This window comes from Mustelus asterias, chromosome 6, assembly GCF_964213995.1.
Source record: "Mustelus asterias chromosome 6, sMusAst1.hap1.1, whole genome shotgun sequence".
In the NCBI taxonomy this organism is placed as follows: Eukaryota; Metazoa; Chordata; class Chondrichthyes; order Carcharhiniformes; family Triakidae; genus Mustelus; species Mustelus asterias.
In genome coordinates, this window is record NC_135806.1 from 69,112,669 (window position 1) to 69,184,757 (window position 72,089).

Genomic DNA, 72,089 nt, shown 5'->3' on the forward strand with positions numbered 1-72,089 from the left:
GTGCAAACCTGTTGGCCAAGACAGAAAAGCAACGTCAAAGGACACTGCGCTTAGAGCCTCAGAGGAAAATATGATGTATTGCAGAAGGCAGAGAATAAATCATAGCCACTGCTCCTGGACAATAAGGTAATTCTCCTGAACAATCTTTCTTCAAGGGTAAAAGGAAACAAAGTAATGAAGTAGAGAGATTGCGCAGGTTGGCTTAGTGTCTGAGAGTGCAAGGAGCTGCTATTATTCCAAGTTTCTAATATCCACTTAGAGACAGCTTCCAATACTGAAGATGCAAAACACACTTTATCATCTGTTCACTTCATGACAGAGATTATAGTACATCCTGGTATTTGGCATATAAGTACTATTATACCCCAGAATCAGCCCCAAATGTCACATAGCAGCAGGAATGCGAGGATTTTAAAGATTCATTGATATTACTGATATGTACAATGCATCAGAATTGAATGGGAATTAGAGAATGTCAGAGCAGAGAGAAAAAGTGCAGCCAGCATACAGGTATGGCTTAAACTAAGTAATATATATACAAAACGCAACTTGAGCTTGATTCTTTATTCATTGTTGCCACTATCACTGATCCCATTAAGAGATCTTGCTGAGAAACAATGTGCCCTACCCAAAGCAAAATGCTGCAGATACTGGAAATCTGAAATAAAAGCAGAAAATACACTGGAAACACAATGCTGCAGTGTTATAATGGTCGTTCATCACCTTGAAACATTAACTCTGTTTCTTTCTCCACAAATGCTGCAAGACACGTACCCAATCTGGTAGTATGACATAGCATTAAATAAAATCGGACAAAGATGTATGCTGCAATATTTGCAATTTTTAAAAAATCACACCAACTTTGGGATTCAAGGCCTATACAGTTCATTTGATTTAATTGATGGATAGTCAAGAATTGAACAGGATTATAGACCTGGAATAGAATCCATGATCATTGAAGGTGCAGAAGGAGGCCATTCAGCCCATTGACTCTGCACCAACTCTCCAACAGATCATCTTACCCAGGCCCTATCCTCTTAACCCCACATTTTTACCCCACTAATTACGCTATCCTATACAACTTGGGATACTAAGAGACAATTTAGCATGGCCAATCCACATAATCTGCACATCTTTAGACTGTGGAAGGAAACCGGAGCACCCGGAGGAAACCCAAACAGACACAGGGAGAACATGCAAACTCCACACAGACAGTGACCCAAGGCTGGAATTGAACCCAGGTCCCTGGCACTGTGAAGCAGCAGTGCTAACCATCGTGCCAATATGCCGCCCTACATGAATATATCTTTTTTTTTGTAAGAACTTGATCTCATATTCTCCATGTGCATTTCAAATTTCCAACATTTCAGTTTGCACCATGTGGAAATTTTGTTTGTTTTTGATTAGCCTAGATTACTTCACCTTCAAATCAACACTGATCACATTCCAAAGGTAAATCTATTGTTTGTGTAGTACTTTGGACCTTTCTTTCTTTTTCTACATAAATATTATGCTGCAATATTCCAGTCCCCTCAGGGGGGAGTGAGGCCAGATCATTCTGTGGGTGTGGGGGGGAGTGAGGGCAGATCATTCTCTGGGGGGGGGGGGGGGGGGGGGGGGAGGAGGGAGGCGGGTAAGATGTATCTCTGGTGGGGGTGGGGGGGCCAATCGCTCACTAGTGGGGGAGGCAGATGGATCTCTGGTGGGGGGGAGGGAACGGGGGGCAGGGGAGTCTGCTGCCACTCTGCGGGTGATCGGTGGGGGGGAAGGGGGCAGGGGGTTGCGATCGGTCTGGGTAGCGGGGGGGGGGGGGTGGGTGGATAAGGGGGACAGTGATGTGTGTGGGAACCATTGCTCCCGTGTATCACTCCCGGGCCACTTTCTCCGCTTAGTGCGGCCCGGGAGCGATCTGGCACGGGCGCGCTTTTTCAATTTTTTTTCTAAGTGCACATGCGCAGTTCAGAGCTCCAATCATTTCGGCCGCGCTAAGCCCCGCCCACAGCACAAATGGGACGCGCAATTATTTTTTCAGGCTATGTACTAATGGGGGCGCCTGAAAGCAGATTTCCAATTCGGATCTGAATTGCGCCCAGATTCAGCACTTAGAATGAAAATGGTAAAATCAGGTCCTATGTGAAGTGATCTTGGTCAGCTGAACAGGCTATTCTAGTTTGGTATTTTTTGTGTTTAATATTTTATCCTGATGAGATATCCCTATTCTGCATATAATTTATCCACTATATATATATATATATATTATTAAGCAAGTTGTTAGGAGAAAGTTTGCAAAATTAGTAGTTGTACTACCAATGTTGCCCAAATAAGACATACATAACTCATTTAAAATATGCTGATCAAGTGAGAACATGCTTGCTCTGCTCACCTCATCCTAATCACATTTATGGCCTCTGGAAGCTCTTATTTCTACACTGTCTGCAATATTCAAAATTAAATTACTGTGGTCAAAACTCAATCGATAACGTTATAACCTCATTCCTTAAATTCTTTAACTCACAATCTTTATTCTGATGTTTAAAAAATGTATTGAAACGCTCATTCTGACCATATTCCAGAATCTATAATTTTACTTCACACAGGATAGATTTCCTCTTCAGTGCTCTCAGTATTCAGATATGCACCCTGGGAGCACTAAGAATGAGCATTTACATCTTTACTATATATCGTTACGTGCAAAAATCATCAAAATAATATGCATTTCTAGCTGAGCCTAACACGATTATATACCTGAAACACTGATCTGTCATCTCTTTTCAAAGAAGCTGAAGAGCACGCTGTGTGCTTTCAGCATTTTATTTTTCTACTTCGAATTCCCAACCTTTGCCACTTGTGGATATTTTTGCTTTCCTTTCATCTAATTTCGTTTACATTATTGCATCAAAAAACAAATCAGCTGAAAAAACAACAAGTCAAGGATACAATTCTAACTGCTTCCCAGATACAATTCTAACTGCTTCCCAGATACAATTCTAACTGCTTCCCAGATACAATTCTAACTGCTTCCCAGATACAATTCTAACTGCTTCCCAGATACAATTCTAACTGCTTCCCAGATACAATTCTAACTGCTTCCCAGATACAATTCTAACTGCTTACTGAAGAATCAACATATAAAAATTAAGCTAAAGGGATCAGGAATCTCCAAGATCCAGGTGTAATTATTTGCTGTTCATTCACCTGTTACCACCATAGCCTTAGTGTGACTGTTTCATTATCTTGCTTCTTCTCGTGCTTTCTTCATGCCTCCCTCAGTGCAATTATCGATATTATCCACCCATCCAATTTTCCTCTTTCTCTTCTGTTTTTATCCTCAATTTCTCCTTCAGTTGTTGCCAGGACAATTCTGTTGGGTCTTTGTTTCCAATGTCTGTACCCAGCTATCTTTCTCTCTCTCTCTCTCAAACACTTAACAATCCTTCCAATTCTGGAACTTTTACTCTTGTTCTAACCCATTGATTTGTCCTTCTCTCTGTTCAACTTATTCTGAGCATCCATATTTCAAAAACTGTTATCCTCCTCTGATCATCTTTACATAGAATATAGAACAGTACAGCACAGAACAGGCCCTTCGGCCCACGATGTTGTGCCGAGCTTTATCTGAAACCAAGATCAAGCTATCCCACTCCCTATCATCCTGGTGTGCTCCATGTGCCTATCCAATAACCGCTTAAATGTTCCTAAAGTGTCTGACTCCACTATCACTGCAGGCAGTCCATTCCACACCCCAACCACTCTCTGCGTAAAGAACCTACCTCTGATATCCTTCCTATATCTCCCACCATGAACCCTATAGTTATGCTCCCTTGTAATAGCTCCATCCACCCGAGGAAATAGTCTTTGAACGTTCACTCTATCTATCCCCTTCATCATTTTATAAACCTCTATTAAGTCTCCCCTCAGCCTCCTCCGCTCCAGAGAGAACAGCCCTAGCTCCCTCAACCTTTCCTCATAAGACCTACCCTCCAAACCAGGCAGCATCCTGGTAAATCTCCTCTGCACTCTTTCCAGCGCTTCCACATCCTTCTTATAGTGAGGTGACCAGAACTGCACACAATATTCCAAATGTGGTCTCACCAAGGTCCTGTACAGTTGCAGCATAACCCCACGGCTCTTAAACTCCAACCCCCTGTTAATAAAAGCTAACACACTATAGGTCTTCTTCACAGCTCTATCCACTTGAGTGGCAACCTTTAGAGATCTGTGGATATGGACCCCAAGATCTCTCTGTTCCTCCACAGTCTTCAGAACCCTACCTTTGACCCTGTAATCCACATTTAAATTAGTCTACCAAAATGAATCACCTCACATTTATCAGGGTTAAACTCCATTTGCCATTTTTCAGCCCAGCTTTGCATCCTATCTTTGCAGCCTACAACAGCCCTCCACCTCATCCACTACTCCACCAATCTTGGTGTCATCAGCAAATTTATTGATCCACCCTTCAGCCCCCTCCTCTAAGTCATTAATAAAAATCACAAATAGCAGAGGATCAAGCGCTGATTCCTGTGGCACTCCGCTGGCAACCTGCCTCCAGTCCGAAAATTTTCCATCCACCACCACCCTCTGTCTTCGATCAGATAGCCAGTTACCTATCCAAGCTGCCAACTTTCCCTCTATCCCACACCTCCTTACTTTCATCATAAGCCAACCATGGGGGACCTTATCAAACGCCTTACTAAAATCCATGTATATGATGCGCGATTAAATCACTCGGGAGGCTAGATTGGAGCCGGGAAATAAAGGCTTTTATTACTGACAAGAATGGAGCACATTATATACAATACAATCCCAGACAAAAGGGTCTCCAGGCAGTGCAGTGACCTTTATACTTCCCCTGGTAGGCAGAGCCTACTGGAGTGTACCACAGAACAATATCAACAGGTAGAACAGCCCAACCCTAACACCAACAGTAACTACAGTAACATATCTACAAACCCCATAGTGCTGACCATCCATGGCTCAGCACTCATAGTGGTAACCAACTATGGTTCACCACAGTATATGACATCAACTGCCCTACCTTCATCAACACACTTAGTTACCTCCTCAAAAAATTCAATCAAATTTGTGAGGCACGACTTGCCCTTCACGAATCCGTGCTGACTATCCCGGATTAATCCGCATCTTTCGAAATGGTCGTAAATCCCATCCCTAAGGACCTTTTCCATCAATTTCCCAACCACCGAAGTGAGACTAACCGGTCTATAATTACCAGGGTCATTTCTATTCCCTTTCTTAAACAGAGGAACCACATTCGCCACTCTCCAGTCCTCTGGCACCACCCCCGTGGACAGTGAGGACCCAAAGATCAAAGCCAAAGGCTCTGCAATCTCATCCCTTGCCTCCCAAAGAATCCTAGGATATATTTCATCAGGCCCAGGGGACTTATCGACCTTCGGTTTATTCAAAACTGCCAGTATATCCTCCCTCCGAACAACGATTTCCTCCAGCCTATTAGCCTGTAACACCTTCTCTTCCTCAAAAACATGGCCCCTCTCCTTGGTGAACACTGACGAAAAGTATTCATTCATCACCTCGCCTGTCTCTACTGACTCCATACACAAGTTCCCACTACTGTCCTTGACTGGCCCTAACCTCATCCTGGTCATTCTTTTATTCCTCACATAAGAGTAAAAAGCCTTGGGGTTTTCCTTGATCCGACCCGCCAAGGACTTCTCATGTCCCCTCCTAGCTCTCCTAAGCCCCTTTTTCAGCTCATTCCTTGCTAACTTGTAACCCTTAATCGAGCCATCTGAACCTTGTTTCCTCATCCCTACATAAGCTTCCCTCTTCCTTTTCACAAGACATTCCACCTCTTTTGTGAACCATGGTTCCCTCACTCAGCCATTTCCTCCCTGCCTGACAGGGACATACCTATCAAGGACACCCAGTATTTGTTCCTTGAACAAGCTCCACTTTTCATTAGTGCCTTTCCCTGACAGTTTCTGTTCCCACATTATGCCCCCTAATCCTTGCCTAATCGCATCATAATTACCTCTCCCCCAATTGTAAACCTTGCCCTGCCGTACGGCCCTATCCCTCTCCATTGCAATAACAAAAGACACCGAATTGTGGTCACTATCTCCAAAGTGCTCTCCCACAACCAAATCTAACACTTGGCCCGGTTCATTTCCCAGTACCAAATCCAATGTGGCCTCACCTCTTGTCGGCCTATCCACATATTGTGTCAGGAAACCCTCCTGCACACACTGCACAAAAACTGCCCCATCCAAACTATTTGACCTACAAAGGTTCCAATCAATATTTGGAAAGTTAAAGTCCCCCATGACAACTACCCTGTGACCCCGATACATATCCATAATCTGCTTAGTAATTTCTTCCTCCACATCTCTATTACTATTTGGGGGCCTATAGTAAACTCCTAACAACGTGACCGCTCCTTTCCTATTTCTAACTTCAGCCCATATTACCTCAGTGTGCAGATCCCCCTCGAAGTGCCTTTCCGCAGCCGTTAGACTATCCTTGATTAACAATGCCACTCCTCCACCTCTTTTACCAGCTCCCCTACACTTACTGAAACATCTATACCCCGGAACGTCCAACAAACATTCCTGTCCTTGTTCTACCCACGTCTCCGTAATGGCCACAACATCGTAGTCCCAAGTACCAATCCACGCCCCAAGTTCATCTACCTTGTTCTGGATGCTCCTTGCATTGAAGTAGACACACTTCAACCCACCTTCCTGTCTGCCGGTACCCACCCTTGACCTTGATTTCTTGAGAGTCTAGTTCTTGTGTCCACAGAGTGCAACACCCCACATTGGTGAACAGACTAAAATTTCTGCAGCTTCCTGTTGATGCTTTTGGACTTTTCATGCTACTTAAGTCCTACTTGTGAAATCTTTTGCCATAGCTAAGCTAACTTGGATTTCATTCTTCGATGTAGCTTTGGTGTATATCACCCAGCCAAGGTACTTGAAATTGTCCACTGCCTCTATCTCGGTGCTTCTAATCTTGACTTTTCCATTGCCATTTAGAGCCATAAGGCGGAATGTTACGAGAATGATTCAAACTGTCCAGCTAGCGTGAAAATGGGAAAATCAATGGGCGGGACGAGCTGATAAAATTCCGCCCATAATGTTGGTTTTACCTAATTTATATTCAGACTCATTTGTGTCTTTTGATTAGGCCTGACGTAGTCTCTAGCCTTTCCTTTGTTCTGGCTATGAGCATGGTGGCAGCATTTCTGGAGAGAGAAACAGAATTAGCATTTCAAGTCGATTACTTTTCATTGCATAATGTGTTCATCGCAAGTCTTTCTTCAAATGGGTAAGCATCATGCACACCCAATCTGGATTCTCATTAACTCCAGAATCAATTTTGCCAACTACCCAAATAATACAAGCCAAATATATCCCTTACAATATTTGGAATTCACTTTGCAATTGATCACCTGTCTTTTGCTAGAAGTGATGTGGAAGAACTTTGCTAGAAGAACAAGTAATGGCATAGAAGGGAGTTGAAGCAGGGAGATGAGCTCATTGCACTTTATTCTGTGCATCTGATGTCCCGCTAAATATACATAACATGATGTAAATTTTCGGTAAGCACTCAAGTTATGAATCAACTCTTTTCAAAATAAAGATATGGTTCTGAGTGATCATCAGCCTTACCCCTCCCATCCAATTTGCCATGAGTGGACACATCATAACTTCAATGTGTGGAACTTCATAACATTCTCAGTGGATCATCCTTGCACAAAGCAAATGACTGCAGACTCTCAACAAAGATCTAGACAGATGATTCCAGCTGTGTGTACCTATGCATGGTGGGTTCGTTGTTAGAAAAATGAATACTTTCCTCCAGTTGTTATCTCTGGTGACTTTTGCTAATATCCCTAAAAATGGCAACATTTTGAAGTTGGATTACTGTGATCTTGGAGAAATTCCCAGGTAGGCGCAACTCAATGGATAGCCAGCCCCCTGAAATTGAACGTCTGAGCATTCAGATTATCCTGTGGCAAAGTTCACAGTGCGACAGAGGCAAAATCTGACAACTGTGTTCAGCGATCATGCCCACGGCTCTGGATATTTTAAAATCTTTTCCATTTTCTCCCATCATACTAATTTACTTCATTTTTAGCAGTTCAATATTAGTAAATCTCCAAGCTAGTTTATTTGGCATCTTACCTTTGGGGTCTGTTTAATTATGTAATAAGTTAATTAATCAGTGAAGTAAATTGTATGAATGGTGTTCTCTGTTTTTCTTCTCTATAGCAGTAGGCTACCATATGTGTTAAAAAAAAAGTATAAGCTTGAGTTTTATGGCATTAAATTAATCATCAGGCAAAAGATCAGTAAATGCCAACAAGACCAGTCACATTGGGTGGAATTTTCCTTTTTTTATGCAAAGTTTGGCAGCAAATGGGAAAAGTGGAGTTGAAGCTGCCGGCCCCAGCAGCAACTTTCTCCAAAAAAAGATAAGTGAAGCTTACACAATGTCAAGCTGGTGAGGTGGCCTCAGTCCCACCAGCAACTCTGTTTTTAAAAGGCCGCACTGGTACACAAAAATAAGAATGGGGCGGAGCAATGCCAGGCGGTAGTGCTGGGGGTAGTGCCATGGGCGGTGCCAGTCTCGGGTATGTACCTCCCCTCCCTGAGCGAGGCATTCACCTGGGCTCCTTCAGTGGGTATACCGGCCAGGTACACTCGGAGGGAGACCAGTGATAATTCACGCCAGCATGCCCTCACAGTGACGTGAATGGATAATCCAATGGGGAGAGAGGGTGGGGAGGGGGGCACGGAGGTGGGGGAATGATCAGCCATAGAGTCCTGATAATTAGATTCAAATTTATTATAATGGGACTCCCAACATTGAACGTCAGGATTCCCGTTACGTCACTGGCGGGCTGTGGGGCCAATTGCAGTGCAATTTTGCACTGACGTAAAATGCAATTTGGGCATCTCACAAGATTTTCAGCTCCTGTCACTATTCACACCTGAACAGAACAGGAGTGGAAAATCCTAGCTGTTATTATAGAATGCATATGACAAAATTGTGATAACCCTATTGTCATAAAGCAGCATATCATCAGGAGCAACACCAACAAAACTACATAGGATTATATAGGATATTAAAGGATATATGTCAGAGAAATTGTTTTTTCTATTCATTCATAGGGTGTGGGCATTGCTGGCTATTCCAGCGTTTACTGCCCATCCTTAATTGCCCTTGAGAAAGAAGATGGTGGTTATCAGCCTTCCTGAACCGCTGCAGTCCATGTAGTGTAAGTATACCCTCAGTGTTGTTAGAAAGGAAGTTCCAGGATTTTAACCAAATAACAGTGGAGGAAAGGAAATTTCCAAGTCAGGATGGCTTGGAAGCGAACTTCCAGCTGGTGGTATTCCCATGTTTCTGCTGCCCTTGTGCTTTTAGATTGTAACAGTCAAGTGTTTGGAAGGTGTTGCCTATGGAACTTTGCTGAATTCCTGCAGTCCATCTTGTAGATGGTACACATTGCTTCCACTGTATATTGGTAGTGTAGGGAGTGATTCTTTGTGAATGGGATACAAATCAAGTGGACTGCTTTGTCCTGGATTGTGTTGGGCTTCTTGAGTATTGTTAGAGCTACACTCATTCAGGCAAGTGAAGAGTGTTCTATCACACTCCTAACTCATGCCTTGTCGATAGTGGCAGGCTTTGGAGAATCAGGAGGTGAGTTATTCACTGCAGGATTCCTAGCCTCTGACCTGCTTTTGTAGCCACAGTATTTATTTGGCTAGTTCAATTCAGTTCCTGGTCAATGGTGACTCCTAGGATGCCAATAGTGGGGGATTCAGTGACGGTAATGACATTGAATGTCAAAGTCTCTGATGAGTCATGAATGATCCTGACGATGAGGTTACAGCATCTCATGGTTGCCCAATCCTGAGTTGCCAGATCTGTTCAATGTCTACACCATATAGTCTGGTGGCAGTGCCACAGGATGGAGGATATCCTCAATGTGAAGATAGGACTTTGTCTCCACAAGGACCAAGTGGTGGTCATTCCTACTGATACATTCATGGACACATGCATCTGCAGCAGACAGGTTGGTAGTGCTACAACTGAACCACTCTTGGTGATGAACAACGAAGATCCCTACCCAGATTACATTCTGAGGTGGGTAACAGTGGGAGGAAAGTGTTCATCAGCAGGAGGTTTCCATGCCTATGTTTGACCTGGTACCATGAGACCTGATGTGGTCTGGAGTAACGATGAGGACTTAATTCCTTCCCAACTTTATACCACTGTGCCATGCCACCTCTACTGGATCTCTCCTGCTGGTGGGGCAGGGCATACCAAGGATGAAGATGGTGGTGCCTGGTACAATATCTGTAAGGTATGATTCTGTGAAAATGACTATGTCAGGTTAGTTCTTGACTAGTCTACGAGACAGCTCTCCCATTTTTGGCACAAATCCCCAGATGTTAGTAAGACAGACTTTGCAGGGTTAACAAGTCTAGGTTTGCAGTTGCCATTTCTAATGCTGGTTTGACCATCTGGTTTCTTTCCTTACCGACATATTTTTAGTGATTTGATACAAGTGAGTGGCTTGCTAGCTTGCCATTTTGACGATATTTAGTAGTCAATCACATGGCTGTGAGTCTGGAGTCACATGTAATCCAGACCAGGTAGAGAAACAGATTTCCTTCCCTAAAGGACATTAGTGAACCAGATGTGTCTTACAACATTTGACAATGGTCATCATTGGACTTTTAATTTCAGATTTTTACTGAATTCAAATTCCATTAGCTGCCATTGTGGGATTCAAACCTGGCTTCCCAGAGCATTATCCTGATCTTTGAACTACAAGTCCTGTAACAATACCACAATGCCACTGACCAAACAGAACATGCCAGCATTTATGCTCCACTTCTCCCAACTTTCCTTATTTAAGCCTATCATTCCAAGCATCTATTCCTTCTCCCACAAATGCTTGTCAAGCTTTCCCCTAAATGTATATATGCAACTCAGTTCAACCACTGCCTGTGGTAATGGGTTCTACACTCTCACCACTCTTTGGTAAAGCTGTTTCTACTGAATCTTCTATTGGATTTCTTGGTGAACATCTTATAATAATGGCCTCTAGTTATGTTCTTCCCCACAAAAGGAAATATTTTCTCTCGATCCACTCTATCAATTATTCCATAATTTTTAAAGATCTCTATTGGATCACCCATTAATCTTCCTTTTTGAAGAGAAAAAAGGCCAGCCTGTCAATTCTTTCCTGATGTGTATACCCACATATTTCTGGTATCATCCTTTTAAATCTGCTCTGTCCTCTCCTCTATATCCTTTCTATAATTTGATGACCAGGGCTACATGCAGTGCACTAAACATAGTCTAACCAAGATTCAAACAGATGTAGCATAGCTTTCCCCTTTTCCTCTCCTCCCCCCCCCCCTAGAAATAAAGCATATGCTTGGTTTGCTTTTGTTATGGCCTTGCCAACCTGTGGCACAACCTTTGGTAATTGGTATATTTGTACAGCCCTTTGTTCCTTCACCCCACCTAGGCACGCATCTTCCAAGGAATAAGCAACATCGCTATTCTTTAGAACAAAATGTACTGCCTCAAATTTATCTGTTTTGATCGTTTTTGCCAATTATTTGACATTTTACAAGTTTTATTAATTTGTTGCAGCGAGTCCTCCTCAGTATCCTCCTCCGTATTGACACCCCAAATTTTCTGTCATCCACAGATTTTGAAATTGAATTTTTGATTCCAAAGTCAAAATATTAATATCAGTTGTGAACTGCAGTGGTCCCAGGACTGATCCGTGTGGAGTATCAATGTCCACCTTCTGCCATTCTGAATAAGTACTCTGTACTTCAACTCTCTACTTTATGTAAAGAAGCCAATTCACAACCCATTCTGCCATTTGTCCTCCACATTCTCTGACTTTATTCTGTTATCTATTGCGAAGCACCTTATTGATTATATAATGCACATGATTACCTCAGACCCTACATTTGTATAATAAAGGCCAAAACCTGTGCAGGTTTAGCTTTTACACTTCAGGCATCTCCCCTGGGCATCACACTAGTGGAGATTTGAAGGCCTCCCGCCTGATGGAAACATATTTGCTCAAGGCTTAAGGGAGAATGGGAGGGAAGAGGTGAGGGAAGAGTCAAGATTTCCTTATGGGAAACCTGGAAGTATGGGTTACCGAGACGTCCAGCAGGTATTAACTGCAGGACTTCCTTTATTGGTTTTCATCAAGCCTGATAGCCAGTTTGATTCCTCGCCTACACTAATGGTTATTTCTGATATTTTATGGGTTTTTTTCACATTTCCTGTAAATATCAGGTCATCTGATACTTTATAGAAAGTACAAAGGTTCACAGTTTCAAGATTTGTCCTGCAAAAATATGATCCGAATTGCCAATACCTGTGTAATTCTGACAAGCTTCTATAAATGCAGATTCCCTGTGAAGGAATAAAAGAGACATTTGATTTGAAGTTTATCTCAAAGTACTTTGATGATAGAAGTTCAATCAGAAAGTAATACATGATCCCTGAGGGGGACAGGAGTCTTTTAATACAGTTGACAGAGGTATTCATCATTTCTCGCTGCTGCGTCTGATAATTCTCCTACTTTTATGGAATAAATATGTGGGACTCCTTTCACAGTCTAATTCCCACAAAGAAAACCTGTAGTGAACCTCTACTCCTAAGGTACTGCTTAAGGTGTTCATTGATGGTGCAACAATCCTGGTAGGTCATCTGTATCAACATGTGTCATGCACAGTGTAGATTGTCACTGAAGAAGTTGCAACAGGCTATTTAATGAACTCCAGTAACTCATTGAGCCAATAACTATCCGTAATGGACTGGCATCACCCTTGCTGCCTTAACGATGGAGAATACATCCCTGTTAATCATAAAGTGTCATCGATAGCAGTACAAAAAGACATGAATGTCGAACTAACTAACTGCAAATGCCTGCTGGAATGCATTTCATTTGGTCAAACATCTCCTGTGAAAAATATAATTATTATTAATAGGGCAGCTGTAATTATTCTGCAGATGTTTTCAATTATTCTTAATTAAAATGAAACTTGCTGTTCTCTAACTATGTTTTCAATATCATATATAGTTTTGGTAGAAGCTGCAGTATAAGGAAAGATGATATTGACTAGTGAGTGCTGAGAACTTAGCATTGACATTGTTAGCAACTCATACTTCAATTCAAAAAAAGATGAAGAATGAACCACTTTAGTTCCACACCTTTAATGAAGAACTCTGTAAAGTTGCCTGATTCTATTCACCTCGTTATGCTCTGTTTAATCCTAGCATTGCTACTTATCAGTAATGCAGCCTCTGTTCCACCTTGTTCAAATATCACAGGCTTACAAAGAACATGATATTTTCCCCACCAAATTGTTAATAGTTCGTTTTATACAACCTTTTGCAATCATGCCAAACACACAGTTACTTCATCCTGCAGTATAAATGTCTCCCACTTTCTATGCCTTTTAGCTTTGACAAAGAGTCATCTGGACTCAAAACGTCAGCTCTTTTTTCTCCTTACAGACACTGCCAGATCTGCTGCGATTTTCCAGCATTTTTTCATTTTTTCTCTTTTGGTTTCACATTCCAGCATCCGCAGTCATTTGCTTTTTTTTACACAATTACCTACAAAGAAAAGAACAAAGAAAATTACAGCACAGGAACAAGCCCTTCGCCTGAGGGGCTTGAGGTTGTTTTTGTTAGAGAGAAGAAGGTTAAGAGGTGACTTAATAGAGGCATACAAGATGATCAGAGGATTAGATAGGGTGGATAGTGAGAGCCTTTTTCCTCGGATGGTGTTGGCTAGCACGAGGGGACATAGCTTTAAATTGAGGGGTGAGAGATATAGGACAGATGTTAGAGGTAGGTTCTTTACTCAGAGAGTAGTAAGGGCATGGAATGCCCTGCCTGCAGCAGTGGTGGACTCGTCAACGTTGAGAGCGTTCAAGTGGTTATTGGATAAACATATGGATGATATTGGAATAGTGTAGATTAGAGGGGCTTTAGGTTGGTACCACTGGTCGGCGCAACATCGAGGGCCGAAGGGCCTGTACTGCGCTGTAATGTTCTATGTTCTATGTTCTATGCCCTCCAAGCCTGCACCGACCATGCTGCCTGGCTGAACTAAAACCCCCTCCCCTTCCGGGGATCATATCCGTCCATTCCCATCCTATTCATGTATTGTCAAGACGCCTCTTAAAAGTTACTATCGCATCTGCTTCCATTACCTCTCCCTACATATCTTTGCACAGTTCCCCTTCTTTGATTTGATTTATTATTGTCACATGTATTTGTATGCAATGAAAAGTATTGTTTCTTGCTTGCTATACAGACAAAATATATCCTTCACAGAGTCCATAGGGGAGAAGGAAAGGAGAGGGTTGCAGAATATAGTGTTATATAGTCATAGTTTCACCCAATCGGCCACGAACACTCAATGTATGCTATCATCTATGAATGTTACATTCTGAAAAAATGTGCAAGTCTCTTCTTTTCTGGTGAACTAACTGTAAAACTGTTGTGGCGTGTAGGCCACACAGCAATACATGAAATACCTGCTACAGTACTTACTCAAACAGAAATAATTGCTTAATCACTTCAGTCAAAAGGCCTTATGTCAATTTACTCCACTTTAGTTTCATCTGCTAAAAACCCAGCATGTTCTCTAAAACAACCATGAGAGGAACAAATCTCATCTGGTATTATCAGACAAACTAAAATATTAATGCATCCTAACCGTTCTACTCTTGAGGACTATTTTTGCAATTTGGAAAACACACCCAGTTATAATCCTAATTGAATTCAAAGCTGAGAAGCATAGATACACGTTGATTATATTATTTTGCAAGTAGTTTATGACGCTTACATGCTATCTTTTTTATTTGCCGAAGCATTTTATCATATGCTAATTTTAAACTGGGGAAATCTTGCTGGCTATTAAATATTTTATCAGTCTGACAAACATATAAATATTTAGTATAAACATACTGTACTTTGGCTGAACAGTCACATGTCATTATGCTGCTTGGTACTTCGCTGAGTTCCAACAGCTCTGTAAATTCCTTTATCGGATTCTAATTATTCGGGATTATTCCACTGTCCTATCACATCAGGACCACTCAGCAGTTCTATTTCTTTAAACATACAGATGGATATTCTTACTTTAGTAATAAATAACTTTTTCATTTTTATTGCCACTAACCTTACATTTCATGTGCTTTTTCATATCCCATTTGTCTGACTTTACCTGTGTGTATTTCCAATGCCCCTCTGCTCTGATGAAGGGTCATCCAGACTCGAAACATTGGCTCTATTCTCTCTCCCCAGATGCTGTCAGACCTGCTGAGATTTTCCAACATTTTCTGGTTTTGTTGCCCCCTCTTTAAGATTTGTTTTCAACCTTGCAACCTCCAAAATTATTGACAATCAGAAAAATAAGGAGGACAAATGCAAATCTGAAAAACATCAAGCAAACTTAGAAGATTAGAATCATCTTCTTTTCCATATGCATTGTAGAACATGTGTGTTAGTGGAGTACAGAAAGGGCAGGGTAGAGCTTAAGAAAGCAATTTGGAGAGCAAAGAGGGGATATGAGAAAGCTCTGGCTGGTAAAAGTAAGAAAAATCCCAAGCTATTCTCTAAGCATAACAATGGGAAGAGGATAACCAGGAAAAAAGTAAGGCGCATTAGGGAGGCAATCTATGGGTGGAACCAGAAGATATTGGTAGAGTGCTGAATGAATACTTCACATCCATCTTCACCCAAGAGAGTGAGGATGAAGATATGGAACTCAGGGAGCGAGCCTATGAGGTTCTTGAGCAAATTGACGTGGGGAGTGACAAAGTACGAGATGTTGACAGGCTTAAAAGCTCCAGGACCAGATGACTTGTGTCCCAGGCTGCTGTGGGAAGCAAGGGAGAAGATTGCAGGGGCTCTGACCCAAATTTTTCTCCCTTGCCACAGGGGAGGTTCCAGAGGATTGGAGAACAGCTAATGTGGTTCCACTATTTAAGAAGGGTTGTTGAGATAAGCCAGGGAATTACAGAAAGGTAAGTCTCACGTAGGGAAACTATTAGAGAAAATTATGAAGAAGAGAATCTATCTCCGCTTGGAGAGGTAGGTTTAATCAGGGATAATCAGCATTGCTTTGTCAGAGGGAGGTCATGCCTAACAAATTTAATTTCATTTTTTGAGGAGGTTAGCAGGTGTATAGATGAGGGTTGTGTAACTGATGTAGTCTATATGGATTTCAGCAAAGCCTTTGACAAGGTCCCACATGAGACTTACAAAGTAGGCAAATGCACATGGGATACAGGGCAATTTGATAAGGTGGATTCAACATTGGCTTAGTTGTGGGGGACAGAGTGTGATAACAGAAGGCTGCTTTAATGACTGGAAGCCGATGTCCAATGTCATACCACAGGGATCTGTGCTGAGTTCCCTATAATTCATCATTTATATAAATGACATAGATTACTATGTGGGATAGGATTAGTAAATTTGCGAATGTCACAAAGACTGGCTGGGTGGTTAACAGTGATGTTGAGTGGCTTGGGCTACAGGAAGATATAGATGGGATGGTCAAATGGGCAAACAAGTGGCAGATGAAATTTAATCCTGAAAAGTATGAGGTGATACACTTTGGAAGGAGTAATTTGACAAGGAAGTATTCAATGAACGGTATGATGCTAGGAAGTGCTGAGAAAGAAAGGATTAGGGATAACATGCTTGTCCATAGATCTCTGAAGATGGAAGAGCATGTTAGTAAGGTGGTGAAAAAGGCAAATAGGACACTTTCCTTTAATAATCGAAACATAGATTACAAAAGCAGGGAAGTCACTTTGGAGTTGTATAGATCTTAGGTGAGGCCACAGCTGGAGTATTGTGTGCAGTACTGGTCACCACATTATAGGAAGAATGTGATTGCACTTGAGGGGGTGCAGAGGAGATTCACCCGGATGCTGCCTGGGATGGAACGATTAGAGTCATAGAGTCATAGAGGTTTACAGCATAGAAACAGGCCCTTCGGCCCAGCTTGTCCATGCTGCCTTTTTTTTCTAAACCCCTAAGCTAGTCCTAATTGCCCGCATTTGGCCCACATCCTTCTATACTCCTCTTACCCATGTAACTGTCTAAATGCATTTTAAAAGACAAAATTGTACCCGCCTCCACTACTACCTCTGGCAGCTTGTTCCAGACACTCATCACCATGTGTGAAAAAATTGCCCCTTTGGACACTTTTGTATCTCTCCCCTCTCACCTTAAACCTATGCCCTCTAGTTTTAGACTCGCCTACCTTTGGGAAAAAATATTGACTATCTAGCTGATCTATGCCCGTCATTATTTTATAGACCTCTATAAGATCACCCCTCAGCCTTCTACGCTCCAGAGAAAAAAGTCCCAGTCTTTCCAGCTTCTCCTTATAACTCAAACCATCAAGTCCCGGTAGCATCCGAGTAAATCTTTTCTGCACTCTTTCTAGTTTAATAATATATTTTCTATAATAGGGTGACTAGAACTGTACACAGTATTCCAAGTGTGGCCTTACCAATGTCTTATACAACTTCAACAAGATGTCCCAACTCCTGTATTCAATGTTCTGACCAATGAAACCAAGCATGCTGAATACCTTCTTCACCACTCTGTCCACCTGTGACTCCACTTTCAAGGAGCTATGTACCCCTAGATCTCTTTGTTCTATAACTCTCCCCAACGCCCTACCATTAACTGAGTAAGTCCTGCCTTGGTTCAATCTACCAAAAGGCATCACCTCGCATTTATCTAAATTAAACTCCGTCTGCCATTTGTCAGCCCACTGGCCCAATTGATCATAATCCCGTTGCAATCCGAGATAACTTTCTTCACTGTCCACTGTGCCACCAATCTTGGTGTATTCTGCAAATTTACTAACCATGCCTCCTATATTCTCATCCAACTCATTAATATAAATGACAAATAACAGTGGACCCAGCACTGATCCCTGAGGCACACCGCTGGTCACAGGCCTCCAGTTTGAAAAACGACCCTGTACAACCACCCTCTGTCTTCTGTCATCAAGCCAATTTTGTATCCATTTAGCTACCTCACCTCATTTAAGTAATGAGGAGAGGTTGGATAGACTTGGGTTGTTTCTGTTGGAGCAGAGAAGACTGTGGGGCGACCTGATCAAAGTGTACAAGATTATGAGGGGGATGAACAGGGTGGGTAGGGAGCAGCTGTTCCCCTTAGTTGAAGAATCAGTCATAAGGGGACATAGGTTCACGGTGAGGTGCAAGTGGTTTAGGGGGGATGTGAGGAAGAGCTTTTTTACCCAGAGGGTGGTGATGGTCTGGAATGCACTGCCTGGGAGGGCGGTAGAGGTGAGTTGCCTCACATCCTTTAAAAAGTATTTGGATCAGCACTTGGCACGTCATAACATTTAAGGCTATGGGCCAAGTGCTGGTAAATGGGATTAGTTAGGTAGATCAGATGTTTTTCATGTGTCGGCACAGATTCGATGGGCCAAAGGGCCTCTTCTGCACTGTGGGATTCTGTGACAGGTAAAATTGATATGCATGAATAGTAATTAATGCTACTTTGATGATTTTGGTTCAAGTGCAGTGAACAAATCTTGCAAAGGATGACGCTGAAATATGAATGTCAACAAAGGTGATCACATTCTTTGTGGAACATTGTGATTTTAGTGCTTCTGGGATGCAGAACAGATATTTGGAGTGAAACCAGTCACCATATAGTATTGAATGGAAAATCTGGAGTTCTCACATGGTTACCTTGAGAACTCAGTGGAAAATTTAATAGAGTTTTCCCTTTTCTTATTCATCTTATCTGAAGTAAAATAAACTGGAGTTATTGATGGTGTGAAAAGCAACAGACATTCCTGGTCATTAGATTCTATGTTCCATAATGTATCTCATATTTCTGAGTGGGAAGATTGTGGATTTGAGGCTCAGACATTAGCTCGTTATCAATACTGAAATTTCACTGTGGTACTGAAGAAGCAATGCATTGTCAGAAATGTTGTCTTTTGGATAAGATATTAAATTTAAAATGTCCTGAAATGAGGCACAAGGATCATAATGAGGGATTAATCCATGCCCATTCCTTGCGATGCAGCAGCACATTAACTTTATGAAGCCTGATAATTAACACGATAGCCATATGAACCCAGTACTAAGTATGCTTTTGTGTGGCTGTACACCTCAATGGGGCTCCAAATTCATGAGAGGCTAGTGCCAGTTAAAACCAGCCTGTACCCCTTAAAGGGGAGCTACATTGTTGCTGGAGCAGATGCTGAAAGTTGTTGTGAAACTCAGCTTTACACTGAAAAAGACAAAATAGTGGTTCAAAATGGCAGGGAGCAGGTACAAGATTTTTCCGATGCTGTGTTGATGGCCTTGGTCAAAGAGCTACAGAGGAAGAGACATGTGCCATATCCACAGCAGACCAGATGCCCTCCAGTAAAACTCTCAGAAAACAGTGGGATCATGTAGTTGTGGCAGTTAGTATCAGGAGTCGAGCCCCAAGGATCTGAATGGAGTTCCACAAAAAGTTCAACGACCTCCCACAAGTGGCCAAGGTCAGCGAATTCAACTTCAAATGCCATATCACAACAGAATATCCTCAGCTTAATGTAGCTACCCAATGCACCAACCAACAATTTCTATCAATCACAATTCATACCTAACATTCATCTCAACGTCACACATTCAACATTACCACAAACCTTATACCCATGCAACACTGTTGGAAGGTGTTGGTTACAGTTCAGTCAGTCTGAAGAAGTCTTCATAGTCATATATAGATTAAACTGTAAGGTTCTTGACTCTGAGAACTATTTACAAATATACATTAAAGGATACAATCCAGGAGCTGCCTTCATGCTTGCTGGTACACATGGCTCTGTCCAACACTAGACTGACCTCGGGGTGCTGGTTATGTGCTCCCTCACATCACTGTGTGGTGTAAGAGAGCACATAACCAGGTCACTCATTTAGTTATCCAGGCAGTAAAACTGGTTTTAATCCTTCTATCTTTTTCTGGGTAATTATTTTGCTAAGAAAGTTGGTATCATCCAAATTCCCATCTTTATGTCAGAGTTTTGGAAGGTGTCAGGGACGGGGTAATTTCCCAACAGAAGTTGAAGTTTCTCAGGCAAATCCCACATAGTCCTTGCGTGGGGACTTCTGAGGGATCCCTCTAGGCATCTTCCGAGGTACTCTGATGTATAACCCTCCAGGGCATGGAGTATCTGGGCCGTTGTTTCTATTCCTGCCTTCTTACTTTATATTTTGCGACTGTAACCTAACATTCAGCTAGAACGCATTCAACTTAAAGTAAGAAAGTTCAAGAGCCAGTACTGTAAAGAAAAGACCATTTGTTATGCACAATGTTCAGACATTGGGAAACTGCAACCTCTCAGCATTCCACGGGATTTTGGAACTGGATTAAAAAAACTTTGAAATATAATAAGACACAAGGAAGTGACTTCTTAAATTTACAAATCAAAAGATGGCAGAGGCCATCAAACCACACAACAAATGCATCAGTTGAAGGTTTAAATGATTTGTCTCAACCATTGAACTCCTGTGGCCAAACTGTAGAACTGTAAATATTACTTACAGGATAGCGTGCTGTGTTCCAGGATATCTGAGTGTATACCCTTTCCTTTAATGTGTGTACTTTTAAGAATATTTTTAATGTCTTTTCATCTTCACCCTGATGATCTTTTCTATTTCTGGATACATTTGTTGGTCAATTAACCCAATGGCTGGGATTCAATGCAGCCCCTCAGAGCAAGTATACATGGCGGACTTGTCCGTGTTATCATGGGGAGGCTTTGAGGACCATTCCTACCAACAAAAAAACTGATCCCCATTAAGTCAGCGGTGGGAATGGACACTTCCACCCCCCAACTTCCTTTTTCTACCATTGGCTAATTGGACTCATAATTGAACCGCTTAAAGGAAAATCTCCCTGAGCTTATCAGCATTTTTTGCTGCCTCTGGGACTCTCCTGAACTTGCATGGATCCTCCATGCCTCTGAATGGCTGCCCAACAAACCCTGTCAGATTTGCCAGTGGTCCAGCTCTCAAAAACACTTAGGCCTGATCAAGGGACCCATCATCAACAAGAGGGGATTGCCTGCTGAGAGCCATCCCCCCTGCCCCAACTCTTGTATCTGGCTGGTTCCTACCCCTCTCCCCAGTGACCATTTCCCCGTGACCCCCAACCTTCCCACGATCACCTATCTCCAGGGTTCCAGCAATGATCCCGAGTGAAGACTTCACTGAATTACCAGCTACAGCTATTGCTCCTGGTGATGCTGCCCCGAATGTAGGTGCGCCAGCAATGGCAGCACTCGGGAGCGGGACTTCTGCCCCACTGAAGACTTAATTCAATGGGAGACCCAACAGTACACACTTAAGTGCCTGATTGCACTTAAATCGGTGCCCCTTGGAGTGGTGACATGGGTTTCCTGCTGGTTCTCCCAACAGTTGACTGAACCCATGTCACCTACATTAAATTCTTCCCATGGACTCTCCCTGCTATTGATTCTGTTCCCTGTGTTCCTGCCCCTTTTCCTTCTGGTTTCAGCCTTACTAAGATGCTTTTGATTTTGGTCCTCAGTTCTGATTAACTGTACACATCTGATATGTCAGAAGCATCTTTACTTACTCACCTGTTGTGCATTTTCTGGTTCTGTTTAGATTTACAAAATTAAGGCCATAAGACCATCAGACATAGGAGCAGAGTTAGGCCACATCGAGTCTGCTCCGCCATTCAATCATGGCTGATATTGTTAGCTTCAAAAAAAAATTACTGGCTACCTTATTATTTTGCAAAGGATTTGTCCCATTAGCACTATCTCCACATTGGACTTAAAAATGATTTGTAGGTCACTTAAACAAAAACAGGACATTATTCGGATTTCTCTAACTAAATTAGCTGGATTTACTATTCTGTCATTATATAATAATTTATGTGGATACCAGCTCACAAGGGGAGGTGGTGGCCTAGTGGTATTATCACTGGACTATTAATTCAGAAATTTAGCTAATATTCTGGGGACTCCAGGTTTGAATCCTGCTACGGCAAATGGTGACATTTGAATTCAATAAAAAATATCTGGAATTAAGAATCTATTGATGACCATGAGACGATTGTTGATTTTGTCGGAAAAACCCATCTCGTTCACTGATGTCCTTTAGGGAAGGGAATCTGCAGTCCTTACCTGGTCTGACCTACATGAGACCTAAGAGCCACAACAATGTGGTTGACTCTCAATTGTCCTCTGAAAATGGCCTAGCAAACCACTCAGTTCAAGGGCAACTAGGGATGGGTAATAAATGCTAGCCAGCCAGCGATGCCCAGGTCCCACAAATGAATAAAAACAAGAGAGAAATACTATTCTGCACAAAGCAAGGTTTGTACTCAGAGAGCCTTCTGATATTTCTGACTTTGTCTCTGATGCAGCCAGTACTTTGTGCCACTGGAGGCCTATGAAATATTAACTTGTCATCTTCTTTCACAAAGACTTTTAACAATTGATCATCAGTGTTCCACGAGTGCAGGAGCTGGAGCTGACAAGTAGCCAGTGGCATATCCAGCAGCACATCCAGTCGAGCTGACTTGCAAGAGTCAATCCCCTGCCATTCATGATGAAGAGGCCTATAAGATGGATCCCTCGCACGCAGGGTTTCGAGTCCAACAGTGACTCTCTGGTCCACAGTTAAACCTCAAGGACAAAAGATGATAAAAGTAATCTCCACCCCCAACCCACCCCCACCCCACCCCACCCCCACCATTCAGTGTTCCAATTTGCTTGTTCAAATGTGTTCGGGTTGGGAATAACATCAGGTGAAGATGGAAGCTATTTCTGAGTGCAGTTAACTGCTGCAAATGTGATGACACTTGGCAAATTTACCTCATTGTTTTTGCATGGGATGGGGTATTGCACATCAAAAAATCATTCAGTCATGGACCAGTTATGACTCTTAAAAGCATTACTTAAAAATTATCAAAAATGTATACCAAACTGTGAAAAATGTGAGGCACCTGTTTAGCAACAGCATTATGTGAATAATATGGACAATGATTAACCTTTGGGGTAGATATGAAATTAATGTACAATGTTGCAATCAGTTTTTCTGGTCTAATGATTCATTATTTCAAGATAGAAGCTCATTCTGATCCTGACTGAATAGCTGTTGGAAAATTCAAGTCATTTCTCTTAAAGCCAGATGTTTATTAAGAAAGCAATCAAAATAACTTAAGCCATGCTGTGAAAATAATGATTCATTCTGATACCATCCTCCCTAAGAGACTTGGAATTATGTTGTTCTCTGCTGAAAAGATGAATAATTGTCTCATCTTCCATCTCCTGTAGCACTGCATTACGTTACAAAGAAAATCATGTTTCACCACTCGTTTTGAATAATTCTAATCATTACTTTATCTCTTTTCAAAAATCTATTATTGTGACAATAAAAAGGGATTAATGCTACAGAGAAAACATGCAGTCAGTTTCTGTTCCCTGGGTTCATTTTCTGAACATTACATGTGCTATGGCAAAGCCTGTAGCTTTGCAAGTGACACCATTGATGCATCACAACATGTACCTGAAGGTCCTGCAGGGTATAAAACAAAATAAACATTGTCATTGAACCATACTGTCCTAAAAGTATTAAGGCCCTTGGCACTTCCAACATGAGTCTGAACTATTCTAACTGCTGAGTCTCATTTTAATAAGATTGAGAGGTTTCTCTCCCAATTATGTTGCAAATTGGGCAACTTGCTCACATTGCATACACAATTCCTAAGGCCAACTTAAAGTGGAGTTCAACTCTTAAACTGATGTTACATTCCCCGTCTGTTGTATGATTATGGAAGACTTTTTAGGGACTCAGTTGAACAGAAGAGTTGCCCCCCAACGTTTTAAGTGGCTCCCTGAAGGCTTTAATAAAGGAGGCAAGGGGGAGGGCACTGATCCCCAAATTCCACCAAGGCAGCCCCCCCCCCCCCCCCCCCCCCCACCCCCTTCACCTTTCCAGCTCAATTAATCGGGGAAAGTGGAGAACCTCCTCGTGAACCTGCTCCTGGGCCGAGCCAAATGAGCTATAAACAGGCCCAGGCAGCGGGTGATCGAGAGGGTTGTCCAGCCCAACTGTCTGCCCCTCTACCATGGCTATATTCACGACCGGGTGTCCCAGGAGAGGGAGCATACGGTGTCCGAGGGCACCGTCGAGGCCTTCCATGCCCTTTGGGCCCCACAGGGACTGGGGTGTATTATTGACCCCTTTATTCACATTTTGATTTAATGTTTTATGTTTCCTTTTCACTTTGTTTTTGTTTCAAGTGGTTCCCTCTTTTTCAGGGGCTGCCCTTCTTGCTTTGTCCTTGATTAATTTAGTTTATTTGATTTGGCCAAAAAGAAATGCAGCTCAATCAACAATAATGGACAACACACCTTCTAGCCTTTTCCACAACTTGGAACAATTCCCTCCCCTCTGCCATATCCTTCAATATATAATCATAGGGACAACACCTGCCAGGCAATGACTATGTCCAACAAGAAGGTATATAACAATTTCCCTTTGAGCATTGAATAACATTTCCATCCCTGATTCTCCCACTATCAACATCCTGGAGGATGCCAGAAACTGAAATGGACAAGTCATATACAAGAGCAGATCAAAGACTGGGAATTCTGTGGTGAGTAACTCACCTCCTGATGATCCAAAGACTGTCCACAATCTACAAGGCACAAGTCAGGAGTATGATGGAATACACCTCATTTTTCATGATGAGCGCAGCTCCAACAACACTCAAAAAAGCTTGGCACTGTTCAGGACAAAGCAACCTGCTTGATTAGCACCCTAATGTTCTGGGGACCCAGGTTCGAATCCAGCCATGGCAGATGGTGGAATTTGAATTCAATAATAAATAAATAAAAATCTGGAATTGAGAATCTACTGATGACCATGAAACTATTGTTGATTGTCGGAATAACCCATCAAGTTCACTGATGTCCTTTAGTGAAGGAAATCTGCCATCCTTACACCGTCTGGCCTGCATGTAACTTCAGAGCCACAGCAATGTTGTTGACTCTCAACTGTCTTCTGGCACTAGGGATGGGCAATAAATGCTGGCCAGCCAGCGATGCCCATGTCCCACGAATGAGTAATAAAAAATTTTAAAACCCCATCCAACACCTTTAACATTCACTCCCTCCACCAATGCACGGTGGCAGGAGTGTGTACTATCTGCAAGATGCACTGCAGCAACTCCCTAAGACTCCTTTAACAGTACCTTCCAAACCCATGATCTCTACCACCTAGAAGGACAAGAGCAACAGATGCATGGGAACACCACCACTTGCAAGTTGCACTCCAAGCCACACAACATTCTGACTTGGAAATATATCGCCTTCAATATTGCCAGGTCAAAATCCTGGAGCTCCCTCCCTAACAACACTGTGGCTTGACCTATATATGTACTGCAGCGGTTCAAGAAGGTGGCTCACCACCACCTCCTGAAGGGTATTTAGGGAGGTCCAACAAATGCTGGTTTAGCCAGTGACATCACATCCTGTGAAAGAACACAAAAAAATTACTCAACACACAGTCATTCACTTCACCTTCTCTTTCAGCAGAACAAGATGACACATAATGAAATGGAGTAGAACAGAATGGGTACAGGAGTCCTCTGCATCACTACCCTCACAAGACAGAGCAAGAAGCTGTGGCAATCTCTGGGTTAGGCAGAGTCTGAATGTGAGGCTGCTGGCTTACCTCAGCACATTACTTAAATTAATTCATTCAGCTCAGCAAAAATGTAGCATGCTTCACAACTTTAAGCATCATTCTCAAGACTGTCACTTGCATGTGTCCAGCTTCCATTTCTTACCTCTTTATATTAGGTCTTCAAAAGCAGGAGGTTCATGCAAAAGAAGACACCTCAGAAGAGGACAGTCTTTCTGAGGATGCACACACTCAATCTCTTATGACAATAGCACATATGTACGTGTTTCACGCAGGGTGGATAGTAGGCTAGATTTCTGTACATGGTGAAACTCCCAATCAAATTAGCCAGCAGCAGAGGCGAGTGGCAGTGACAGGCCAAAAGAGAACTTGCTGGAGGACAAACACTTCAATAGAACTGTAGAGGATAAAGATGTGGGTACTATTTTACCATTTTGATTCTAAGTAAGGCCACATTTGGAATACTGTGTACAGTTCTGGTCACCCTATTATAGAAAGGATATTATTAAACTAGAAAGAATGCAGAAGAGATTTACTAGGATGCTACCAGGACTTGATAGTTTGAGTTATAAGGAGCGGCTGGATAGACTGGGACTTTTTTCTCTGGAGCGTGAGAAGTGATCTTATAGAGCTCTATTAAATAATGAAGGGCACAAATCAGTTAGATAGTCAATATCTTTTCCCAAAGGTAGGGGAGTCTAAACTAGAGGGCATAGGTTTCAGGTGAGAAGGGAGAGGGGCAATGTTTTCACACAGAGGGTGGTGAGTGTCTGGAACAAACTGCCAGAGATAGTAGTAGAGGTGGGTACAATTTTGTCTTTTAAAAAGCATTTAGACAGTTACATGGGTAAGATGGGTATAGAGGGATATGGGCCAAATGCAGGCTATTGGGATTAGCTTAGGGGTTTTAAAAAAAGGGCGGCATGGACAAGTTGGGCCTGTTTCCATGCTGTAAACCTCTATGACTCTATGACTCTAAGTGCTGGGCGGACTCGAAACTGGGAGTGTTTCAGATCCAAATTTTAGACCCGTTCTCAGGTGACTGAGAATGAACAGGTGAAAACATTGAGAGAAATAATTCAAAATGCTCAGCAAAAATACATTCCATTGAAAGACAAAACCTCAGGGAGAAAGATCCATCTGTAGCTTCCTTGAGTTGTTAAGAATAACATTGGAGGAAAAGAAGAGGTTTATATTGTTGCAATGATTAGTAGCAAGTCTGAAGATTGGGAGCACTTTGGAAACCAGCAAACGGCCACCAAGAAATTGATTAAAAGAGAAAAAATAGAATATGAGAGTAAACAAGCCATGAACATAAAACATTTACTGGTTTGCTACTAAAAAGGTAGAGAGTTCCTAAAGTAAATATTGGTCCTTTAGAAGCTGAGACAGGAAAAGTTATCATGGGGAATGGAAAAATAGCAAACATTGAATAACATTTTGTGTCTGTCTTCACCATAGAAGACACAACCAAAGATACATACCGAAAATAGAGGGTGACCAGGGAGCTAATAAGAGTGAGGAAATGAAAGTGATTAGTAACAGCAGAGGGAAGATATTAGGGAAACTTAAGGACCTGATAACGTCCATCCTAGGGCTCTGAAAGGTAACTGCATAGATAGTGGATACGGTGATTATGATTTTCCAAAATTCCCTAGATTCTTGAATGGTTCTAGCAAAACGGTAGTTAGAAAATGTAATGCTGCTATTCAAGAAAGGAGGGAGAAAGAGAAAACAAGGAACTCGGTCAGTTAGCCTGACATCAGTGATCAGGAAAATGCTGAAATTTATTATTAAGGAAACCTCAACAATGCACTTAGAAAATCATTGTGTGCACAGACAGCATCAACAGCAATAAATGGGAAATCATGTTTGACAAATTTATTAGCCTTTTTTGAGGGTACAACTAGTAGGGTGGATAAAGAGGAGCCAGGAGATGTAGTATACTTTGATTTCCAAAAGGCATTCAATAGAGTGCCATGGAAAAAGTTAAAATGCAATATAACAGCTCATGGAGTATGAAGTAATACATTAATATGGATAGAAGATTGGTTAACAGACAGAAAACAAAGAGCAAGTATAAATGGGACATTTTCACGCTGTCAGGCTGTAACTAGCGAAGTGCCGCAAAGAAGTGCCACAAGGATCAATGCTGAGACCACAGCTATTTATAATTATATGGATGACTTAAATAAAGAGACTGAGAGTAATGTATCCAAGTTTGCTGATGATGCAAAGCTGGATTGGAATGTCCATTGTGAGAAGGCCAGAAAGAGGCTCAGTGATAAAGGCAGTTAAAGTGAATGGGCAAAAACCAAGCAGATGGAGTATAATGGGCAAGTATGAGGCTATTCACTTTGGTAGTATGAATAGAAAGGCAGAGTACATGTTCAAAGACTTGAAACTTCTAAATGCTGATGTTCAAAGGAGTTTGGGTGTATTCATACAAGGAACACAGAAAGTTAGCACGCAGGTACAGCAAACAAATAGAAAGGCAAATGGCATGTTGTTTTTCATTGCAATGGGATTGGGTTACAAGAAAAAAGAAGTCTTATTGCGATTGTACAGGGAGACCACACCTATGTGCAGGTTTAGTCTCCATATCTATGTAAGGGAAGATCTACTTCTATTGGAACAGTGAAGGTTCTCTAGATTTGTTTCCAGGATAGAGAAGATTGTCCTTTGATGAGAAGCTGAGTAAATTGAGTCTGTCCTCCCTGTAGTTTGAAGAATATGAGATGATTTCATTAAAACGTGCAAGATTCAGATGGACTTGACAGTGTAGACACTGAGAGGTTATTTCCCTTAGCTGGGAATCTAGAACACGGGGGCATAGTCTCAGGATAAAGGTTCAATCGTTTACAACTGAAATGAGGAGAAAATTCTTCTTCTTTGGAAGGATCTACCCCAGTAGTTTGTGGATGCTGCATTGTTGTGTAAATTCAGGGCTGTGATAGACAGGTTTTTAGTCTCTCAGGGAATCAAGTGATATGGGTGGTGGGTGGGAGGGGCCAGGGGGTTGGGGGGAAGTGGATGGGAAAGTGGAGTTGTGACAAAGGATCAGCTATCAATGTATTGAATGGTGGAACAAGCTCAATACTCTGTATGGTTTACTTCTGCTCCCACTTCCAATGTTTCTTTACTTCTTATGAAGACAAAGAAGTTTCACCAATATGGCTGAGCGTGTGAAAGAATCTACTTCCAGTGTCTGTGTTGTCATCTTACATAATGTTACGCTCTGCAGTCAACCATGAACAGTGTGGTCATCTCTCAAACAAAGCAGCTTCAGGGTCCAAACATGAGGGACAAGAGTCCTTCACAAGCTTTGCTGGGGTCATTTAGAAGATAGTCAAACTCTCTTCAGAAAGGTTGATCATTTGGGTCAGAAATAAATTGAATGAAATTATTGTGCTGGGAATTAATTCATCACCGAAATTACATTTGGCACATTAGTCTGAAAGGTGGTTTTATAACAGCTTCTGAGTCAACATTGTCATTGTGTCATTGATGTAGGAGCTGTCTCAAGCGTTTGAATGTCCTTTACTGCAAGACGAAGAAGGTGTGGAGGATTTATTTAGGATTAAGCAGAGGAACTCTATTGGTTGGTACATTCTATCACACTGAGGAGGATAGGGTATTCCAGTTACTGTCACAGCAATATATCAGTCAGCCAAAGGTGACAAAACACATCTGCCAAAACAGCATTTTGGTGATTCTTCTTTATTTTTCTTTTGTTTACCCAAGCATAAACATCAATTTGTCCCAATAGATTCATACATAATCTTCTGCCTATCTGGCCCATGAGTTTGTCCCTCGGGCTCCTTCTGTCTAACATTGATTTTAGCCTGGAGGTGCATTTTATGAGGGATAGTGATCTTTTGCACAGTTGCAGTTTTTGACTTCAAGCCTCCTTTATTTCTTTTTCTGTGGGTTTCCACACACTGGCAGGCTAATCTGCAGACTGAAGGCTCTTCTGGTTGAAAATACACAGCCTCAACCTATACATCCTACCTGCTTTCTGTAAGGGGATTGACTGCTCATCTATTGTCCCACCTCTGTTAAAATTAGAAGTTTGAGGCAGGTTGGATTCTGTTTATGCATTTTAGCATCTAACACGACTCCAAGCCATCTGCTTTTGGAAGTTAAGAGCTTCATTGTTTGAAATCTCCTTTCCTTCTTTTTAGATTTCAATCACTGAATCTCTTCCTTCTACCTCTGGCTTTTGTCTCAATTTCTAAAGAGGTCATTTTAACTCAACTCACAGAATCATAGAATCCCTACAGTGCCGAAGGAGGACATTCAGCCCATTGAGTCTGCACCGATTCTCTCTGACAGTGTACCTTATCCCCACCCTATCCCCGTAACCCCAAACATTTACCATGGCTAATCCATCTAACCTAGTCATCTTTGGACACTAAGGAGCAATGTGTGCATGGCCAATCCACCTAACCTGCACATCTGCACTCTGCACTCACTGGTCAAAATCGAGGCAGCTGTTTCTCTGGAGAGAAACATTTCTCACCGAAACCAACACTGCCATTTTTTTGGTAAGATTTCACCCGTGATGTCTACTGCCTTGAAGAAATTCCCGATGAAGCAGTCATTTCCATCATCCTTTGTGAGACAAAGGGAACATTCTGCAGCGACACATAGAGGACTCGATGATTGGTAACATTTGAAATGGAAACACCAGTGGTCTTTGAAGTTGGTCATAGAAAAGAAGTTTGTGTAAATTGCTTTCCAAAATTTATTGAACTACTTTGTACCATTTGGAACTGCTCGATTAATGAACCGGATTTAAAATTTTAGCATTAGAGCCACCATATTTATCTGCTAAAATATATGGTATTTGTTTTACTATTATATATATGAGTAATTCTCATAAACATCATAGCTCAATTTGTGCTTCAATTAATAAATGTTATTCAATAGGATACTTGATAGGAAGGTGTCTACTTCTCTGTATGTTCCACCTTAGAGAACCTTGACAATTCATGAAGGAGAAGATTCCCCTGTGCATTACCCAAAGGCAAAGTCATATACTCACCCGCTTATGGGATACATGTTTTGCATCGTGGATTTGTTTTGCCGCAATTAGTTTTTCGTCATCAATAGAATGTTCCATGTTATGTGCTTCCCCCACTGAGTCTGTTCAGCCTGAATTATGTTTAGTGTCATAAGAGTAGTTAAGGTACAGAAAGCCATGATCTAACTGAATGGAGGAAAAAGCTGGAGAGGCTGAATGGCCTATTCCTGATCCTACATAGCCTTGTCAATAAAATTATTTTAAAATTGCAATTTCTTACACTGAAGTCCTAACCTATTACTAATAGGATTTGTTTCCATTGGCTTGTACTTCACCTACTTGGCAGGGTCATGGCTTAACCTAAGATCACTTTTAATGGCTGCTGTAGACATACAGTGATGCAAAAATACGAAAATAATTAATTGGAATTTAGCATTGCTAACATCATGCTACTGAATAACATGCATGTGTAATGAATTAGCAGTCTAAACTACAAAGATACTGTTGTAAACAGTGCAAGGACCTGTACTATAATTGCACACTAAGATCTCATGCTGGGAAGAACAGTCCACGTCATTTTAATACTTCAGTGTAATTTTGATACTGTTCATTCACTCATCACATGGGCAGTTAAAATGGCTGAGCCTGCACAATGAAAGCTGTTGTGGCCCATCCACCTACCAGGCCAACATGGCAGCAAGTGTTCAAGAATTGGTAAGTTAATTTGTTTAGTTTTTGCTTCCTTTTCTTGCCAAACAGAGCAGGAAACCTTGAATCTTCCTTGCCCTGGGTCTACCCTCCCCATTCTCTGGCAAAAATACCGTCACAACTCCCTTCTAACCATTACCCAATTGTCATGGACCACTCCATCAGGGCAACCTCTTGTCACCTGAAATTCTCACCCACAAGCCAGCTCTTGTTGTCAATTTTTCAAGGGAGACTGAGGGGGGCCTATGTAAATAAAGCCCAGGAGTTAAAACTCCCTGAACCTCACCCTGCAGAGGACTGGATGCCAGCTGCATGACCTATGCCAGGAGTTAAAATCAGGACTATTCATTTGTAGAAATATTCTGCATCCAATAATTAAATACTATAAGCTGAAGCCATTCTTTTCTTATACTTTCCAAATTCAGTTTGCAAAGCAAGTACATTAAATGGAAGTATGTTGGTATAAAAGGTATTCTGTGCTTGTCCAGATGTGTTTCCTAGGGTGTTCATAGTCTGTAGAAATGATATACACTGTAGATATTTAAAATGTTAGTAATGCATGAAATTGCCTCATATGATCTGTAAATGTTTGCCTAGAAGCAATTAAACTTATGCTCACACTAATTAAGCACTGATTTGCTGGTGTTATATTGCAATGAGGTTGTAAGTGCTGAACATAAATATTCCCTTTTCATGTTAATTACATATTTCCCTGCTGCAAATGTGAAACACTGTTGATTCTACAAATAGTTCTCCTGTAAAGTGTGCAGTGCACAGTGGAAAGAAAAGCTGAAGGCCTCCTCTTTCTGATAACCTGCCATCAAATCTGTGCATTCTGCATTTAAAATAGCACCAAACTAAAACCTTTTCCCAAGGGCCTTCTCCTGCTTTGCCAGGGGTTAAATGGAAATGGCATTTCCACTGAACCTCTGCTGAAGTTACAGTGGGTGTCACTGCAGGAAGCCCAAGAGAGTGACTAGGAATCCTGCAAAGAGTAAATCACCTCCTGACTCCCCGAAACATGTTCACCATCTACAAGGCACAAGTCAGGCTTGTGATGGAATACTCTGCAGCTCCAACAACACTCAAGAAACTTGACACTATCCAGGACAAAGCAGCCTGTCTGATTGGCACCTCATTCACAAACATCCACTCCCTCCACCACTGACACAAAGAAGCAGCAGTGTGTACCATCTACAAGATGCACTGCAGGAACACACTAAGGCTCCTTAGACAGCATCTTCCAAACCCATGACCACTAGCATCTAGAGGACCCAGGGCAACAGATATATGGGAAGGCAACCACCTCAAATTTCCCCTCCAAACCGCCCTGACTTGGAAATATATCACCATTCCTTCACTGTCGCTGGGTCAAAATCCTGAAACTCCCTCCCTAACAGCACTGTGAGTGTGCACCATAGGGACTGCATCAGCTCAAGAAGGCAGATCACCACCACCTTCTCAAGGGTGATTAGGGATTGGCAATAGATGCTGGCCTAACCAGTGAAACCCACATCCCTTGAATGATTTTTTTAAAATCACCCCCTCATTGACTGAGGTCAGCTCAGAATTTCCAGCAGTGACAGCATAAAACCATAGAAATTTGCAGCACAGAAAGAGGCCATTTGGCCCATTATGTTGGTGCCAGCTTTCTTGCTACGTCAATCTTAAACACACTCCACTGCCCTGGTTTCTCCACATGGGCCTTTCATATTCTCCATTCCAAACGTTTATCCACTTATCCCTTCAAAGCTGCAAAGGATTCTGCCTCAAATAATTCCATATTTCCTTTGAGCAAAGACATTTCTCATGGGTAAAATTTATGCATCGATCAATTAAAAAAAAGACAAAATAGCATGTTAGGAAGTTTTCTGATACATCATGCAGTTTGATCTGATGGCTGGTAAAGGTAATAAATTAAATCATGTTGAGAGGTTTCAATCTGATTGCTAATGAACAGCAGCCCACAGTACAGCATAACCTGTAACTTGTATTCTGGGAGCTATAAATATAAAATGAAAATACACTGCTATCTACTGACAGTGAACTTATCAGTTTGTTCCATTTATATTTCAGCTCTAATTCTTACAGGGTGGCAGAGATGGAGCTGGAACAAAGGCACCTGAGACAATGGCTGGCAATGCTAGAATGATGAAAATCAGAGATGTGCAAGAGGCCAGCATTGAATAAGTGCAGAAATCCCGAAAGCTTGCGGAGCTGCTGGAGGTAACAGAAATAGGGAGGGGTGAGGCCATGGGAAGTTTTAAGGATGAGAATGTTCAAATTGAGGAAGTTAGCAGAGGGGGAGCCAGTGAAGAACAATAGGTACAGAGTTGGTGGGTGAATGAGATTTAGAGCACATTAAGATATAGGTTATAGTTTCGCACAAGTTTACGTAAATTGCAAGACTGGTGGCCACCAGGACAGCATTGGACAGTCAAGTGTAGAGGTAGCAAAGGAATTGAAGATGATTTCAGCTGTAAATGAGCTGAAGCAGGGTCATAGTCAATATTAAATAGTCAATATTAAAGGGTTGGACGTAGTCTTGCTGAGGACATAATCATCTCAAGTTCATCGCAACATTAAAGTTACGAACGGTCTTGCCCAGTGTAAGACAGTTGCCAGGGATAGAAATGGTGGTAAGTGAATGGAGTTTGTGGAGGGGAACCAAAGACAATGGGTGGAATTTTCCTGCCATTCCTACCGGTAAATTTTCCGGTCCCGCCGATGGCAATTCCCCACCACGGGTTCTTTGGCAGTGGAGAGTGGAAACAATGGGAAACCCTGTTGACAGTGGCAGGACTGACTGGAAGATCCCACTGCCAGTCAATGGCGGGTTGCCTCCGCCGCCGCAGCACACAACACGGTGGGGGTTGGGCGGGGGGGTGGAAAATCCGGCCCAATGTCTTCAGTTTTTCTACAGAGAAAATTTAGAAAATTTCAACAACCAATATTTCTAAAATATATCCAAAATCCAGCTTATCTGAGTTTGCTGGGTGGGAAAGTAAACTAAGGAGGGTGCAAGAAGCTGGAAAGGGATATAGGCAGAATAAGTGATTGGACAAGAAGGTGCTAGATGGAGATATGTGAAATTATCCACATTGAAAGGAAAAATAGGTGAATAAAAATCTGAATATATTTAAGAGATAAAAGGCTAAAAAACATTGTAGAAAGAGGGATCTCAACATCATTATACACAAATCATAGAAAGTTCATTTGTAGGTACAGCAGGCAATTAAGAAGCCAAATGATGTATTAACCTTTATTACGAAGGGATTCCATGCAGACAAGCAGTGTGAGAAATCAGAGAAAGTGGAAGGTTCCAAGTATGCCACCACTACTGTGGTCAAGACAGAAACCTGATTGGAAGGATTTGTATTTGGGATTGCGGGAAAAGTGAACACAGGAAGCAATGACACATTCAAGGACAATGGAGAAGAAATGGAGGTTGTATGTTGGGCACAGTTGGCGTCAAGAGTAATTTCATTGTTTTCAAGGCGAAGGGTGATGACAGATTGAGGTGATGTAGGGGGAGCAACACCCGAGGAGAGCAATCCTGTTAACATGGGACCTGGGAAGGGAAGTTAAATATTCAGCAATTTGGTCGGAACAGGGAGCAAGAGGTAGATTTCATGGACAAGTTGAGGTCTGAAAGAGCATTGGAAGAGACAGGATATAATCTAGAACAGATCTAAGCTCATAGCTACAGCAGTATAGAACATTTGAGGAACTTTGTCTTGAAGGACAATGAGAAAGGAGGGAAGTGACAGATGTCAGCTGAATGAATGTTTGTGACAAAAATGCCTACGAGCTCTTCACTCTTATTGTCAGAGGAGTTGTAAATACAAGTTTGTTTTGCAGGTGGTTTGGATGAAAACAGACAAAGCAAAATCTCAGAAAAGCTAACAGACAGATAACATTGCATCATTGGTAAATAGAAAGAACCTCATTAGAAGTCAATTAAGAAATAATTACATATAATCGTAGATTGCAATGACCTTATTTTTCACTGATGAACTGCAGGAAAGCAATAAAAGGAACATGCTGAGTAGAAAAGAGTAATCCAAATTATCTGATGGCTCGCAGAACCTGATTTAAAGTTGTTACTTAAATTAAGGAAATAAGAAAGTAAGAAACAGGCAAAGGCCTCTGAGTACAACATTATGTTTGACGGATCAATTCCACGTGTCTGCCTTATCCTGAATTAGTTGGCTATCATGGCAGTGTAGCTTTAGCAGAATGGGGAACATCCACCCTTGTCTAACGAGCTAACCCTGGTTGATATCTATTCCCTGGGACAGATTTATTTAACAGCTTATGGTGGATTGTCGATGCCGTTTCTGGCGTGCTAGGTCACCCACCAAAGCTAGGGAGGAGGACATTTGGTGACATCTGCTGCAGTATAGCATGTTGGGTAATACCAGCTGAAGTATGCAGAAATAGCTAGATTTTTTTCATTTCAAATCTCTTGATTTTTCTTGTACAATCAATTGGCCAGCAATTGCATTAGGCAAATTGAATCTTTCATTTTTAAATCCCTGCATCAGCAATTCTGAACAGGAAGAAAAACCAACATTGCTCAGGCACTAGGATGGTAAATGTGTTATATGATATATTCTCATCATTTGCAGCTAATTACAATACCTCTGCCCATACCCTGGGCGGAAATAGTATACACCTGACACCACTTCTAATGGGAAACACTTGATGTGGCCTCAGATGGAAGGAAGACGGTAAAGCAACTCCATATTCAATTTTCCTCTCCTGCCAACCTGGAAGAAACAATTAGCTTTTATTTAACACACAATTCATGCACTATGAAGAAAACATCCCAATATGCCTTAAAACCCACTCTCAGACGAATAGATCTAATTTTCTCCTAAACTCATTAATATTGTCTGCTTCAGTGGACTATCAATTAACTTATTCCAAAAGTCTATTACATTTTTAAAAAAATATTCTCTTGATTTCCTTTCTCCTAAGTGCTTAATTTTTAACTCACGTCATTAGGTATTTGAACCCTTTGCCATTATTAACAACTTAGTCCAATCGATGTTGGCAATTCCCTTCACAACATGGAAAACTTCAAATAGCTTATCTTGAAGTATTTTCTTTTCCAAAGAGAATAAACCAACATTCTCTAACTCTTGATGCCCAGCATCATGTTGATTGCACTCCTAAATATCTTCTCAATGGGAATTTCTATGATCATAAAAATATAAAGTTCTCTCGATGTGGTCCATCCAAACTTCGGCAACAACAATAGAATCTCCCTTATCCATACGTATGTTTTTTCTGAACCGCTGACATTGTTTTCCATCAGATTACATTTTGTAATCCAAAAGGAGCTGACAAATAAAAATTCAAAGGTAACAATGCGATTATTTAACAACATTTATTAATTCAGGCCTGGTTTTTCGGAACAGCAAAAATGGTGCAAGTGGCCGAAATATGGAAGCCCCAGCCTTGAATATGGCACCTACCATTTTCATGAAGGCCAGAATTCAACTCTTCCTACCAATTTCACATGTCCCCACATTATACATTTAGCACCTTCTTGTCCAATCACTTATCCTGCCTATATCCTGCCTATATCCTGCCTATATCCTGCCTATATCCTGCCTATATCCTATATTAGGGCAGCACAGTGGCACAGTGGTCAACAATGTTGCCTCACAGCGCCAAGGACCTGGGTTCGATTCCCGGCTTGGGTCATTGTCTGTGCGGAGCCTGCACATTCTCCCCATGTTTGCGTGGGTTTCCTCCGGGTGCCCCGGTTTCCCCACACAGTCCGAAAGACATGCTCATTAGGTGTATTGGCCATGCTAAATTCCCCCTCAGTGTACCCGAATATGTGCTGGAGTGTGGCGACTGGGGGATTTTCACAGTAACTTCATTGCAGTGTTAATACAAGACTACTTGTGACACTAATAGATAAAAATAAATAAAATGTATCCCTTTGCAGCTTCTTTCATCCTCCTCAGTTTACTTGCCCATCCAGCAAACTTAGACACATTTCCTCATCTAAGCTATTGATATAGATTGCAAGCAGCTGAAGCCCAAACACTGATCCTTACAGCATGCCACTAAAATTTACTTGTTTATTCCTACTCTCTATTTTCTGTCCATTAACCAATCCTCAACACATGTTAATCTAATACCCTCAAACTCATGAGCTCTAATTTTGTGTACCAACCTCTTGTGCGGCACCTTCCTGAGTGCTTTTGGGAAATTCAGATGTAATGCATTCATTGATTCTTCTTTATCCTACCCTGCTAATTACAGCCTCAAAAACACCAAGAGATTTATCAAACATGATTTCTCTTTCAAAAAGCTATGTTGACTCTGCCAGTGGAGATGCTGAGGTAGAAACAGGGATGTTTGTATGTATGTAAATACTATTAAATGGAGGACCACGGTATGATAATGTGAAGGAAAGTCCACTTGACAATTTTTGCTGAAGTTATTTGTAAACACTGCAGCCTTATCTTTTGCACTCTGCCTTGGGTGAGGATGGGGATGTGCTGAGAGCTTCCCCTTCCGATTAGTTGTTTGAATACCGATTGCCATTCTTTGTTGACTGTGAAGACGGCAGTCATGATGTGGAGATGCCGGCGTTGGACTGGGGTAAACACAGTAAGAGTTTTAACAACACCAGGTTAAAGTCCAACAGGTTTATTTGGTAGCAAATGCCATTAACTTTCGGAGCGCTGCTCCTTCGTCAGATGGAGTGGATATCTGCTCACAAATAAGGCACACAGAGACACAAACTCACGTTACAGAATACTGATTAGAATGCAAATCTTTACAGCTAATCAAGTCTTAAAGATACAGACAATGTGAGTGGAGAGAGCATTAGGCACAGGTTAAAGAAGTGTGTATTGTCTCCAGACAGGACAGTCAGTGAGATTCAGCAGGTCCAGGCAAGCTGTGGGGGTTACCGATAGTGTGACATGAACCCAAGATCCCGGTTGAGGCTGTCCTCATATGTGCGGAACTTGGCTATCAGTTTCTGCTCAGCGACTCTGCGCTGTCGTGTGTCGTGAAGGCCGCCTTGGAGAACGCTTACTCGAAGATCAGAGGCTGAATGCCTGTGACCGCTGAAGTGCTCCCCAACAGGAAGAGAACAGTCTTGCCTGGTGATTGTCGAGCGGTGTCCATTCATCTGTTGTCGTAGTGTCTGCATGGTTTCCCCAATGTACCATGCCTTGGGACATCCTTTCCTGCAGCGTATCAGGTAGACAACGTTGGCCGAGTTGCAAGAGTAGGTACCGTGTACCTGGTAGATAGTGTTCTCACGTGAGATGATGGCATCCGTGTCGATGATCTGGCACGTCTTGCAGAGGTTGCTGTGGCAGGGTTGTGTGGTGTCATGGTCACTGTTCTCCTGAAGGCTGGGTAGTTTGCTGCGGACAATGGTCTGTTTGAGGTTGTGCGGTTGTTTGAAGGCAAGAAGTGGGGGTGTGGGGATAGCCTTGGCGAGATGTTCGTCTTCATCAATGACATGTTGAAGGCTCTGGAGGAGATGCCATAGCTTCTCCGCTCCGGGAAAGTACTGGACGACGGAGGGTACTCTGTCCACCGTGTCCCGTGTTTGTCTTCTGAGGAGGTCGGTGCGGTTTTTCGCTGTGGCACGTCGGAACTGTCGATCGATGAGTCGAGCGCCATATCCTGTTCTTATGAGGGCATCTTTCAGCGTTTGGACGTGTCTGTTGCGATCCTCCTCATCCAAGCAGACCCTGTGTATACGGAGGGCTTATCCGTAGGGGATGGCTTCTTTAACGTGTTTAGGGTGGAAGCTGGAGAAGTGGAGCATCGTGAGGTTATCCGTGGGCTTGCGGTACAGTGAGGTGCTGAGGTGACCGTCCTTAATGGAGATGCGTGTGTCCAAGAATGCAACCGATTCCGGAGAGTAGTCCATGATGAGTCTTATGGTGGGATGGAACTTGTTGATGTCATCATATAGTTGTTTCAGTGATTGTTCACCATGAGTCCAAAGGAAGAAAATGTCATTGATGTATCTAGTGTATAGCATCGGTTGAAGGTCCTGTGCGGTGAAGAAGTCTTGTTCGAACCTGTGCATGAAGATGTTGGCATATTGAGGTGCGGATTTGGTCCCCATGGCTGTTCTGTGTGTCTGGATGAAGAACTGGTTGTTGAAGGTGAAGACATTGTGGTCCAGGATGAAGCGGATGAGTTGCAAAATTACATCTGGAAACTGGCAGTTGTCGGCGTTGAGTACTGAGGATATTGCAGCAATGCCATCATCGTGGGGGATGCTGGTGTAGAGTGCCGAGACATCCATTGTGACGAGGAGTGCTCCTGGTTCAACTGCTCCATGTGTGTTGATTTTCTGTAGGAAGTCCGTCGTGTCGCGACAAAAGCTGGGGGTTCTTTGTACAATGGGTTTCAGGATGCCCTCGACATAGCCAGAGACGTTCTCGCACAGGGTCCCATTGCCCGATATGATGGGACGGCCGGGTGTGTTTGCCTTGTGTATCTTCGGGAGGCAGTAGAGATCTCCAACGCGGGAGTACGTGGGATGAGAGCACGGAGGGTGCTCTGAAGGTCCGGATCACAGGTCTTGATCAGAGTATTGAGTTGACGGGTGTGTTCTTTGGTCAGATTTGTGGGTAACTGTCTGTAGTGTTCCTCGTTGTTCAGTTGTCGGTACACTTCTTTGCAGTAATCCGTTCTGTTCAGTATGACGATGGCCCCTCCTTTATCTGATGGTTTGATGACAATGTTGCGGTTGGCCTTGAGAGCGTGGATGGCATTGCGTTGTGCTTGGATGATGTTCGGGGCTGTCTTGTGAGTGCGGCTGATGAATTTGGTGTTGATGCACCTCCTGATGGCTTGGGCATTCATGCCAAGTCGAGGGCAGCGGCTTTCCAGAGGAGTCCAATTCGACTCTTTCCTCTTCGGTTGCACTGCAGATCTCTATGTCGGCAGTTCCGGTTCATTGGCTATCTCATTGTGTTCGCTGTTGGCCTCTTGGGGGCCAACACACGACAGTGCAGAGTCGCTGAGCAGAAACTGATAGCCAAGTTCCGCACACATGAGGACGGCCTCAACCGGGCTCTTGGGTTCATGTCACACTATCGGTAACCCCCACAGCTTGCCTGGACCTGCAGAATCTCACTGGCTGTCCTGTCTGGAGACACTACACATTTCTTTAACCTGTGCCTAATGCTCTCTCCACTCACATTGTCTGTATCTTTAAGACTTGATTAGCTGTAAAGATTCGCATTCTAATCAATATTCTGTAACTTGAGTTTGTATCTCTGTGTGCCTTATTTGTGAGCAGATATCCACTCCATCTGATGAAGGAGCAGGGCTCCAAAAGCTAATGGCATTTGCTACCAAATAAACCTGTTGGACTTTAACCTGGTGTTGTTAAAACTCTTACTGTGAAGAAGGCTGCAGGGCTTTGTTCTGATGCATAGGATTGCTGGGTCATTTTGTCCTGTCCATTGTCTGCTACCTTTGGTGTTCAGCATTTTGATATCCTTAGTTTCACTGCAGTTCATTTGAGGTATGCCTGGTACGTTCCCCATTGAATTAGGTTTGATGTGATCTGCTGGTGATGGAAGATTGAGGAATGTTTTACACCATGACGTCACATATTCTGGTTGCATACTCTACTGTTGATCATCCACAATGGCTCTTGGATGCCCAGTTTTAGACAGCGGTATCAGTCTCCCCAAATAATATGACTATAGACCTATTCAATTGTCATTTCTATCAGTTCTATTGGTCTTTTTTATTATTCCATGGGATGTAGGTATTGCTGGCAAGGCCAATATTTATTGCCCATTCTAATTGCTCTTGAGAAGTTGGTGGTGAGTCACTTATTTGAACTGCTGCAGCCCATGCTGTGCAGGACTCTCACTATACTCTCAGGGAGAAAATTCTGAATGTTGACCTAATGACATTGAAGGAAAGGCAACATACTGTCAAGTCAGAATGGTGTATGACCTGGAGGGAAATTTGAATGTTGCGCCATTCCCTTGTGTCTGCTGCCCTTGTCCTTCTGCCCATGAGATTTTATGGGGTCCAGAGTAAATGCTGAAAAGCCCCAGGGTCACTTTCACCCAACTGTTTATAAAGTATTGAAAATTGCCTTGTGCATTTTGTCCACTTAAGGCTATCATACACACATGTACCTCTAGAGGAAATCTAGAAGAAAATAAAGAGGAAAACATTGCTTTAACAGCAACTGCATTTCTGACTCTGAATGCTTCTTACTGAATCTCACGGTTTCTTCCCAAGAACTTCTGTGGCGTTTGAATACTGTTCATCTTCATGGGCCTATACTGAAAAGTTGTGTAAATTTGGTTCAGCATGCTTCAAGGACCAGCTATGCCAAATTCAAAACATTCAATGCATTGAGAGGAAGGCCAGAGGTGGTACAGCTGTAGAAGTTTCCTCAGGCAGCAACAATGATGAATGACCAGTTCTGTGGGCATCCATGTCGATCATTTACGGACTTTTCAGTCATTAGAGGATTCACAGAAGATGAAGTCACACATGTCGGCGGGATCTTGTGGTCCTGCCGAAGTAAATGACAACAAGATTTCAGCAAAGGACTTGCCTTTGGGCAAAGCACAAATGAATGACTGTAAATTACCAAACCTGATGGACACGGTAACAAATGTGGCAAGATCATTAGTCAGCCCAGTATTAAGATAGCACTTAATTTAACAAATATAAAATTAAGGTCAATATTTCACAATTGTCATTTGCAGAATCACTGCTCATCGTTTTTCTCAACTTGTTCTGACCGATTTGTGTTTAAATTAACAATGTGTTTTTCACAATTGTAATGGGAAGGAATGACCACACACTGTACAGGTATGCTTTCATGTGGCAGTGAGAAATGATCACCCAGTAAATAGAATGAATGGTAAATCTTTTAGAACAGCAATGTCCCCATCCTACTACCAATGTTAAAAGGCCAACTCCTTAGTAAAAAAAAATGCATACAGTATAGGACAAAAGCATGTAGGTAAAATTTGTTTTGATCCCACATGACCTACATTTGCCCAATGTGCCTGCAGCACAGACATTAACCCAGTTAAGTTGTATCATAGAGAACTATATGATCACTGCTAGGTGAATAACAAGCAATTATCAAAGTAAACTGTATGTCAAAGGAACATGTACCTTAAAGTTAAGGTCAAAACGGAAGGTATGACTGTTTTACTGTTGTTGAAAGTCTCCGATGAACCTTTATAAAATAATAACTGAAATGATTCCAAAATGTCAAAGCTGGATTACTCTGGGATTGATATCATATCTGCGGATTTCAAGGATTAAGTTGTTCAACCAAAGTGAAGAGCAACCATCTTGTTTGCACCTAGAACAACACAGTTTCTTTAATAACCTTCAGCTGCACTTATGAGCAAAGTGAGTAGAGCACGTTTCCCATTACCTGTCAAGCCTGTGTAGACAGTTATTTTCCCCTACAGTAATAGCAGGCTGCTGTTGAACAGGGTAATAAACACCTACTGAGTGGGATGTAGCGTGAAAAGATCTCATCACCTGCCATTAACACGCTAATGAATAATTCAGCAAGAGCTGTTGTATCTGTCAGAAAAGCTCACGTCTAACCACTCTGCTGTGTGCAGCCTTGCACCAAATGAGCAGAGACAGAGTCACAGAGATCCACATGACAAATTGGTGGCTGGGTGCTGTGTATTTCAGTGATGGAGCAGGTGTGTTTACCTCAGGACGACTGCCTTTACCACATGGATTCACTCTGATGAAGACACTAATGTGTAATATCTCACAATAAAGCAATTCAACAGAGCTTTTGTGAAGGCATTAAATTATTTATTTTCGGTTCACTCTGCTGAAAAACTGACTGTTTCTGTGGAGGAAATGGAAAAAAATGCAGTGTACACTTTTCCTATCCATTTCCTCTAAATAAATAAATAGATTTATCTATCAATCATTCTTAAATGTTGACTGAATTGCATTTGTACCTTGCTTACAAAGCAATCTTCACAAATTTTCTGCATTAATGTATTGTGGATAAATAGTTTGCAGCCTGTGTCAGAATGGGACAAAATTTAAACTCAGATTGTTCTGAAAGAGATAATTATACACATTATGCTTGATTGCAAGGAAACAGTATCATGTGAAAGGCACATGATCATTTTCAATAAATAAATCTTGATATTCAGTTACTGAATTAAACTATATACCAGTATTATATACCTAACATATCTTATATTTGGCATTGAACATCTAGCCCATGATAATTTCACCTATTTGCTTAAACCCCTACAGTACAGGCACAGGAACATGTCTTTAGATTGCCAGATCAATGAATAGACCTAATGAAAAGTGCAGAAAATTAATTTTACAATAACAAAGTATTATCTATAACTTTCCATGATCATTAAGCATATTTAATCTTTTAAAAAAAAACTAAAGGTGTTAGTATCATATTCACATATTTCAGGTTTTTCAAAAAGTTCAGAGGTTATATGAAGTAAAGGTTAGTACAATAGCTGTATAGCAGGGACCACTTAATATATTAGTTTGATAACCTAAAACTTAGCATGTGGCTGCCTCAGAATGATATTGAGACATAGAATTAGGATACTGTAAAGGAACAGCAAAGGAGCGATTTGGAACTTTGCAGAGTTAGTGTTCCCAGGTAAGAAAGAGAAAGAATCAGCTGAAAAATCACCATGCCGTAACTCCTCCTGGGAAATATCTGCATCAGTCAGGATCTGATTCACCCATGATGCCCTTTGTAGTGAAATAAACTGATGACATTCAGTATCGAGATTTACTAATGAAGAATGGTTACTTGGCTGAGGCACTTTAGGTCTACTAGTATCCAGAAAACATTCTCAACAATTCTCTGTCTTCGGATATGAGCACTCATTCGGCCCAAAAAAGTCAATCACTGTTTAACCTTTCCATCTTCACACCAGACTCAATGGACTTTGGACACACTTTGTATATTGATAGTCGTGAGTAGGACCAAAACTTATGCCAAGCTAAGAATGGGGGTTATTCCCCTCATTCCCTAACAAATGCTGAGAATTTCAGAAACAAACAGATGTCAGGCTGCCAATGGGAAAGGCAGGAATAAAGACAGACAGCTACATCAATTGATTCAATCTTCCCATGTTCCAGTGAAGTATCCCATCAGCATGAGACAGTTAAACCAATGGACACTAGAGAATGCTGGCACATGACAATATAAAGAGGTCTCCTTTTCTCAATGCTTCCCTTTTCGTGCTGACAGGTAGGCTAATGTCCATAATAGCCTCTGTGTTGAGGCACATCGGATGCCCAAGATTCTCATGGGAACCTGTTTATTCTCCTTTAATTTACATCTGTGGGAGATGCTATTAAGAACATTCTTAAGATAAAGGTTATTAGAAAATTTTCCCAAGAATAATTTTTGGTCAGCTTGGAAGACATCCTAGGCAAGCCAAAAAGAGATATTTTTAAAGGAATACGGTTGACTGTTAAATCACACCAGGCTCTTTATAGTTTTACGCAGCACCTTGAATAGATAAAGCCAACTCCTGCCAATTTTAGACAGATTTCTTCTACCATGAAATATTTCCCATTCCTGAATGTGAAGTGGAGGTTTGTATAAACTGTCATCTGCACATGTCACTGTCAGTGCAAAGACAGTTTTGTCCGTTTCTGAAACAGTCTATAATAGGTTCAATTATGTATAATGGTTATTTTTAAAATAGCTTCTATTATGAATAATCTCCCTGTCAAACGGTTGTTATCTGACTTCTACTGCTGGAAGTTATTATAATGGTCACATTACAGACAGAGACAGCCAAACTGTCAAACTTTAACAATGGGTGTGTTTTTTCTTCCAAGAGTAGAATTGATAATCAACATCGTTTATCCACTAACAGCTCTGTGAGGTCAGTGGAGGGGGAATGGCCATTTATTACTTCTACAAGTAAAAGATAAATTGCTTGAATCATCTACAGCTTCACAAAACTACAACTTAAATGGTTAGTCACCTGGAAAAAATAATTGTGGTCCTCTCCTTTTACTCTGCTATCATGTTTAGAGAAACCCTGATGTATTTCAGTGAGTCCGCGAGTTCCAATGCGGGTCAGTGGACACTGATGTCAGGGTAAACAGTTTTCTATTGCATGTTACAGTTGCTTGTCCAAAGATACCACAAAGTTATTTCAGAATATGTGTGTCATAGTTGTTATATTACAACATTGCTGCAGTTCTGGTGTTCCAGAACTAGCTGTGCCTCTGGCCAGGCTGTTCCAGTACAACTATAATACATCCATTCCCTGTTATAGGTAGTTTTGAATAATGTCATTTTGTTATTTAGTAGTAAACAAATTACTATTAATTGCACATACAAGCTAATCCATTAAAGTGGTTGGGAACTATGCGACGTATATTCTGTGGGCAAAAGTAACGATATATTACTGACATTGTGGTGGGAAAAATAGCACTTTGTAACATTATGTGGGCTCAGAGACTAGCTAGCACTGTGCAATCCGTAAGCACACTCAATGGACATGTTTACATACACAGTTTTCATAGAATCATGGAATCCCTACACTGCAGAAGGAGGCTATTCGACCCATCGAACCTGCACCGACAATGATCCCACCCAGGCCCTATCCCCGCAACCCCACATATTTACCCTGCTAATCATTCTGACACCAATGGACAATTTAGCATGACCAATCCACCTAACCTGCATATCTTTGGAGTGTGGGAGGAAACCGGAGCACCCAGAGGAAATCCACGCAGACACGGGGAGAACATGCAAACTCCACACAGACGGTGACCAAAGCTGGGAATCGAACCCAGGTCCCTGGCACTGTGAGGCAACAATGCTAACCACTGTGCCACCGTGCCACCCTGAAACTGCTCAATGTGCATTAGCTGGTGTTGCTTTATTTCCCATTATTACTTTATTCCATAGTATGTGAATTAAGTCTCCAAGATGGCTAGCAAATGTGCATTAAGTGACAAGGACTTCACTAGCCCCAAATGGAAGAGGCATACCATTAGTTTGGAGCAGAAATTGGATGTGTTGCAGCAGGATGACACTGGTAACAAACCAGCAACAGTAACACATTCACTTAGACTTCTGCTAACAACAGTGTGCAGCTTCAAGAAGAGCAAAGATAAAGTAAAGGCTAGTAGCCAAAGTTCTTCTCCTTTAAGGGCTATGTAGGTTACCTTTACTAGGTGCACAGACCAATGAGGAGCTGATACAGGATTACAGAGTACTGGGCTAATGGTAAATACTTGGTAGTGTGGATGAACAGAGAGATCTCGGTGTCCATGTGCATAGATCCCTGAAAGTTGGCACCCAGGTTGATAGGGTTGTTAAGAAGACGTACGGAGTGAAGGGTAGGTCGTGCCTCACAAACCTTATTGAGTTCTTTGAGAAAGTGACCAAAGAGGTGGATGAGGGTAAAGCAGTTGATGTGGTGAATATGGATTTCAGTAAAGCGTTTGATAAGGTTCCCCACACGGTAAACTATTGCAGAAGATATGGAGGCATGGGATTGAGGGTGATTTAGCGGTTTGGATCAGGAATTGGCTAGCTGTAAGAAGACAGAGGGTGGTGGTTGATGGGAAATGCTCATCCTGGAGTTCAGTTACTAGTGGTGTACCGCAAGGATCTGTTTTGGGGCCACTGCTGTTTGTCATTTTTATAAATGACCTGGATGAGGGCGTAGAAGGATGGGTTAGTAAATTTGCGGATGACCCTAAAGTCGGTGGAGTTGTGGACAGTGCGGAAGGTTGTTGCAGGTTACAAAGGGACATAGATAAGCTGCAGTGCTGGGCTGAGAGGTGGCAAATGGAGTTCAATGCAGAAAAGTGTGAGGTGATTCATTTTGGAAGGAGTAACAGGGTTACAAGTACTGGGCTAATGGTAAGATACTTGGTAGTGTGGATGAACAGAGAGATCTCGGTGTCCATGTGCATAGATCCCTGAAAGTTGGCACCCAAGTTGATAGGGTTGTTAAGAAGGCGTACAGAGTGTCAGCTTTTATTGGTAGAGGGATTGAGTTTCGGAGCCAGGAGGTCATGTTGCAGCTGTACAAAACTCTGGTGCGACCGAACTTGGAGTATTGCGTACAGTCCTGGTCACCGCATTATAGAAAAGATGTGGAAGCATTGGAAAGAGTGCAGAGGAGATTTACTAGGATGTTGCCTGGTATGGTGGGAAGATCTTACGAGGAAAGGCTGAGGGAATTGAGGTTGTTTTCGTTAGAGAAGAAGGTTAAGAGGTGACTTAATAGAGGCATACAAGATGATCAGAGGATTAGATAGGGCAGATAGTGAGAGCCTTTTTTCTCGGATGGTGATAGCTAGCACGAGGGGACACAGCTTTAAATTGAGGGGTGATAGATATAGGACAGATGTCAGAGGTAGGTTCTTCACTCAGAGAGTGGTAAGGGCGTGGAATGCCCTGACTGCAGCAGTAGTGGACTCGCCAACATTAAGGACATTTAAATGGTCATTGGATAAACATATGGATGATATTGGAATAGTGTAGGTTAGATGGGCTTTAGATTGGTTTCACTGGTCAGCGCAACATCGAGGGCCGAAGGGCCTGTACTGCGCTGTAATGTTCTATGTGCTATGTTCTATGATACACCTTGAACAGGACCAAGAAGAGGAGAATAGAAGTTTAAAGGTCAGCCGAAGATCAGCAGCTACAGGGAGCTGTAGAAAAGCAAAAGCACAAAGTAAACAATTATGAACAAGTCATATTTCATAAATATTATACACACATTACACAATAACAATTAGCACTCACCATTAAGATAGAAGATTTTCTTCTGTCTCACTTTTTTGGTGCATTGTGGACAGTTTGGTAAATTGCAAGTTTGCAACATGCTCAAAAGGATTGTTGTACCTTGTTTGCACTATCAGGAGATGCCTTTGCAACCCAAACACATCTCCTAATAGTGGTACATACATTTAAATGAGGATTTTTTTTTATTAATGTCGTGATTTCCAGGAATGAACCTACTGCTTAGAATGGGATATTCTTGTACTGGCATCTACCTAACAAAGTAAAAATTGCCAAGGTATGTCCTGTCCAAAAAACAGAACAAATCTTATCTGGTCAATTACTGTGCTATTAGTCTACCCATAATCATCAGCAAAGTGATGGAAGATGTAGCCAATAATGCTATCAAGCAGCACTTACTCACCAACAACTGCTCACTGATGTTCATTTTGATTTTTAGCAGAACTATCGGCTCCTGATCTTATTACAACCAGGTCCAAACCAGGTCCTGCTGGGCTTATAAGATGCCACCTGTCCTTTGTTCCTCGGCACCGACCCTCCAAAACTCAGCCCCCCCTCCCCCCACCCCCCCCACCCCCATCCCATCTCCCCCCCCCTCCCAGTCTCAGATGCCTTCCTGCTCTAAAAGCCTGGTACTTACCTTTCCTCATCACCCATTGCTCTTTTTTTTGCTTCTCTCTGCTGTTCTGGCAGTGACCTACTACTGAGCTCTGTCACTGCTGGGATTGCTAGAGCTGTCATATTGGCCAGCAACTCTCAAAGATGGACCTTCCTTTCCACTGAGGGGTGGGGGTTCCACTCTCAGGTAGTTTAGCCTGCCAGCAGCATGTTATGGCTCTGGGACTGGCTTTTCGGTGTGTCAGCTGCCGATCAATGTTTCTTCTGGAAGGGCGAGTAGACAATCTTTTGCCTGGGTGATCCAGCCCAGGCAAAAAAGGTCAGGTAGAGTGACTGCCTTTGACATCAAGGCAGCATTTGAGTCTGTATACGGGGTTTCTTTACAGGGACTAAGTATTGCCAAAACTTAGCTAATACAAAGACTCACAACACAGCAATATCCCAGTGAAAGATGTTCTTTATTGACCAACGTACGTAAGGAGGAGACCACGGGCAGTCTGATGCCTCTCTAAAGTTATATTATATTCGCCAACATAATTATACATCTCCAAAATCACTTTTCCCGCCTCCCAGCTCATCCATACCAGGTATGAATCAATCATCATCACTACAGGTCGGTCATTATTAATAAATGTCATATACTTTAACCAACTGCATCCTGCCCTCTGAGAACATGGGAGTTTATTGGTCTGTAGAATCCAGAAGCTCCTATCTTTTTGTCTCCTAGCTACCTCCATAACGCTAATCATAGAGTTCAAAGGTAACTCCCTCCCATAAATAATCCTATTCATTTTAGAATCTGGGAATCTGTGCTTTCTCTAACCTATACTCATAAAAATTGTACTCTGTGATGCATTGTTCTAAAAGAATGCGGTTCTTCTAAGCTAGCTCCCATCACATTATGCCATGGGGCAGCCTGCATTTGGCCAAAGTGTACAGAAAATAAATCTGAAATACATGTTTAAATCCAAAATACATGCTTTAAATCCTTAAACTGTTTCTATGCAGATAGTACCCCCTATAATATTTTAAGGCAGGCTGTGATTCTTATCCCAAAGTTAATCTACTTAGTTCTAATAGAGTATTTTGAAATTCTCTAACAGATTCTCAGAAAATTAAAGTCATTAGAAAATAGGGAGAAAACTCGCCACTCGTTAGAATCATGTATAGCTTAAAGGAAGATATTTATGCTTGACGAAGGCCAACCTTCTCAGCCCAGGACACTACATACATTTCCCAGGGAAGAGTTCCAGGACCAGTTATCTTCAGCTGCCTCATCAATGACCTTCACACCATCATAAGATCAGAAGTGAGAATGTTCACTGACGATTGTACAATGTTCAGTTCCATACGCAACTCCTCAGACAATGAAGCAGTCCATGCTTGCATGCAGCAAGACCTGAACAACCCTCATGCTTGGGCTGATGAGTGGCAAGCAACATTCCTGCAAAAAAATTCCTAACAATGACCAAATGACCATTTCCAGCAAAAGACAATCTAACCACCTTCCCTTGGCACTCAACGTCATTGCCATTACTGAATTCTTTACCAGCAACATCTTGGGAGTCACCATTAAACATAAATTTATTTTGACCAGCCACATAAATATCGAGGCAACAAGACCTCATTAATGATTGGGTCTATGCAGCAATTAACTCACACCTAGACACTTTCGAGCCTGTCCAAAACCTACAAGGCACAAGTCAGGAGTGTGATGGAATACTTTTCACATGTCTGAATGAGCTCAGCTCCAACAACCTTCGAGAAGCTCAAACCATGCCAGGGAAAATAATCCACTTGATTGGCACTCCATTCACCACCACTTAAACATTGACATATCCATTATTGCCACATCGTGGCTGCACTTGGTAACATAACACGTACTACAGCAATTCGCCAAGGCTTTTTTGACAGCACCTTCAAACTTGATGCCCCTACCCACAGGACAGGGCAGCAAATGCGTGGGTACATCCCCTCCTGCAAGTTTCCTTCCAAGTCACACAGTCTAGACTGGAAACATGTCACTGTTCCTTCATCATTGCTAGGTCAAAGCCCTGGAACTCTCTTCCTAACAGCAATGTGGGAGTACCTACACCACACACAGTACGACTGTTCACGAAAGTTATTTGCCATCACCTTCTCAAAACCAATTGGGGATAGCAATAAATGCTGGCCTTGCCAATGATGCCCAAATCTCAAGAACATTTTTTTTAAAAGATCAGTTACATGCTATAAAATCATAATGGCTTCAGTGGGCTAAAAATGAAAGTGTGTCAAACGGGAGGAAATAGACAGTTTTTGAAATCACAAAACTGACAGATAATTGATTTCCCACTTCAGACACAAGACGTTTTCTTGGCCTGTGAGTGAGATTGTCAATTTAGTGTGAATTTGTGTTAAACCATGGGGACTCGTCCTTTGCAATGAACTTGCACAGATTATGAATGGAGTCATATCTTCCCAATTTCATTTCACAAAGGAACATTTTTTTTTAGTTTTACTTTTCAAGTTCCCTTTTATCCTTTTTTTTAACTTCAAGGCTCGTGATGTCAAAGCTGGGAAATTGAGTGCTTTCCTATTTCAGGCACCTGTGCCTCGATTTACACCCCATCCAATTTTATTCCTCCTTGAAATTCAACACAATCCTAACTCTTATCCACGAACAGATTAGGGTAAAATTAGCGCCCTGGAATCAGCATCAAATATGAAAATGTTTAGGAATAATTTGTTGAATCATGCTTTCACCAATTAGTGATCAGCGAATGTATGCAATGCAAACCCAAATTTCCAATATGTGCTGTGCGGCACGGTGGCACAGTGGTTAGCTCTGCTGCTTCACAGCGCCAGGGACCCGGGTTCGATCCCGGCCTGGATGACTGTGAGGAGTCTGCACCTTCTCTCCCCGTCTGCGTGGGTTTCTTCCGGGTGCTTCAGTTTCCTCCCATAGTCCGAAAGACGTGCTGGTTAGGTGCATTGACCATGCTTAAATTCTCCCCAGTGTACCTGAACAGGCACCGGAGTGTGGTGACTAGGGGATTTTCACAGTAACTTCATTGCAGTGTTAATGAAAGCCTACTGGTGGCACTAATAAATTAACTTTAAAACAATGGACTGTTGAGAGCACAATGTCAAAATATTACCCATAAAGAATAAATCTTCCTCAGTTCATTCCCAGCAATGTTTATTAACCTTAACCTCAGAAAAAGGGGGCGGGAATGTCTGGCCGCGCTCAGCCAAAATTGGAAAATCCCACTCGAGGTCAATGGAACTTTGCATGGTCCGTCCCCCAACCACTATGATTTCTATGGCAGGTGGGATGGGAAAATTCCCACCAAGATGTTGCTGCATAGGATTAGGGTTTATGAGATTACGAGTAATAATATGGCCTGAATTATGTGGTAGCAGTTGTATAAGGATCAGGTACATTAAAGGTTAATCTGGGACTGAGTACAGTACCGCACCACCCATGGGTGATGTAAGAAGTCACCTGACCTAGAGCTGAGGTCAGCAATGTAGAGCTAGGCAGCAGCATATAAGGACATGCCATGGAAGCCTCTCCATACCTGTATCATCCACTGTAAGTACATGCATAGTTCAATAATGTTGATGAAGACCACTTGGTAAGTTTAGCTTGATCATGTCTAAGCAGTGCATACCACAGGTAGTGACCACTCAACAAAACAGTAATGATCGGGAGCCCCGCCCAAAACGGATCAGACGTCAATTTACATTTTTTTTCCATTCATCACAATGTAATTTATAAGCTTCACTCCCAATCGTCCCAGCTTAGTTGCCTTAACGACCTCGTTCGCCGCAGCCGGATCGGTCAGGGAAACACCTGCTCTATAAAAGTCATACTCTGGCACTTGTTCAGTGAGCGTGAGTGAAGAGATAAGTCTCTGTGTTCAAACTGCTCCGTGCTGCTCAGAGGGCATTGTTTCATGGCGGACATGTTGCATTTTGGGTCGGGGGTGCCTGCGAGTGTGTAGGGGAGTGCGGGGGGGAGAGGGGCGGACTCTCAGCGGGGACCCAGGTCTGAGGGCTGACCTCGAGTCTTAGGGATGCTTCTGGGTCCTAGTGCAGGCAGCGCCAAGCCCTGTTGCAGGTGGGGGATGGGCTGGAAACCCTTTGAAGTGGCAGTGCTGCAGCCTCAGGACTCGTCAAGCATCAATGTCTGTGGTCACTGTAGCATGTGTGTTCGTGGGGGAGGGGGGAATGGAGGGGCTGTGTTTCTGGGGGGTTGTGGGATGTGAAAACTTGCCCGAAAAATGGATCTGGAACTCTCCCGTTTTCAAGCTAGCTTGTAAAGTTCCGCCCAATGTCTCAGTTTGGAAGAATGAGATGTTAGTTATCGCTTTGAAACTTAAAACATTCTTAGGGGGTTTGGCAGGGTGGATTCTGAGAGAATGTTTTCCCCTGGCTGGAAAGATTAGAATTTGGGTCATTGTCTCTGGATAAGACATCAGACATTGAAAACTAAAAGAGAAGAATTTCTTCATTCGAATGGTTTAGAACTCTTTACTCCAGAGGGGTTTGGATGTTTCGGTTTTGAATCTATTCAAAACTGAGATCAACAGATGTTTGGACACTAAGGACAGAAAGAATCTTAACAACTTTAAAAGTAATCACTGGTCAGGACCATTTCCTGTTCCTGACCCAATACTTGATGGCAGCACACCCGTCAGCAAACCCTTCCAGGAGGCGGCCTCCTAATTGCTCACCTCCATGTCCACCATCCAATTGAAAAGAGTGGGTAGATTCCTGAGGCTTCAGGCCCAATCAGCAGGTCGGCAGGATTGGAAGGACAGGAAACCCACTGGCAGAGGTGGGCATTCCCATTGTAGGAGGGGGTCTGCAAGGGCACTTCCATTTAAAATGCCCTCTGAAAATGTTTAAAATAAATGATGACCACAGCTGCCAGGCAACCCCTTAGAAGGTAAAAGCACCTCAATGGCCTATGGCCGCAGCTGGGAACGCCTGAAGCTCCAGTGCAGGGGGATGTGTAAGAGGTCTCCTGTGCCCCCTGGTCAGCCATCAGCAAGTAGCCACGAGGCACCAGGAAAGCTTTAGTTTCTGTTGGGCTGCCATACGCAGCCGGGAAAATTCAGGCAATGTCCTCAACCTCCACACAATTGCATACTTACATTTTTTTTTATTCATTCGTGGGAAAAAGGATGTTGCTGGCAGGCCACAGTTGAGAATCAACCACATTGCTGTGGGTTTGGAGTCGCATGTAGGCCAGACCAGGTAAAGATGGCAGATTTCTTTCCCTAAAAGACATTAGTGAATCAAATGGGTTTTTCTGACAATCTAGAATGGTTTCATGGTCATCAATAGATTCTTAATTCTAGACACTTTTTATTGAATTCAAATTCCACCACCTGCTGGGGAGGGATTTGAACTTGAGTCCCCAGATCATTAGCTGAGTTTCTGGATTAATTGTCTAGCGATAATACCACTAGGCCAATGCCTCAATATTCAAATTGATAATACACAGCTGCTCGACCAGAAGCCCTTTGCCACTTCCACCCTACCTTCAGCAAGACCAGCTCAAGGCAAAAATTCACTGACCTGGTGTCCTCCCACTCTTAGTTTCATTTCAGTCCGACCTTCAAAGTTGCCTTGGGCAGATTTGAATCTGCAAGTGTTTCAGATCTGACTTTTAGACCCATTCTCAGGCGCCCCCATACGCACTCTGCCTGAAAAAATATCAGCGATTCCGAACCGCGCTGCAGAAGCCTGTGGGCGGGGCTTAACACACCCGAAATCCGGCAGCTCCGATCGGCGCCTCCAACTGCGCACGCGCAGACAAAAAATGATAGAATGCGGCTCCCTTGCCACATCCCTCTTTGGCCGGACAATGCCTTCCCCTGGCTCCACCATCCAGACCAATCGCAGGCCCCTCTCCCTTCCCCCCCACTGATCTCAGGCAGAGTGGCAGCAGACCCCCCCCTTCCCCCACCGATCTCAGGCAGAGTGGCAGCGGACCCCCCTTCCCCCCCACTGATCTCAGGCAGAGTGGTCGTGGACCCCCCTTTCCCCCTACTGATCTCAGGCAGAGTGGCAGCGGACCCCCCTTCCATCCCCCAGTGATCTCAGGCAGAGAAATCCCCCCTCCCTCCTCCACCCTACAGATATCAGACAGAGTGATCTCCCCTCACCCCCACCCCAGACCTTCCCGTACGAGGCCTCCATCTCCTCTGGACTCCGATGGCTGTGTGACACCTCCCTCTCTCTCCCCAATCATTGAGGCACTGATCCACCACCCCCCCCCCCGCCCTTCCCCTTCCCATCAGCACACCTGCAAATGCTCACTTGCCTTCCCCTCAATGCTAACGAGCAAACTGTATGGAACTTGCTGGAAGGCTCTGCCAAACTGCCTGCAGCTGATCTGTCCTAACGAGGGGCAGCTCCATTAAAAACTCAAGAATGGACAGGCAGGCAGGCATTCCCGCACAAAATGTGCCCATGGCCAGCCTCCTGCTTTACTGAGGGCGACCTGGGGAAGCTACTGGATGCAGCAGAGGAGAGACAGGACACCCTCTTCCCCCCAGGAGGTTGCAGACCCAGGGGCTCTGATGGAAATGCAGCCTGGGAGGAAGTTGCTGCCTCGGTCAGTGCCAGGGCACTGGCCCCCCCAAACTGAGAAGCAGTGCCGGAAAAAAGTCAATGACCTCATCCATGCAGCAAGGGTGAGTGCTGAACCCATCTTGTATCTTCCCCCAGATCTCCCCCAGATCCTCCCAAGCCCAGCACCCTGTATGCTTCCAGCCCCTGATCCCCAAGCAGCTCCTTCCTACCCCCCACAATGAGCCCCACTGTGCTTGCCCCCGAAGGGTCACCGGTGGTCCTCCAGGACTGGCAGTGCCAGGTGACGCCGGAGCTTCTGGAGCTCACTGCAGAAGCACCGCCGTCCCATGGACTGACTCAGGGGCCCACAGGAACCCCAAAAGAGGAAGAAAGGCTCGAACCCATGCCGGGGCCGTCCAGCCAGGGGACTGTGGCTGTGGCTGCACTTCCTGACTCCCCCCTTCCTGACATCGGGGCATCTCAGGAGCAACAGGATGAAGAGGGTGTCATGGAAACATCCCAGACACCTGGAAGCAGGCCAGGGCCCTCAAGGTCCAAGGCCTCCAGAGGACGCCCACCACATGCATCACAGGCCACAGGGCGAGGTAGGCAGCTGGCCTCCTCCACCTCCGATGTACATTCTGGGGAGTCACTGAGACGTAGTGGCCATGTAAGGTTAGGAAGTTGTAGTTGCACTGAGATGGCACGGGTGAAGGGCTGCACTAGTTACAAAGATATTTAAGCACTTTAACGTTTAACATTTTCACAAGTTTTTATGTTAGAATGTCTGATATAAACACCTTTATTGCAATTAAATGTTTTTTCACCGCCCACCTGTGACTAATTTGTCTCAGATTTGTCTCGAATAGGAATCCTCTTCCATTGATGATCGCCGGAAGGATGCTTCATGTTGATGTCAGTTTGGGAGGCCCCTCAATGCTGTGTCACTGAGAAAAGGAAGGCATTGGTTCCCCAGACTCCACAAGCGATGCCCACCTGCCCCAGGGCCCTGTATGGGGGTTTCAGATCCCTTACCCACTACACGGACGTGGGTCTAGGTGCCAGCGTGCATGCGGAGCTCAGGTAGAAGTCAGACTAGTTTGCACCAGGGCACCAGCATAATGGTGCTTAGCGAGTCATCATCACCCTCCTGCCTGCCAAAAAACTCGTTAACACAGAGTACCGAGGCTCACTACTCTCATGTGACAATGTTGCAGGAGATGAATTTTGATGGTGGGAGCCAGCCCTCCAGTGCCTGGATGATGTTCCTCGGCATGCTCTTCCTCTTCTCCCTCCTCCTCTTCTTCCTCCTCCTCTTCTTCTTCCTCCTCCTCTTCCACCTCCTCCTGCTGGTCATCCTCCCCAGCGACGTCCGGCTGGTCAGCCTCCACGTCCACTTCCTCCAATAGGTCACCTCTCTGTAGAGCCAGATTGTGCGAGGCACAGCACATGACCATTACGTGTGAAGAGATCACTGGGTTGTGTTGGAGGTCCCGCCAGATCGGTCCAGGCACTGGAATCTCATTTTAAGGAGCTCAATGCCCCTCTCCATTATCGCGTGAGTGGCTACATGGGCCTCATTCTAGCGGGTCTCCACCTCAGACACCGGCCTCCGCACAGGCGTCATCAGCCATGTCCAAAGCGGGTAACCCATATCAACCACGAGCCACCCCCGCAGCCTGGACTCCTCCTCAAATGTCTCCGGGATGTCCGAGCTCCGGACAATGAAGCTGTCGTGCACAATACCTGGATGTCTTGCGCAGACATGCATAATGTTCATGTTATGGTCACACACTAGCTGAACATTCAGGGAGTGGAGCCCCTTTCTGCTGATGAATCTCCGTGGATTCTGTAGGGGGGCCTTGACGGCGACATGGATGCAGTCAATGGCCCCCTGCATGTCAGGCATCCCTGCAATGGCTGTAAACCCTGCAGTCCGGGCTTCCTGATGGGCCTGGTCCGGGTTAAATTTGATGTTCTGCCCAGCCCGGGCATACAGGGCTTCTGTGACCTGCTCGACACAGGTGTGTGCAGCTGACTGGGAAATGCCACAAACATCTCCGCTAGGGGTCTGGAAGGAGCCAGTCGCATAAAAGTTCAGAGCGACCGTCAATTTGACAGCCACCGAGAGTGGGTACCCGCCCCCCCCCCCCCCCCCACACTCCCCCCCCCTGCCTCTAAGTCCCAGGTCCTGCAACAGGTGGCACAGGTGTTGCACTGTCTCCTTTTGGAGGCGAAGACGTTGGCGGCACATGGTGTCTGATATCTGTTCAAATGACACTCGCGCACGGAACTGCCGGGGTCTCTGCTCCCTCCTTCTCCTGCGCCCCCCTCTGGGTGAATGGCGGCCACCTCCCGCCTCTGGTGGTCGTCTCCCTCTATTCCTGCAAGTGGTAAGGCCCGGGCCTCCTGTGCCCGCAATTCTTCCTCCTCCTCAGCTCCAACAGCAACCAAAAGAACAGCAAGATCGATTGGTTGCATCACAAAAGCCATCTTGTTACTCTGAAGGAGGGTAGGGAGGTGGAGATGAACACATGTAGAGGTTAAGGAAAGCTGCTTGCCCTAGCACTTCAAAAGTCATTGTCCATACCCCCCAATCCCCCCAGCCACTGCTCCCCACAATCACAGCCCCCCCAATTCCCCCAGCCACATGTTCCCCACAATCACAGCTCCTTGCAAAGTTGAGAGGCTGCAGCAGTGCAATTTACGAGGGCTTTGTGCACATCCTTCAGCTGGGAGTGAGCTGAGTGCACTAGGACCCAGCAGCACCACAAGACCCGAGGTCTGTGAGACCGGTTCCGTGCTGCAAATCAGACATCAGAGACCCTGCAGAGCAACAGCCCCCCATCCCCCACACACGCACAGGCCACCACCGACCTGAGAAAGAAAATGGCCACATCGAAAGGACACCCGTGAGCAGCAGAGAGCCGTTGGACAATATACACTTACCTCCTCGCTAACCCTCACTGATGGAGCGCCCGAATCGGACTTTTACGGAGCATGTCTGTTTCGCGCCAATTCCAGATTGGCGAATGCGGTGGTAAAGGGGGAAGTGCCGATAAAGTTGGGTGTCCAGCCCATTAATTCAATTTAAATGTATTCAAATGCATTCAAATGGCCATCGCACTCGATTTGGGCACGGTCCCAATTGCATCCATTTTCGGGCCTTGATAAAAGGGGAACAGGTGTGGAGGCGGGCACAGATAGCGCTACTCGCCTCACCCCCGACTTTACCAATTTTTCACACCCGAAAACGGGCGCAACTGGATGGTAAGATCAGACCCATAGAGTCATAATGGCGCAGAAAGGGACCATTCAGCACATTGAATCAATGCCAGCTTCCTGTAGAGAAATCCAGTCTGTGCCATTCTCCCACTCTTTCACCACAGCCCTGCAAGTTTATTAATCATCTCCACTCTCACCACCCTCAAGGCTTGCAAGTTCCATGTCACGATCACTCGCTATGTGAAACAAATTCTTCCTCTAATTTTGGAAGGTATTGCCTTGATGAGTTCCTGCAATGCAGATGGTATCCCCCCCCGCTACCACCCCCCCCACCCCACCCGCTGCCCCCCCCTACACCCCCCCCCCCCCCCCCCCACCCCTCCACTGCCATTGTTTGGTGGTGGTGGAGGGAGTATATTTGTGGAAGATTTTGATCATCTGACCTAATATTTCATTGTGTGGTTCAGTGTCAAAACGTTCTTTAATGTTTCATCATATTAAAGGAAGTCATTGTTGTTATTCTGCACAGAGGTAACTTGGGGCTATCATAAATACACTCATAAATACATTTACTTCATTAACGGATTAACTTGGTTTAATTCTGCACAGGATTTTTTAAATAGGAAAGTAATCTTACAAGAGACTAAAGTAACTTTCCAGCAGAATCAGCGCTACCTAAAAGACCTGCCATCGATTCATTGTCTATGAAAGCTCATAAACAATCAGTTCTGATCTGACATCAAATGGTGTCATTCAGACTGAGTATTGATCACAGATCATTGAAGCACTCATAGCTTGCTTGTTAAATTGTGGAAGCGATCATTCGTATTCAGAAGTGATCATTAGGCATTAAATGTGATCATTAAGCATCAAACGACCCAGGAGGATATCAGTGCAGCTTCCTACATTTTATGATGGAAAAAATAAACAAATCTTTCCACTGATTTTCAATTTTTTTCCCAAGGTCTTCCCTCATGCATTCCATTTCAGCTGACGTTACCCCTTCTTTCTGATCATTCTCCAGTGCCTCTGCGGTGCCAACTCCACCAGGATCTCCAACTCTGGGGAAAAACAAGGGATGCTTCACCCGGAGTTGGACAGGTGGTGCAGTAAAGCAATAATCAACATTGTAAGTAAGAAAGTAAATTTGGCACCATTGACAAGTAACAGTGCAGTGGCATTAAATGCAAAAGGATATAAGAAACCTCGCAACTCACCAAGACTCCAAGACAGCTTATTCTAAATGCACAATCTCTATCACCTGTAAGGACGAGGGCAACAGATGCTTGGGAACACCATCACATGGACGTTCCTCTCCAAGCCACACCATCCTGATTTGCAACTAAATTGCCATTCCTTCACTGCCACCAAGTCAAAATCTTGAAACTATCTTCCTAAAAGCCCCCGTCTACTTGGCCACTGCTCTGTTGATCTGAATAGCGATCCAGGAGCTGGCATGCAATGTGACCCTGAGCAACAAGAAGGCATGTATCATCCTCCACCAGCTGCAGACCGCCATCAGCAATGTGGAGGAGATCAACAAGCTACTGAGAGAAGTCACCATAAACCCAGGGCAGGGACCTCCTCGACATCCAGACTGCGTTATACTGCTGAACAAAACCGGACATCCCAGCAAGGTTTAAACCTGAAGATGAAATATCAGAAAAAGGTAAAACGATAATGGCAATAAAAAAAATTATAGAAAAAATATCACACCCAAAACATGGTTAAATATCATAATCTTGTGGCATACTCTTCTCACGTCTTCCCAGATCCCACTTTCCCTACCAGAGGTCATCAGCATCCAGCTCTCATGGCTCAAATCCTTCCCCTCACTGCCAGGCCTGTGGGAAATATATCTGCATGGGACTGTGTGTCAGTCCCACCTCAGTCTTGGAGCCTAGCCTCAACACTGCCTCAAGCCTTGGTCCTGCAGCCTCACCCTCAGGCCTCGGTCTTGAGTCTCTCCCCACTCCCCATTCACCTCCAGTCTTGCTCTTCCGCTCCTCCCAGCCTGTCTCTTCTGATTCCCCCCAGCCCTCTCTCTCATTGTCATTCTCTCTGTCTCTCCCCCTCTCTCTGTCTCTCTCTGTCACTCTCACTCACAATCTCTCTGCATCTCTCTCTTTCTCTCTCTCTATTTACCTCCAATCTCCACAGTCCAAAACCTATCTTACTCTTGGTCACAAAGTACTTGGAATGGTGGGGTGTTAAGTAGGAGGAAGGGTGGGGGGGGTGTGGGATGGCATGAGAGTGGAGTATAGGAAGGGGTTGGGAATTATGGAGGATAGGAGGGGTGGGGGAGTGGTAGAAGGGATAGGAGGTGTGGGGAGGTAGAAGGGGTAAGGAGGTGGAGGGTTGGGCTTAGGAGGGAGGTGGGGGTGGGACATATGAGGATTCTGGGTGGGAGATAGGAGGGTATAGTTGGTATTTGGTAGGCGGTGTGGAGGGTAAATAGTGAATGGCAGGTCATTATGGGAAGGTGGGGTTACATCAAGAGTTTAATGGGTACATTTCCGTGACACCAGAAATTGGAAGGCAAGTGGATAGAGGCTGGCTCTTAATGATTGCTCATATCTGCACTTAAACCACACTGCAAGGGGTTAGTTAAATTTTCAACAACTGCAGAGATTTGTACACTTCTATCTCTAAGCACTTAAATGGCCCTAAGGTACTTACCATAAGCACAGTTGAAGCTGGACTAGAGCTGATTTGGCATTATTCTGTCATTTAAATAAATACTGGCTGTTTGAGAGCAATGTGAATTAATTTCAGGTCAGTTATTTCACTTCATCACTTTCAGATGTCTAATGATGACTGAAAGATTGCTTTGAAATGTAGAGTATCACACTGCTGCGTTTACAATTTTGTCCAAGTTTTCAGGTAAGGGAACTGTACCTGAAATAAAAACAGAAAATACTGGAAAAACTCAGCAGGTCTGGCAGCCTGTTTGGAGAGAGAAACAGAATTAATGTTTTAAAAAAGAATCATACAGGCTTAAAATATTAACTGTTTCTCACTCCACAGATGCTGCCAGACCTGCTGAGTTTTTCCAGCATTTTCTGTTTTTATTTCAGATTTCCAGCATCCGCAGTATTTTATAGAACAGAATCCCCACAGTACAGAAAGAGGCCATTCGGCCGATTAAGTATGCACTGACCACAATCCAACCCAGGGCCCCACTCCCACAACCACACACATTTACCCTGCTAATATCCCTGACACTAAGGGTCAATTTAGCCTGGCCAATCAACCTAACCTGCACATCTTTGGAGTGTGGGAGGAAACCGGAGCACCCGGAGGAAACCCACGTAGACACGGGGAGAACATGCAAACTCCACACAGACAGTGACTCGAAGCCAGAATTGAACCTGGGTCCCTGGCGCTGTGAGGCAGCAGTGCTAACCACTGTGCTACCGTGCCACCCCTTTTTTTGCTTTTATTTCCGAGTGTGTTTATTTCCCTGTGTCGGGGTATTGTTGTCACTCTGTTGTGAGTTCCAGGAACTAGTGGCAGCATGAGGGGAAAATAAAAGCTTTCATGGCATCGTGTGGCATGATTTTACACATTAAGAATCATCAGGGTTGCCAACAATCATTGAATTACCAGCAATGAGATTTCATGAGCACAACATGTGAGAGACAGGAAAACCCCATTTAAATATAGAGCGCTGTCTATTTTTACTCACAGACACATAACAAAACGTAGTTACATATTTCTGAATCAAAGTGGGTGAGTGAAACTTGACAGGTCTGATGAATCAGTACAGGCATAAATCAACAATTGTCAACATTAGTATAGACATTTTTATTTTTATTTTATCCTGCCCCTGTTGTACTAGGGCAGCCAATCTGCACCAATGCATTGAGTTACATTTGTTGCTCCATATTTCCTCTTTAGTTTCCCTTCTTCACTCCTCCCCATTGTCTCAAACAGACTGTATTTACATCTGTTATTGTTTAAACGAAGGAGGAGGACGGTCTGGTCTGTGGTCACTGTGCAAGTTGATTGCAGACAGAAGATAAAGGCCGTGATTCTCCCATCCTGCTGCGCTAAACAATTAGTGCAGCGAGCTGGGAGATTCTCGTATCGGCCGATTCATGGGGTCCGCGCGCGTGTTCGCACCCCCCGCTAGCATCTCCCAGTGCCAGATTTCCAGCGGCGTCAGATCTACGCCGGAAATCAGCGGGGAGGAGCAAAGACCATTTAAATGTGATTAGCGGGCCCGGGATTGAAGTCTCTGGGCCCACTAGTATCTCCCCCCCTCCCCCCCGTCACCCCACAAACCTAGCCAGAGTGGTGCACTCCAGCAGGGATTACAGTAGCTCCCCATTACTGGGGAACTAATGGCCTGACCCCACTGGGGTGAAGGGGGGCAATCGGGGTCCCCTAGAGGGGTGGGTGATGGGGGGGCTGCCCCCTCGACATTGGCATTCTGGCAGTGCCAGCTTGTGTCCCTGGCACTGCCCAAGGGGCAAAGTGCCAATGCCCAGGAGGCCCCTTGGCACTGCCTATCGCGCATGGGGGGGGCGGTGTGGGGTCGTGCTGCCACTCTGCATATGGATCGGTGGGGGAAGGAGGGAGGGCAATGATCGAGGCGTGCTAGAAGGGGGGCGATAAGCCGGGGTGGGGGGGGGGTGGGGTCGGCACTGCGGGGTGGGGGTTAGGACTGCAGGGGGGCTCGTGATTGGGGCGGGCCAAAAGGGGAGATTTGGGGCTGGTTTGCGAATGATCGGGGGGGCCAGCAATCGGGCCGTGAGGGGGCGGAGAGCCTTGCTGGGGTCACAGGGCTGGCCAGCGATCGAGCTGGTCAGCAATCGGGAGGCCATCAGTGCGAGTCCACTGCGATCTCAGCATTAACAAATCAGCACACGCGCAGTGGCCCACTCAGCACACTGATTTCAGCCTCTCCTACGGGAATAGGCCCCGCCCTCTAGTTTTTAATGATGTTCACGCTGGTGGACTCTGCAGTGCACAGAGTTTGGGAGATTCTTCTCCGAACTCCCACTGAAAGAAACAGTGTCAATTACCCATGTTTTTGTGCAAATTCGACACTTAGAATTTTTTGGGGAGAATTTATGCCCATAAAAGGTGAGTTTCAGTGTGTCCAGTTGAATCCTGATTGCTGTGTTCACTGACAGATGTGTTAATGACAATTCACAGCAATAAGTCTACCATCTTTGACCTATCAAACCATTGAGGATGAACAACTTTCACAAGAAGTTCATGATCCTTGCACAATGTAAGAAGGAGCGATATAATCACACCTCAGCTCCTGTAAATGGTCTCATAATTGGAATAAATAATAGAAATCAAGAGAGGGTGTTGAATACAATATTACATGTGTGCCATTTATTTTTTCAATGGAGAATGTAAAATAAAGGCAGTGTTCAAAAGAATATACGATGGCGTTGATTCCACAGTTGGGCAATTAATAATGGTGTAGAACAGGGGTGAGTGATGGTACACTTTTCATGTGATGCCATCAGTACAGATATTGTAAAATAAATTTCAGAATTCTTTCTGAAATTATAACAAATTTCCTTTGCAAATGTCAGCATGTGGTTAGCTGTCTCGAATAGATATTGCTTTTAATAGCTTGAACTGTAACCTTTTTTAAATCATCAAAAAAGGTGTCACATTTTTAAGAACAAAGCAAAAGGGCAAAACTCTGATATAGTATCTCATTAGGATGTAATGATCAAATTGAATTTCATGTTCTGAAGGTTTATGTGGAATCACAGTAATTTTATTCGAGTCCCAAGTCTCTCCTTTCATTTCCACTGACTTCAGCAGGAGGTTGGCAAGTTGCCAGTAAAACCACACATTAGAAATGGCACCGTTTTCATATCTGATTGTATAAAATGACTACTGAAGAAGTGCAGACCTGGCAAGTTTGTGGTTTCCCTATAAATTACTCTAACACTGTGTCCAATTGTATATATAATTTCAAATTTTCAATTTAAACTTGCTGCTGTGTCAGCTTTGCCTATTCTGATATGTCTAACACATTTAAGTTAAAACGAAGGGGATGGCATTTCATTACTTTGAAGATAATATTGTCAAATATGTTTGCTGTAGGGCAAGGGCCCCCTCTTTTGCCATTGTGATCTCTCAAGTGTGCAGTAACTTCTCAATAGTTTGTTTCTTTTTGTTATTAATATACTTGCAGTAATATTTTTATAACAGGCTATACAATTTCAATTTTAGTGCAGTTGAACATGATCTAATATAATATTAAATTATATATAGAAAAGCAACCAAACCTGGATGAATGAGTGAAGATGCTTAAAGAATTATTTTTTAGGATGACAAGTTTAATTTGCTTTCATAATTTCCTTAATCTTCCTGTTTTACATGTTTGTTTCTTTCCCTTTTACTATTAGTAACCAAGTACAGCAAATGCTGCAAAAGATTTCAATCTTGTTTGAAAAAAAACATTTAGAGGAAGAAATTCTGATTCCAAATGTATCAGTTTAATTTGTCGCCAGCCATAGTTTTTCCAATGACCTGAAAATCTAACTAAGCAGGTCAATCATGTTAACCTTGAATGTTCGGGGGCACAGTGGTTAGCATTGCTGCATCACAGTGCCAGGGACCCAGGTTCAATTCCAGCCTCGGGTGACTGTGTGTGTGGAGTTTGTTCATTCTCCCCATGTCTGCGTGGGTTTCCTTCAGGTGCTCCAGTTTCCTCCCGCACTCTAAAAATGTGCAAGTTAGGTTAATTGGCCATAGTAAATTGCCCCTTAGTGTCAGGGCGATTACGTGGGGTTACATGGATAGGACCTGGTGGGGTTGTTGTTGGTGCAGGCTTGATGGGCCAAATGACCTTCTCTGCACTGTAACATTCCTATACAGTTTAAAGTGATGCCCTTTAGTCAGCAGGTAAACCTGTCGACCACATCTTTAAGAATAGAGCGATGGTAGATGTATATATTTCAACATGCTGACAGACATTTTAGTTATCACACAACAAATTTTTAAACTATTTTCTATTGCAAATCATTGGCCAAATTTCCTGAAAACAAATAACCAGGTAAATAACTTGTTCTGCTAACCAAACTTCACAATGTTGTTATGTCACCATACTTTACCAAAGTCTACACTTCAGATCAACCAACAAATCAACCAATATCCAGTTCAGATTACTTGTAACCCAATACTCCACATTGCAAAGCAACTAATACTCCGCACTCCAAGCAATCAATATCCCACACACCAGACATCCTACCCTCAGTACTCCACAATCCAGACATCTTGTAACTAATATTCTATGCTATAATTCAAAACATCTAAGTTAATTATATTCACTGAACAGCACTCATTCACCGCTTTATTTAGCTCTTCAAATAATTCCCGAAGGTCAGTGAGTAATGATCTATTGTTTTGAATTTCATGTTGATTATTCCATTAAGTCTGAAAGTCTCTTTAGATGAGTACTGATAGCATCTTTTATAATCCTCTGAAACATTATCCCCACTTGCCCTTTAATTGACATAACGTTGTCTTCCAAAGGCCTTTTGATAAAATAGCCTGAGATTCACTTCCAAACTAAAGTCAATGGCTATTAAGGGTAAAACATTTGAGGTGGGTCAGTAACTGGTTAAATAGAAGGAAATATAGAGCAGATGACAATGATGGGTGAGGGGGTTCTCCAGTGATGCTTGTCAAGATTTAATAAAGAGAGCTTACAATAATTTGTAATTTCACTGATCAGTGGCAAATTACACTAATACAGACAAATACAAGTAACTAATTATACTGGAAATAAGAATGAAAGATTTACAGAGTGGGATATAATTTGCAAAAGGTAAAACTGGAAAAGACTTAGAGAAAGTCTTATTCAGCACTTGGAACAACAGTTCAACCATTACCCACCCTTACCATCAGTTTAACTGAATTTGTTTTAACCCTGAAAACTTCCTTTAACTTAATCACTTCCTCCAGATAGAAATGATCATTAAGGTAGGTCCAATGAGTCTTCAATTTTCTTATCATTTGTAGGACATATTGAACACACTTTGTTGACATGTTGAACATTCTCTGCTCAACATGAGTCAGAGCTCATTATGGATTTATTTTCCCATTACATCATTAATGGGTGACGGTCTGGAATGCGCTGCCTGGGAGGGTGATGGAGGCAGGTTGCCTCACATCCTTTAAAAAGTACCTAGATGAGCACTTGGCACATCATAACATTCAAGGTTATGGGCCAAGTGCTGGTAAATGGAATTAGGTAGGTAGGTTAGGTGGGTCTCATGTGTCGGTGCAGACTCAATGGGCCAAAGAGCCTCTTCTGCACTGTATGATTCTGTGATTCTGTTGTTACCTATTTTTGTTCTGATTTAGAGAATTTTATTAACTTGCTTTCAAATTTCCACTTGTCCTCCACCTTTACATAATCCATTTCTCACTCTTCCCATTTCTCTTTGGACATCTTTTTCTCTTTGTAGATTGACTCTCCATTGGCATCTATTACAAACCCATCAACTCCCTGAGCTAAATGAATTATACTATTTCCCATTCTATCTCCTGTATCTACATCTCCCCCTTGTTTCTCCAGTGGTCCCCATGAAATTACTTTTCGCATTAAGGTTTCTAAAATGTTTTCCTTCCTTGATCAAAAGTTCTCCAATATGGTATTAGTGAGGACCCATTTCCTGTCCAACTCTCTCACCTCTGTCATGTTACCATGATATGGTTTGCCTTGTTCTCATCTTTCATTATACTAACATCCACAGTCTTCAGGTCATTGTCTACTATTTCTGCCATTTCCAACAATGACCCACCACCAAAAACTCCTCCCCTCTGCCTCCACTTTCTTTTCAAGAATGACTGATCCTTCCAGGATGCACACACATTTCCTTGTCCACCATCGCTAACCCCCCATTACCTTTTCTTGGAACATTCGCATACAAGTACAGGAGATGTAACATCTGTCTAATTACCTTCTCCCACACCACTGCACAGGATCCCAAATAATCCTTATGTGTGATTCACTGATTTACGTCTATACTTCCAACCTGTATCAACTATTCATATCATGCTGTTTAGGGGGAGATGGTGATGTAGTGGTGATGTCACTGGACTAGCGCTCCAGAGGCCTATTGCTAATATCCTGTGGACACAGGTTCCCACCATCACAGCTGGTGAACTTTAATTTCAATTCATAAAAATCAATTCTGGAATTGAAAGTGGAGACCATGAAACTATCATCCATTGTTGTTGAATCCCATCTGGTTCACTAACTTCTCTTAGAGAAAGAAATCCACCATCCATGCCTGGTCTGGCTTACCTGTGACTCCAAACCCACAGTAGAGTGGCAGATTCTTAACTGCCCTCTGAAATGGCCTAGCAAGCCACTCAGTTCAAGGGCAATCAGGAACGGGCAATATGTGATTGCCATGAAAGATTTTTTATAAGTGACTATTGACATGATTGGCAGTCTCAGTCAAACAGAGATACCAGGCCAGAGGTTTCAGAACACTTTCATCCAGAATCAGCAGAGAACTCATATCCACTGACACCAACAGGCCCAAAGCCATTTCACACTTTAATGAGTAATAATTGCAGAAGGTGGGACTTCCACCCATCACCAGGAGGAATTCCTGCCTTGGAGAACTGCTGGCCCATCTGATTGGCTAGTAACTCTGGGAACTGGGACCTGTAGCTAGGTGGCAGGAGCTAAAGGAGGGTGGGGGGCGGGGGGGGGGGGGGGGGGGGGGGGTGCTGGAGTTAGGGGGTAAAGAACGCATGTGGGGCCGTGACAGGGGTGATTAGGGTATCAGGGGAAAGGTCCCAGAGGGGAGGGAGGCCTGAGTCAAAAGGCTACTTCTGGTAGAGGTGCTACCCCCATTCCGTCAGTTCACACTTAGTTCAATTTCTGCTCCCAGCACACTGATTTAACATTGCCCGCCAGGCTGGGCAGGAAAGGCCCTTAAGTGGCCATTATGTGGGGGAAGGGCACGATTCCCCTTTGAGACCCTGCTTGCCTCAGTTAAAATCATGACCTGGTCACAGCTGCCAGGACCCTGGAAGGAATTGCAGGGGGAGGCGGTGGCCTAGTGATATTATCGCTTGACTATTAATCCAGAAACTCAGCTAATGTTCTGGGGGCTTGGGTTTGAATCCTGCCTCGACAGATGGTGGAATTTGAATTCAATAAAAAATATCTGGAATTAAGAATCTACTGATGACCATGAAACTATTGTCAATTGTCGGAAAAACCCATCTGGTTCACTAATGTCTTTTGGGGAAGGAAATCTGCCATCCTTACCTGATCTGGCCTCCATGGCAACGTGGTTGACTCTCAACTGCCCTTGGTCAACAAGGGATGGGCAATAAATGTTGGCCAGCCAGTGACGTCCATGTCCGATGAATGAATTTTAAAAAACCATCCTTTCAATTTTACCCCTCCCCACACCCCCACATCCCCCACTGCCTCAGAATCAGCCAGGGAGGAGCATAGAATTCTGACCTGAGCGAGGAACACTGAAAACAGGGGCTGCTGTGCCAAGCAGAACTGCTTTGTGAAAACCACCAGGCAGAAGGCCAATGAAGATGAATTCCCTACTTGAAGAGATACCTCAGGATCTGTAGGGATTTAAAGATGTGGAGATGCTGGTGTTGGACTGGAGATGAAAGCACTTTTAAAAGGAGACTGGAGGACTCACCCTGGTGGGACAGGGCACTGCTATGTTAGGAGCTGTGGGTTTTAGCAAAAAGAAAAGTAGTTTGCACATGTAGATTCAAACTAACACATAACAGGTTTTATTGAAAGAGATGTTCTTTACATTACAAACTGAAAGTAAAACAACAGCCTCTGCAAATAATCACATCAGCATCAAATCATGCAATCAGCTCTTAAAGTATTCATACAACGCTTTTAAATATATATTATGTGCCTCCCGCTTTATCTCTGTGGTCATGACAACAAATGTTATACTACAATGTTATACATAGGATCAACAATACTCTAGACACAGTACTGGGCATCATTAATTATTTTACATGGTCAGTAAGAAAGTCGATGATGGGGACATCTATTCCTCTTGGTTGTGTACGACATTCTGGAATTTGGTTGTCCTTGACCCTAGAAGTATGATTTGGAACTTCAGTACACACTCCTTTTCTTGCAACTAATTCTACATCATTCTCACATGGCATAGTATCAAAGACACTATCATCAGGCAACTCAGATTTAACTCAATCTTCCATAGGAGTATTCACAACACTAGGGACTAAAGAAGTTTGTACTTCCGGAGGTGTTTCTGAGAAATCATTTCAATTTGGCAATAATTGGTCAGCATGGTGTTGCAAAATGGTTCATCTTCAGTTTGAACTGTGTAAGAAATTGAACCTGTTTTTGCTAAAACTTTGGCTGGTACCCTACATTCTAAACTCCACATCTTATCCTTAATATAATCCATAATAGAGACAGTTGTAATAAGGGCCAAAGGATTCAGTTTCAAATTGGCAAAAAGTAAATTTGGGCGGCACGGTAGCACAGTGGTTAGCACTGCTGCTTCACAGCTCCAGGGACCTGGGTTCGATTCCCGGTTGGGTCACTGTCTGTGTGGAGTTTGCACATTCTCCTCGTGTCTGCGTGGGTTTCCTCCGGGTGCTCCGGTTTCCTCCCACAGTCCAAAGATGTGCGGGTTAGGTTGATTGGCCATGCTAAAATTGCCCCTTAGTGTACTGGGATACGTAGATTAGAGGGATTAGCGGGTAAAATATGTAGGGATATGGGGGGTAGGGCCTGGGTGGGATTGTGGTCGGTGCAGACGCGATGGGCCGAATGGCCTCTTTCTGTACTGTAGGGTTTCTATGTTTCTATGTTTCTATCTGTACCGCCCTTAACAGCTTTGAAAAAATGTTTGCTAGTAAAGGGAAGCTTCATAGGATAAAGGTGGAACTGGACCATTTGCTGGAAAATAGGAATATAAATGTTCAAAGATCGAGCATGCAATGTAGCAGCAATGACCAATGGAGTACAATCATTGAGTTTTGAGACCTGTGATTTTCTAATATTGATAATGGGCTTGATAGGGGTAATTCAGTTAGATGGTCTTAAGTATAGAAAGTACCATCTGGTGGGAGAAAGCAACATTTTCTAAAGAAATGAATAAAATTGAAAGAAATCTAGGGCTAGATTGTTAATTATCTGATGTGAAGACATTTTTGACAGCGTACTGATGGTAACTACACAAATTGAATGTCAAACAATTAATGCTGAATATTTCAAGCCTTTGACATGGCACTGGCGGTGTATTTAGTTGCCCAGCTGGATGTTAGCTGAAATATTCAAATTTACACATTAAAACAGCCAGTTGACCGATGCAAACAAGTATGATTTCTTGATGGGCAGGAAGCTCTAACAAAAAGAAAATGACATACAAGACCACAAGGGTAAAATTCAGCTTCGATAGGTGTGTGAAATGAGATGGCAATCTCCCAATATACACTCTGTCCAATTTTCCACTCTATTCCAAGGAAGCAGGCACCCATCAAAGTGGAGGTCCAGGAAAGCAGTGCAGCAACAGAGTACATAGGTGGTAGGAATGTTGAGCAAATTCAATGACTTCACCAGAGTTACTAAGCTAAGCTGCCTTTCCCGTCCCAAATCTCTGCTCAGTTCTGCATCACCATATTTTATCTCCAGAACCACCTATGTTTCTCTCCACCATTTGGCATTCCACTCCTCCAATCACAGTAGAACACTTCACTGTACTTATACTAGTTGCAATAGCATACCCATCACTTCTTACTGCCTCCTTCATCTTCACCATACGTGTTTGTCCTTACTCTCAGCGCACGCTCTATGGTAGGGTATCTCACAGAGCCAAACAACCTGCAACAGGAAACACATTAATCTACTCCCACTCTTCTTTCAGGGCACAACAAAGGGTTATGACCCCTCTTCTGGAGGGACAGCATCAGGTTCAAGCGCTTAAGCCAATGGAGGCACTGCCATCAACATAATTTGCAGAGGGACTACATATAGCATGACAGAGAAAAAGCCGAGAACACATGTACAACAGTATATTTGGTAATCTCCTTTCATTTGTTCCATGTGCTGAACTTGCTGCCTCATGACATTCTGGAAATGCATTGCACTGCCTCTCATCTAGTATTGCCTTCCCTCCACACTACTTGCTTACCTTTGTGCCATTTCCTCCTTTCCAGATTGGTCCTGTACCAAGCTGGAGTGGATGTTGAGCAGCAAAGTAGCAAAGTTCTCCTGATGATAAGAACGTAAGAAAACAAGAAATAGGAGCAAGAAAAGGAAACTCAACACTTCGAGCCCGCTCCACCATTCAATGCCATCATCTCCAATCATCTAATCTCA